Source organism: Rutidosis leptorrhynchoides, chromosome 2 (assembly GCF_046630445.1).
Source record: "Rutidosis leptorrhynchoides isolate AG116_Rl617_1_P2 chromosome 2, CSIRO_AGI_Rlap_v1, whole genome shotgun sequence".
Lineage (NCBI taxonomy): Eukaryota > Viridiplantae > Streptophyta > Magnoliopsida > Asterales > Asteraceae > Rutidosis > Rutidosis leptorrhynchoides.
In genome coordinates, this window is record NC_092334.1 from 315,054,887 (window position 1) to 315,126,975 (window position 72,089).

General features: G+C 35.9%; 2 protein-coding genes across 2 annotated transcripts; both read right to left on the minus strand.

The window, feature by feature from the left end:
• Window positions 1-15,560: 15,560 nt before the first annotated feature.
• On the minus strand, window positions 15,561-18,337 carry LOC139888770 (uncharacterized). Its single transcript, XM_071871758.1, has 5 exons — window positions 17,986-18,337; window positions 17,394-17,635; window positions 17,026-17,208; window positions 16,581-16,825; window positions 15,561-16,092 (listed from the first exon to the last, which is right to left on the minus strand). Exons 1-5 carry the CDS (start codon window positions 18,335-18,337, stop codon window positions 15,561-15,563), a joined length of 1,554 nt encoding a protein of 517 aa, XP_071727859.1.
• Window positions 18,338-19,343: 1,006 nt separating this feature from the next.
• LOC139888771 (uncharacterized) lies at window positions 19,344-19,832 on the minus strand. The gene has a single exon (XM_071871759.1). The coding sequence runs from the start codon at window positions 19,830-19,832 to the stop codon at window positions 19,344-19,346; it is 489 nt and encodes a 162-aa protein (XP_071727860.1).
• Between the last annotated feature and the right edge of the window lie 52,257 nt (window positions 19,833-72,089).

The window sequence follows — 72,089 nt, forward strand, 5'->3', positions numbered from 1 at the left end:
ACATTGGGAAATCCATAAGTTACGATGTGTTTAATTTGACGCATATATTGCGGGGAACCCAAATGCTATTTTACGCAACGGGTTAAGAAATTATTTTGACTCAATATATCCGAATATAGGACTTCGTGATTTAGAAAAAGCGGCTAACATGCAACATAAAGAAGCATGTTATGCTTACGGGTTAGTAATGTTCGCCTCTCACCAAAGTGAGAACAAGAACATCGGGCTACAACTATTAAACAAAACGTTCCCACAAGTGACGGAGTCGGTAATTGGGGTAAGAAATGAGGTTTTTAGATTGTTACAGGACTGTTGGACATTACGTAACCCTCGTCCCTTTGACGACGTTACAAAACGCTGTCTTATCAACGGCCATAACGGTTATGTTCCACAAGACCAAGGATGGGAAGTAGTCCTAGTAAAACCAGAATGCATGACTTGTTTCTGGACGTATGAATTACGTGTCTTTATTGCCTTTGCTGAACGACTTGTGTACTAGCTAGAATTATCTTCACAACCATCTTGTATCAAATTTATTGTGTGCTATATTTCATGCTATATGTAAAATAAGCGGTATTGTAAGTTTGTAAAATATTGTGTAAAAGTTTGAACGCAAAATATTATTATAATCAGTTTTTCATATAGAATTGTAGTAGTTGAATTGTATATTAGCTACTAAGTATGAACTTAACGGGTAGGTACTACCCGAATTTAAACTTATAAAACGCTAATATGAAGAAAAATCTTTTATAAATGAGTTCATATTATGCTACGAGATACTATTGACTACTCTTAATATTCTGTATGATTAACTTGTTTCATTTGACTATTTTGAAGGAAATGGCACCAACTACTCGACACACCTTGAATATAAGCGAAGAGGAATTCCGTGCCTTTCTTGCTTCAAACATAGCCGCAGTACAGGCTGCGCTACATACCAACAATAACCTTGGATCTAGCAGTACAGGAAATCGTGTAGGATGCACCTACAAAGAATTCACTGCCTACAAACCTTTAGAATTTGATGGAACCAAAGGACCGAACGGATTGAAACGGTGGACCGAGAAGGTCGAATCGGTGTTTGCCATAAGTAAGTGTACTGAAGAGGACAAAGTGAAGTACGCTACGCATACCTTCACAGGTTCTGCGTTAACATGGTGGAATACCTATCTAGAGCAAGTGGGACAAGATGATGCTTACGCACTACCATGGTCAGCATTCAAGCACTTGATGAACGAGAAGTACCGTCCCAGAACTGAGGTCAATAAGCTCAAGACAGAACTTAGAGGGTTACGAACCCAAGGATTTGATATTACCACGTACGAAAGACGATTCACAGAATTATGCCTATTGTGTCCGGGAGCGTTCGAAGATGAGGAAGAGAAGATCGACGCGTTTGTGAAAGGATTACCGGAAAGAATCCAAGAAGATATAAGTTCACACGAGCCCGCCTCCATACAACAGGCATGTAGAATAGCTCACAAACTAGTGAACCAGATTGAAGAAAGAATTAAAGAACAGACTGCTGAAGAGGCCAATGTGAAGCAAGTCAAAAGAAAGTAGGAGGAAAACGGTGATAAGAATCACCAATACAACACCAACATCAATTACAACAATAATCGCAACAACTATCCCAACAATCGCAACATCAATCTTAACTACAACAAATGGCCCAACAACAACAACAACAGCAACTACAACAATCATCCCAACAACAATAATGACCGCAACAACAACAACAATCAGAAGTAGCTATGCCAAAGGTGTGAAAAGTATCACTCGGGGTTCTGCACCAAATTTTGCAACAAGTGTAAAAGAAATGGTCATAGCGCGGCAAAGTGTGAGGTCTACGGACCAGGGGTTAACAGAACGAAAGGAACAAATGGTGTCGGAACTAGTAATGGCGGAGCAAGTAGTGTCGGAGCAAGTTATGTCAATGTAGTTTGTTATAAATGTGGAAAACCAGGCCACATTATTAGAAATTGCCCGAACCAGGAGAACACGAATGGACAAGGCCGCGGAAGAGTTTTCAATATTAATGCGGCAGAGGCACAGGAAGACCCGGAGCTTGTTACGGGTACGTTTCTTATTGACAATAAATCTGCTTACGTTTTATTTAATTCGGGTGCGGATAGAAGCTATATGAGTAGAGATTTTTGTGCTAAATTAAGTTGTCCATTGACGCCGTTGGATAGTAAATTTTTACTCGAATTAGCAAACGGTAAATTAATTTTAGCAGATTAAATATGCCGGAATCGAGAAATTAAACTGAGTAGCGAAATATTTTAGATTGATTTGATACCAGTAGAGTTAGGGAGTTTTGATGTAATAGTTGGCATGGACTGGCTGAAGAAGGTGAAAGCAGAGATCGTATGTTATAAAAATGCAATTCGCATTGTACGAGAAGAAGGAGAACCCTTAATGGTGTACGGAGAAAAGGGCAACACGAAGCTACATCTTATTAGTAATTTGAAGGCACAAAAACTAATAAGAAAAGGTTTCTATGCTGTTCTAGCACATGTCGAGAAAGTACAAACTGAAGAAAAGAGCATCAATGATGTTTTTTGTCGCAAAATAATTTCCCGATGTATTTCCGAAAGAATTACCGGGACTACCTCCACATCGATCTGTTGAATTTCAAATAGATCTTGTACCAGGAGATGCACCAATAGCTCGTGCTCCTTACAGACTCGTACCCATCGAGATGAAAGAACTGCGAAGCCAATTACAAGAACTTTTAGAGCGTGGTTTCATTCGACCAAGCACATCACCGTGGGGAGCTCCTGTTTTGTTTGTCAAGAAGAAAGATGGTACATTCAGGTTGTGTATCGACTACCGAGAGTTGAACAAACTTACCATCAAGAACCACTACCCACTACCGAGAATCGATGACTTATTTGATCAACTACAAGGCTCATCTATTTATTCAAAGATTGACTTACGTTCCGGGTATCATCAAATGCGGGTGAAAGGAGATGATATTCCAAAGACTGCTTTCAGAACACGTTACGGTCATTACGAGTTTATGGTCATGCCGTTTGGTTTAACTAATGCACCAGCTGTGTTCATAGACCTTATGAACCAAGTGTGTGGACCATACCTTGATAAGTTTGTCATTGTTTTCATTGATGACATACTTATTTACTCAAAGAATGACCAAGAACACGGTGAACATTTGAGAAAGGTGTTAGAAGTATTGAGGAAGGAAGAATTGTACGCTAAGTTTTCAAAGTGTGCATTTTGGTTGGAAGAAGTTCAATTCCTCGGTCACATAATGAACAAAGAAGGTATTAAGGTGGATCCGGCAAAGATAGAAACTGTTGAAAAGTGGGAAACCCCGAAAACTCCGAAACACATGCGCCAGTTTTTAGGACTAGCTGGTTACTACAGAAGGTTCATCCAAGACTTTTCCAGAATAGCAAAACCCTTGACTGCATTAACGCATAAAGGGAAGAAATTTGAATGGAAGGATGATCAAGAGAAAGCGTTTCAGTTATTGAAGAAAAAGTTAACTACGGAACCTATATTGTCATTGCCTGAAGGGAATGATGATTTTGTGATTTATTGTGACGCATCAAAGCAAGGTCTCGATTGTGTATTAATGCAACGAACAAAGGTGATTGCTTATGCGTCTAGACAATTGAAGATTCATGAACAAAATTATACGACGCATGATTTGGAATTAGGCGCGGTTGTTTTTGCATTAAAGACTTGGAGGCACTACTTATATGGGGTCAAAAGTATTATATATACCGACCATAAAAGTCTTCAACACATATTTAATCAGAAACAACTGAATATGAGGCAGCGTAGGTGGATTGAATTGTTGAATGATTACGACTTTGAGATTCGTTACCACCCGGGGAAGGCAAATGTGGTAGCCGACGCCTTGAGCAGGAAGGACAGAGAACCCATTCGAGTAAAATCTATGAATATAATTATTCACAATAACCTTACTACTCAAATAAAGGAGGCGCAACAAGGAGTTTTAAAAGAGGGAAATTTAAAGGATGAAATACCCAAAGTATCGGAGAAGCATCTTAATATTCGGGAAGACGAAACCCGGTATAGGGCTGAAAGGATTTGGGTACCAAAATTTAGAGATATGAGAGAAATGGTACTTAGAGAAGCTCATAAAACCAGATACTCAATACATCCTGGAACGGGGAAGATGTACAAGGATCTCAAGAAACATTTTTGGTGGCCAGGTATAAATGCCGATGTTGCTAAATACGTAGGAGAATGTTTGACGTGTTCTAAGGTCAAAGCTGAGCATCAGAAACCATCAGGTCTACTTCAACAACCCGAAATCCCGGAATGGAAATGGGAAAACATTATCATAGATTTCATCACTAAATTGCCAAGGACTGCAAGTGGTTTTGATACTATTTGGGTAATAGTTGATCATCTCACCAAATCAGCACACTTCCTGCCAATAAGAGAAGATGACAAGATGGATAAGTTAGCACGACTGTATTTGAAGGAAGTCGTCTCCAGACATGGAATACCAATCTCTATTATCTCTGATAGGGATGGCAGATTTATTTCAAGATTCTGGCAGACATTACAGCAAGCATTAGGAACTCGTCTAGACATGAGTACTGCCTATCATCCACAAACTGATGGGCAGAGCAAAAGGACGATACAAATGCTTGAAGACATGCTACGAGCATGTGTTATTGATTTCGGAAACAGTTGGGATCGACATCTATCGTTAGCAGAATTTTCCTACAACAACAGTTATCATTCTAGTATTGAGATGGCGCCGTTTGAGGCACTTTATGGTAGAAAGTGCAGGTCTCCGATTTGTTGGAATGAAGTGGGGGATAGACAGATTACGGGTCCGGAGATAATACAAGAAACTACCGAGAAGATCATCCAAATTCAACAACGGTTGAAAACCGCCCAAAGTCGGCAAAAGAGCTACGCTAACATTAAAGGAAAAGATATAGAATTTGAAATTGGAGAGATGGTCATGCTTAAAGTTGCACCTTGGAAAGGCGTTGTTCGATTTGGTAAACGAGGAAAATTAAATCCAAGGTATATCGGACCATTCAAGATTATTGATCGTGTCGGACCAGTAGCTTACCGACATGAGTTACCTCAATAACTCGCGGCTGTACATAACACTTTCCACGTCTCGAATTTGAAGAAATGTTTTGCTAAAGAAGATCTCACTATTCCGTTAGATGAAATCCAAATCAACGAAAAACTTCAATTCATCGAAGAACCCGTCGAAATAATGGATCGTGAGGTTAAAAGACTTAAGTAAAACAAGATACCAATTGTTAAGGTTCGATGGAATGCTCGTAGAGGACCTGAGTTCACCTGGGAATGAGAAGATCAGATGAAGAAGAAATACCCGCATTTATTTCCAGAAGATACGTCAACACCTCCAACTGCTTAAAATTTCGGGACGAAATTTATTTAACGGGTAGGTACTGTAGTGACCCGAACTTTTCCATGTTTATATATATTAAATGAAATTGATATTTACATGATTAAGTGTTTCCAACATGTTAAGCAATCAAACTTATTAAGACTTGATTAATTGGAATAGGTTTCATATAGACAAATGACCACCCAAGTTGACCGGTGATTCACGAACGTTAAAACTTGTAAAAACTATACGATGACATATATATGGTTATATATATAGTTAACATGATTTTATTATAAGTATGTATCTCATTAGGTATTTTAACAATGAGTTATATACATAAAAATGAGATTATTAAATTAAGAAACTCAAAAACGATATATATAACGATTATCGTTATAACGTCTTACTAGGTACATATGAATCATATTAAGATATTGATACACTTGTTTAATTATGTTAAATTATAAGTAAATATATCATTAAGTGTATTAACAATGAACTACATATGTAAAAATAAGACTACTAACTTAATGATTTTGAAACGAGACATATATGTAACGATTATCGTTGTAATGACATTTAATGTATATAGATCATATTAAGAGATATTCGTACATCATAATATCATGATAATATAATAATTTAAAATCTCATTTGATATTATAAACATTGGTTTAACAACATTTAACAAGATCGTTAACCTAAAGGTTTCAAAACAACATTTACATGTAACGACTAACGATGACTTAACGACTCAGTTAAAATGTATATACATGTAGTGTTTTAATATGTATTCATACACTTTTGAAAGACTTCAATACACTTATCAAAATACTTCTACTTAACAAAAATGCTTACAATTACATCCTCGTTCAGTTTCATCAACAAATCTACTCGTATGCACCCATATTCGTACTCGTACAATACACAGCTTTTAGATGTATGTACTATTGGTATATACACTCCAATGATCAGCTCTTTGTAGCCCATGTGAGTCACCTAACACATGTGGGAACCATCATTTGGCAACTAGCATGAAATATCTCATAAAATTACAAAAATATGAGTAATCATTCATGACTTATTTACATGAAAACAAAATTACATATCCTTTATATCTAATCCATACACCAACGACCAAAAACACCTACAAATACTTTTATTCTTCAATTTTCTTCATCTAATTGATCTCTCTCAAGTTCTATCTTCAAGTTCTAAGTGTTCTTCATAAATTCCAAAAGTTCTAGTTTCATAAAATCAAGAATACTTCCAAGATTGCAAGTTTACTTCCAAGTTTTCTAAATCCATTCCAAGTAATCATCCAAGATTAAGAAACCTTTGTTACTTATAGTAGGTTATCTTTCTAATACAAGGTAATAATCATATTCAAACTTTAATTCAATTTCTATAACTATAACAATCTTATTTCGAGTGAAAATCTTACTTGAAATTGTTTTCATGTCATGATTCTGCTTCAAGAACTTTCAATCCATCCAAGGATCCTTTGAAGCTAGATCCATTTTTCTCATTTCTAGTAGGTTTATCCAAGGAACTTTAGGTAGTAATGATGTTCATAACATCATTCAATTCATACATAAAAATCTGTCTTATTCAACGTTATAAACTTGTAATCACTAGAACATAGTTTAGTTAATTCTAAACTTGTTGGCAAATAAAGTTAATCTTTCTAACTACACTTTTAAAATCAACTATACACATGATCTATATCTATATGATATGCTAACTTAATGATTTAAAACCCGAAAACACGATAAACACCATAAAACCGGATTTACGCCGTTGTAGTTACAACCGGGGGCTGTTTTGGTTTGGATAATTAAAAACTATGAAAAACTTTGATTTAAAAGCTATACTTCTGGGAAAAAGATTTTTCTTATGAACATGAAACCATATCCAAAAATCATGGTTAAACTCAAAGTGAAAGTATGTTTTTCAAAATAGTCATCAAGATGTCGTTCTTTCGACGGAAATGACTACCTCTTTCAAAAATGACTTGTAACTTTTATTTCTAACTATAAACCTATACCTTTTCTGTTTATTTTCATAAATTCAAGTTCAATACGAAACCGTGGCCACTTAAATCACTCAAAATGGATTAGAAACGAAGAAATGGCGAGCAAAACAAAATTGGTAAAAACTACTCATTTTAGCTACTTGAAAATTGGTAACAAATCTATTCCAACCATAACTTAATCAACTTGTATTGTATATTATGTAATCTTGAGATACCATAGACACGTATACAATGTTTCGACCTATCATGTCGACACATCTATATATATTTCGGAACAACCATAGACACTCTATATGTGAATGTTGGAGTTAGCTATACAGGGTTGAGGTTGATTCCAAAATATATATAGTTTAAGTTGTGATCAATACTGAGATATGTATACACTGGGTCGTGGATTGATTCAAGATAATATATATCAATTTATTTCTATACATCTAACTGTGGACAACTAGTTGTAGGTTACTAACAAGGACAGCTGACTTAATAAACTTAAAACATCAAAATGTATTAAAAGTGTTGTAAATATATTTTGAACATACTTTGATATATATGTACATATTTGTTATAGGTTCGTGAATCGACCAGTGGCCAAGTCTTACTTCCCGACGAAGTAAAAATCTGTGAAATTGAGTTATAGTCCCACTTTTAAAATCTAATATTTTTGGGATGAGAATACATGCAGGTTTTATAAATGATTTACAAAATAGACACAAGTACGTGAAGCTACATTCTATGGTTGAATTTTCGAAATCGAATATGCCCCTTTTTATTAAGTTTGGTAATCTAAGAATTAGGGAACAGACACCCTAATTGACGTGAATCCTAAAGATAGATCTATTGGGCCTAACAAACCCCATCCAAAGTACCGGATGCTTTAGTACTTCAAAATTTATATCATATCCGAAGGGTGTCCCGGAATGATGGGGATATTCTTATATATGCATCTTGTTAATGTCGGTTACCAGGTGTTCACCATATGAATGATTTTTATCTCTATGTATGGGATGTATATTGTAATATAAAATCTTGTGGTCTATTGTTACGATTTGATATATATAGGTTAAACCTATAACTCACCAACATTTTTTTGTTGACGTTTTAAGCATGTTTATTCTCAGGTGATTATTAAGAGCTTCCGCTGTCGCATACTTAAATAAGGACAAGATTTGGAGTCCATGCTTGTATGATATTGTGTAAAAACTGCATTCAAGAAACTTATTTCATTGTAACATATTTGTATTGTAAATCATTATGTAATAGTCGTGTGTAAACAGGATATTTTAGATTATCATTATTTGATAATCTACGTAAAGCTTTTTAAACCTTTATTGATGAAATAAAGGTTATGGTTTGTTTTAAAATGAATGCAGTCTTTGAAAAACGTTTCATATAGAGGTCAAAACCTCGCAACGAAATCAATTAATATGGAACATTTTTAATCAATAAGAATGGGACATTTCACAAATGCTACAAACTCGATCCACCCCGGAACGTTCAGTGCTCCAAATGTGGAGGATGAGGTTTACGGGGCTGAATATGTGCATGAACTTGAGGGTAAACTCAAAGAAGCTCAGGAAAAGGTTGCTGAGCTTAAATTAGCAATACATTCGGGTAATGAGGATACACCACCTATTTTTGCTACTGCTCAATCACACACAGTACTGCAATTACACCAGAACCAGTACCAGTACCCATTACAGAACCAATTCCCTCAGCATGTCATGCCACCACCGAATTACTACCAGTATCAAAATCCCATGATGATGAACCAAGTTCAACCACCCATATATCAATAATCATTCCCACAACAGCAATTCTAACAACAATACCAGCCACCAAAAAGATGCACCTTTAAACAATTCAGAGATTGTGGACCGTCTCCGTTCTCGGGAAGTTCAGATCCAGCCGTGACTCTTAATTGGTTATGAGAGGTTGAGAATACATTTGAGGCCTGTCAGTGTGAACCTGAAATGAAGGTGACTTATACCAGTAATTTATTGAAAGACGGGGCTATGGTGTGGTGGGATTCGGTAATAGCAAGTGTTCCTCCAGAACAAGTTCGAATGATCACTTGGGAGCAGTTTTACGGTAAGGTATGTGAGCGGTACTGCAATGTGTTTAACATGAACAGAATTAAGATGGAGTTTATGGAAATGGGATGACACCTTAAATGTCTATTGATGAGGTAATTGAGAAATACATGGACAAGTTAAGGTTTTTGCAACAATGGGTGCGTGATGAACAATCAAGAATCCAACATTTTGTGAATATGATCTTACCAGAATACAGGACGTGTGTGAGGTCCGCGCTGACGTTATCTCAGGCCTTTGTGATGGCAAAGATGGTAGAAAGTGATGTTAGAGCAGTGAGGGGTGTGAATATAGGGAATGTGGTATCGCAGGGTAGTCAAACTACCAGTCAGTCAAGTTCGAGGTATAAGAAATCGTTTGGGTTTAGATAAAAGGGTAAATGTAATCAAGTAAGCACAGGGTCTGGTTCGGGAAAGAGAGAATGGTGTAAGGGTTGTAGGTCTTCTCACACTGGGTCATGTTCTGAGGTAACGAGAAGATGTTTGAGATGTGGTATGGTAGGTCATGAGTCTCAGGGGTGTTCCTTCAGGGAGAATGTGTGTTGGAGTTGTCACCAGCCAGGTCACCGTTCAGCTAGTTGTCAGGCGTCAAAGGGCGCAAGTTCCGGGGCAGGGTCAGGGGCGCATTCGGTATCTGTTGGGGGTTCCACAGCCTCCAGTGGACAGAAAAGAAAGAATCTGCTAACTGCGGAAGCAAGGGCCTTTCAGATGATAGTTGAGGCCATTACTAACAATGATGACATCATAACAGGTATGCTCTTGATCAACTCAATACCTGCTAGAGTATTGTTTGATTCGGGTGCATATAGGACGTTCATGTCTATAAATTTCTGTACTAAGTTAGGGTTACCTACTAATATGCTACCTGAGCCTGTTAGAGTAGAGGTAGTTGATGGTAAGACGGTTCTAGTCACCACGTATGTGTCTAGAGCTAGTATAGAAATTGATGGTAGACCGCTTGCTATGTCCTGTTTAGTGTTACATATCCCTAGTTTTGACGTAGTGTTAGGGACAACCTGGATGATCCTATATAAGGCCTACATTAAGTGTGATAAGAAGATTGTGACCTTCTGTTTGACCGATGGAACCCGTATTATGGCCCGAGGGGAATGAAGTGGGTTCAATTTTCCATTCATCTCAATGATGAAGCCGAAGAAGTCACTTTCTAAGGGGTGTGAGTCTTTTATGGCTTATGTTATTGATGCTAAGATAGAGACGAGATCTGTTACCGATATTCCGGTGGTTTTAGAATTTTCTGAGGTATTTCCTGATGAGTTACCGGGGTTGCCTCTGGTAAGAGAAGTGGAGTATAAGATTGAGTTAGTTCCGGGAACAACTCCAGTAGCTAAGGCTCCTTATAGGCTAGCTCCTTCTGAAAACAGGGAAATGATGTCTTAGATTCAGGAATTGTTATATCGGCGGTTTATAAGACCAAGTTCCTCACCGTGGGGTGGTCCGGTGTTGTCTGTAAAGAAGAAAGTTATTACTCTGAGAATTTTTATAGATTATCGAGAATTGAATAAGAGAACGGTTAAGAATAAGTATCCGTTACCTAGAATCGATGATCTGTTCGATCAGCTTCAGGGTGCGTCGTACTTCTCGAAAATAAATCTTAGATCCGGTTATCATCCGGTTCGAGTTACAGAATCAGATATACCGAAGACAGCGTTTAGAATGAGATATGGGCATTACTAGTTTTTGGTGATGCCATTTGGGTTAACAAATGCTCCGGCAGTCTTCATGAAACTGAGGAACAGGGTCTGTAAACCGTATTTAGATCAGTTTGTTATTGTATTTATCGACGATATACTGGTGTATTCAAAGCAGAGGCTGATCATGCGACACATCTTCGATTAGTGTTAGAGCTATTAAAGAAAGAGCAGTTATATGCTAAGTTCTCGAATTGTGAGTTTTGGCTCCGAGAGGTGCAGTTTCTGGGCCATGTTATCTGTGAGGCAGGTATTAAAGTGGATCCGTCGAAAATAGAAGCGGTAATGGGTTAGAATTCTCCGAAGACGCTGACAGAATTTAAGAGTTTCTTGGGTCTTGCATGTAATTATCGCTGATTTATAAAAGATTTTTCTAAAATAGCGAGTTCGTTGGCAAAATTGACCAGAAAAAATGTAAGTTTTCAATGGGGTGACCAACAGGAACAGGCCTTTCAGACTCTAAAACAGTTGTTATGTTAGGCTCCAGTGTTAGCATTACCAGAGGGTTTAAATGACTTCGTGGTTTATTGTGATGGATCTATTTCCGGGTTAGGGTGTGTACTGATGAAGAGAGATAAAGTTATCGTATCTCCTCAGTTAAAGACACATGAGCGTAATTATCCGGTTCATGATTTAGAAATGGAAGCTATTGTATTTGCATTGAAGTTATGGAGACACTACTTGTACGGCACAAAGTGTGTAATATGTACAGATCATAAGAGTCTCCAGTATATTTTCATGTAGAAAGAACTGAATATGCGACAGAGGTGGTGGATTGAGCTTATAAAAGATTACGATTGTGAAATAAAGTATCATCCGGGCAAAGCGAATGTTGTTGCCGATGCTTTAAGTTGTAAATAGACCATGGAAGAGAACTAAAATAGTTTCAGACCTTATTGAACAGATAAGACAAGTTCAAGCCCAAGCTTTATTAGAGGAGAATTTAAAGACTGAATTGATGACAAAAATAAAAGACCAATTGACTGATGATTCTCGTGGACTTAAGACATTTAAGAACCGAATTTGGGTGCATATGATTAGAGATTTAAGGAAATTGATCTTAAATGAAGTGCACAAATCAAGGTTGACTATCCATCCGGGTAGTACCAAGATGTATAACGATTTGAAACTGATGTATTGGTGGCCAACAATGAAGAAAGATATTGCTCAATTGGTAGAAAGATGTCACATTTTTGCTAAGGTTAAAGCTGAACACCAGAAACTCTATGGTTCATTACAGCAGTTGAAAATTCCAGAGTGGAAATGGGATCATATTACGATGGATTTTGTAACCAAATTACCTAGATCTCAGAGAGGTAATGATATGATATGGGTAATTGTTGATTGACTGACAAAGAGTGCACACTTCTTAGCAACAAAAGATACAGCTTCATTGAGTACTTTGGCAGAGTTCTATTTGAAAGAAATAGTTAGTCGACATGGGATTCCATTGTCTATCGTATCCGACAGAGATTCTAGATTTGTGTCTAACTTCTGGAACAATTTACAGAAAAGTTTGGGAACGAGGGTAAATCTGAGTACAGTATATCATCCACAGACCGACGGTCAGAGTGAGCGTACAATACAGACACTACAGGATATGCTTAGATCCTGCGTGTTAGAGTACGGTGGTCCGTGGGATATCCATTTACATTTGGTCGAGTTCGCTTACAACAATACTTATCATTCGAGTATTGGTATGCCGCCTTATGAGATATTGTATGGTCGCAAATGTAGAATGCCGATTTGTTGGTTAGAAGCCGGAGAGAAACAGTTTGCAGGTCCAGAATTAGTTCAGATAACAGCAGACAAGGTAGCGATAGCACGTGAAAAGTTGAAAGCAGCACTTGACAGACAGAAAATGCATGCCGATCCACGTAGACGTCCGGTAAACTTTGAGGTAGGTGATCGTGTTTACTTAAAAGTTTCATCGTGGAAGGGAGTTATTAGGTTTGGTAAGCGAGGTAAGTTAGCTCTGAGGTACATTGGGCAGTTCAAAATTATTCAAAGGCTTAACGACCAGACTGTTGTGTTAGAGCTTCCAGCAGAGTTGGCAAGAATACACAACACATTTAACGTGTGTTACCTTAGGAAGTGTAAAGTCGATTATGAGACGCAACTGGTTTCGTTATGTGATTTGAGGGTGGATTTAAATCAAAAGTTAGTTGAAGAACCAGTTAGGATTGTTGATAGAAAGGTGACAAAGCTGAGAAAGAAAGAGATCCATATGGTGCTTGTTGAGTGGAAGCATATTTTAGGATTGAACCTTACGTGGGAGACCGAAGAGCTGATGAAGGCTCGTTATCCACGTTTGTTTGACCAAGACCAGATTTCGAGGACGGAATCTCTTTAAGGGGGTGGATTTGTAACATCCTCATATCGGGACTAGATGTAAGATGACCTTTTTACCCTTAGGCATAATTCTGTGGTTATTTATGCCTTTATTTTATTTACATGTTTAGCGTTATTTTATTATTTGGTTAAGACAAGTTTGTGACAAGGGTCACAGAACAGGTTCGTTTATTTAATTTAGACTCCGTTAGGGCAGTCAAATTAAGTATGAAAGTTATCAGATAACTGGTAAATACCCGTGTGTGATGAGATATTGTGTTTAACACAAATATATAAGCCATGTATCAGCCATTTCTTGAAGTTTCTTGAAGTTTCTTGAAATTTCCTCACACACTCCGTACCTACTTTTTCTCCTACTTGAAATCCTAATTTCTTAATCTTGTTTCTGGAATTACAATTGTGTTATAAAGCTTGTTGTTACTGTTTTCGTGATCATTCAAGATAACAATTTGTGATTTTCAGTTCCAAATTGTTAGATTTGTGTGGTTTTAAGTTAGGTTTTGTCAAAAGTGGATTTTGAGTTAAATTTAGCCAAATTGGTGTTATAAATGCTTAAAACTAGAGGGTTTGAGTCCCTAAACGTTTTCCTAACATGTTCTATGTAGATTTTGGATCAAAAACATGTCTAGAAACGAGATTGAGCGATTTTGGTTCGAAACCCGTCGGTTTCTGCTGCTGCTGCACGAAGAACACAACCATACGGTTGCGTCCTGCAACCGCAAGGATACATTATGCAACCGTACGGGTACATGTGCAACCATACGGATGCAGTGGTGTTGGTGCAACTGGGCAGTGAGTTTGCAACCGTACGGATGCACTATGCAACCATACGGATGGACTTGTAACCGTACGGATGCATGTGCAACCTACGGGTGTAGATCAGAACAACAGACTTGTTTAATTTAGCTGTTTTCTAGCCGTTATGCTGTCCATGTGACTTATGATAATCAGAATGTAAATTCTGAAAATGCATAAGTGTTAGGTGGACTTTTAGTGACACTTTTATTACTGATTTATTGTACTGTGCTGTTTTGTGCTAACGGACAGAAACTAACTTGATGTTCCTTATGTTCAGGTGATAAGGATAAGGAAGCCGCTCAGTGATAGATTATCTGAGCTAATTTCTGGTATTTGGTGAGTGGGTCTATCTCCAGATAGAGAATTAAGTAGCTGACACGCTACTTGTTCAGACTCTTTATTCTTATGTTTATATCCAGTGTGATTGCCATGTGTAGTTAGATATTGCCATGCTAGTTAGGACGATTGCATGACTGATTATCTGTGATGTTATGTGCGCACTCTTAGTTGAACACCAACCGAGGCGTCAAGGTTGGGAACTCACCGAGGCGGCAAGTAGGGTTTGTGTGAGGTCGACCGTGGTAGCCTGGTCGGGTCATGATGTTACTGATTGTTCAGTATAGCATAGAAGGACACATGTGTTGCGTCTGGACGATTATGCAGTGGAGTTAGTAAAGCGGACTATCGTTAGACTGTAGCCTGATCAGCTAAGTCGTGTGCTCGTACAAGCACCGATCCTCATATTGTCAGTTGTTGGTGTATGCTAGTTCAGGACGTTAGCATATATGTGACCCTTGCATGTTCAGTTGCTTATGCTTGGTCTGTTAGATAGTATCCATTCACTTAGAAGTTGTGCTAATCCCCCACCTTTCCACCCCTTGCAGGTTTAGGTACTGCTGATTAGGATGGGTGTTGCGGATGGTTTAGAAGACATGTTTGACTATGAGTTGACTATGATGTTTTCTGGTTTTGTAATGTTTTAATGTAACACCGATGTTTTGGAATATTATAATCACGTTAACTAAGATGATTTATTAACTATGGTTTGTAAACATTAACCACGGTTATTTTAGTAATTAAATGTACTTTCGCTGTGATAAAAAACAATCAGGGTGTTACACGGTAAGCCCATAAAATGTTAGGTAGTTCTTCAACCCATTTTCCTTTTGCATTGCTTAAGCATGTTTTTAGGCCCTAGATCAATGTTCTATTTGTTACCTCTATTTTCCCGTTAGCTTGAGGGTGTGCAACAAAAGTAAATTTTTGCTTGATGTTGAGTTCGTTGCACCAATCATGGAATGGGTTTTCTGAAAATTGTTTACCGTTATCGCTAATAATGATTCCTAGTATTCCAAAGCGACATATAATATTTTGCCACACGAATTTCACAATGTTGCGTTCGGTGATGATTGCGAGGGGTTCTGCTTCTACCCACTTGGAGAAGTAATCAATTGCTACTACTAAGAACTTCACACGCCTCGATGCTTCAGGAAAAAGGCCAACCAAGTCTATACCCCACTGTTGGAAGGGCCAGGGGATGGATTTGCTTATCATGTCACATTGTGATTTACGAGTGATAGGAGTGCGTTCTTGGAATCTTCGACATGCTTCGGTAATTTTTGTGGGATCTTTGTACATTTTCGGCCAAAAGTAACCTAATCTTGCCACTTTTTGTGCAATTGTTCTAGCACCTTCATGTGCGCCACAAATCCTAACATGTGCTTCCCTAAGTACATATGTTGCCTTACCTTGTTGAACACATATAAGCCATGGTTTAAGGTAACCCTTCTTGTAAAGTACATTGTCTTAACGGAGTATTGTGGTCCTTTAATCCTTATTTTACGAGCAAGACCAATATATATTAGCACGGTTCCATTTTCGAGATACTCTATAATAGGGTCCATCCATGTGGTTTCTTGCGCGGACGAAGAATTGACTTCCATGATGTCTATGCTTTGGCACGGAATAACTTCTACTAGAACTTTCTTTTATAGGTGTGCGAAGGCAGCAGGACGCTAATTTACTAAGAGCGTCAGGGCATTTGTTTTTTGAGCGCGGAATCTGTGTGATTGAGAACTCGTCAAAGTTTTTTTTGTACATCTTTTGCTTTAGCCATGTATTTTTTTCATCTCGCCGCGTGCTATGTATGTGCCATTTATATGATTAGTGATTAACAACGAATCATAATATAATTCCAAGTTCTTGATTTCTAACCGAGTTACATGTTCTAGACCCGCGATGAAGGCTTCATATTCAGCCTCATTGTTAGAGGTATGATATTCGAACTGTAGAGCATACGTTATTTCCTTCCCATGAGGGTCTGTCAAGATCAGACCTGCTCCAGAACCATTTGTGCTACTTGCTCCATCGGTGTATAGGGTCCAACTCAAGGTTCCATTCTTTACTGGTGACGTTTTTTTATGAGGTTTCTTCTGTAGTGATGTTTTTTGGGGATTCGGCTATGAAAATTGCAAGAATTTGTCCCTTAATTGATGAGTGGGGTTTGTCGGATATAGAATGCTCTCCTAACTCAATTTCCCATTTGGCTAATCCACCAGAATTTCTCTGGATTGAGTAACACTTGCCTAATAGGTTGATCCGTCAAAACACAAATTTTATGAGCTTGAAAGTACCGACGCAATTGCCTTGTTGTATGTACCAGAGCGAGTGCTAGCTTTTCAAGGGTCGGGTAATTGACTTCCGGACCTTGTAATGTCTTGCTCACGAAATAGATTGGCTTTTGAGCGTGTTCTCTTTCTGCCATGAGAACCGAACTAATTGCTTCGTGGGATGCTCCTATATAAAGCGTTAATGATTCTCCGGGGATTGGCACTGTCAGTTCCTAGAGACACTGAAAATGTAGTTTGAATTCTTTAAAGGACTTATTTTCTTGTTCGTCCCACTTAAAGTCTTTCTTATTCAGACACCTTTTAAGCGTTTTAAAGAATGGGAGTGATTTATCTACTAATTTGGAGAGGTTCTTCTAAGAGCGGATAACTTACCATTAAGGATTTAAACTTCTCGGACTGTTTTTGGCAATGTCATGTTGACAATGGCCTTAATCTTTTCAGGGTTTGCTTCTATCCATTCCTTTGTGATCATGTGTCCTAGAAACTGGCCTGTTTGAACCTCAAATATGCATTTCTTTGGATTTAATTTCATGTTGAGGCGTCTTAGGGTATTAAAGGTTTCCTCAATTTCTGATATCGCATTTCCTTCATCTCTGCTCTTGATAACCATGTCATCGATGTAGATTTCGACATTACGTCCTGATTGGTTAGCAAATACTTTATCTAGTAGCCGCTGATAGATTGATCCAACATTTTTTAACTGAATGGCATTTTTTCATAACAGAACGTTCCTAGCTCCGTATGAAATGCAGTTTTTTTCGTCTTCTTATGCCATACATATTTGATGATATCCTTTATATGCGTCTAGAAATCACTTGAACTTAAACCGATAGAGAGATTCGAATTTTTGGTCTATCTCTGGCAGCGGGTAACTATATTTTGGGCATGACTTCTTTAAATTTTTAAAGTCAAAAGTCAATGCACATTCGCCATGTCCCATCAGTTTTGCGGACCATCACAGGTTTAGATACCCTATGAGTAAAGAACACCTCTTTGAGTAAAACACTCTTCTTGGTTAACTTCTTCATAGCACTCTTTTGCTAAAACACTCTTCTTTTGTCTAACAGTAAAGGTGCGGGGGTGTATGTTTAGCCTTTGTTCTGCGAGTTCTCGAGGAATCCCAATCATGTCGCATGGTGTCCATGCAAAGATGTCTTGATTTTCATATAAAAGCTTTTGCAGTCGTGCCATTAGTCTCGAAGAGATGTTTATACCAATAGAGATTACTTGATCCGGGTAAAGGTGGTTTATGACAACTTCATTACTCTCATTTGGTTGTTTCTCAGTTGCTGATGTAGCTATTACCTCAACATCTCGCTCTCTTTTTCGAGAGGTGTGCATGCATTCCTTAATGTGTTGTATGTCTCCTAGCACAGTGGAAATACCATAATAAAGTTGAAATTTGAGCAATGAGTGTATTTTGGAGCAATTGCTCCTAATTTTTTCATCCCTATTCTTGCTAGTATCATGTTATAAGGTGACAGGGGATGAACAACCATAAATTCTACTTCAATAGTCTTGCTACCTTTGCCCTGGTAATCATACACGGTGAGAGGAAGTGTAATCATACCCATAGGCCATAATAGTTGTCCCGTGAACCCTACCAAAGAGGTTGTTGGTGGTTTCATCATTGGTTTTTTACTTTCAGTAAGGAGTTGGAAACAATGATCGTATAAGATTTATGTTGAACTTCCTTCGTCTACATAAATTCGATGAACCATCGTGCCTCCTATGCCTGATTTGATTAGTAGTGGTTCGTCACCACTAGAATTCTTAGGAACTGGGTCTTTGCTATTGAACGAGATATTAGAGATTGGTTCCAGCACTCTAGTTTCCGTTGTGTGGGAGCACCTCTGGATCATTAGAATCTCGCTGTGTTTCCAACTTTCCTTATCGTTTGTGTCATCTCAACATGACTCTTTCCTTTATCCATGTTTCCAGAACTCCCTGGATTTTGATTACTATTATGGGCTCGTGCACCCTTGGATAAATGACTCAAGCGACTATTCATTACACAAGCCTTAATTTTTCTCCAAATATCAATGAATTTGTTTGTTTCATGTCCGTAGTCTCCATGAAATTCATAATATTTAGTTCGTTCCCTAGGATGAGTAGGCGTAAGCATCTTTGATGGAGGTCTGAGGATTGCCTTTCCTTCAGCTATTGCATAAATTTGTGCTGGAGATTTAATCAATGGCGTGAAAGATGGTTTGTTAGGATTGCTATGATCGACTGATCGATTTGATGTACGATGAACATACATGTCTCTTTGTCACCTTGGGGTGTCTCTTTGATTTTGGCTTTATCTGATATCCCCAGACCCTCTTTTAGATTCACGCAGCCAATTTTATGTGTTGGCTTCTTCAGCTCTGATAAAGTTATTGGCTTGTGTGAATAGATATTCCATTGACGTTGGTGGTCGAGCAATTAGGTCTTTAAAGATTCTTCCTGGATGGTGCCCGCTTATGAATGCTCCCGTTATCATACCATCTAATCGATCCATTATGTTTAATGTCTCCTTTTTGAATCTCTCGAAGTAATCTTTTAGGCTTTCATATGACTGTTTTCGAATTCCAAGTATCTCGTCTTGAGTTTTTTGAAACCTCCTTTGTTGTAGGAAGTTAGCGCGAAACTTGTTTCTTAACTCATAGATGTCATCGATACTTGCTTGTGGCAAGTTGTTGTACCAAAATCTCGCTGCTCCACTTAGGATGATGTGAAAGAATCCACACCAGGCTGGTTTTGGTAACTTATGTGCATCCATGGAGCCCGTGAATATCATTAGGTCATCATCGGGATCTGATAACCCATCATAGGTTTTTAAGTTGGTTGGCATAGTGCATCAGGCATGTTGTAATCTATTATTCGTTTTATGATTTGGAGGCCACCAAATTGAGTATGTTTCTCTCAGATTTTTTGAATATGAATGGGTCATTATAAAAATTGGTAGCACTTGTGGGTTTTTCCTTGGCAAACCCTTCTTGATTTTTGAGCATAGTTTCAGCTCTATTCTTTTTTAGTGATTTGCTATCTCCTTCACCGATTTTTAGCATCGGCTCGTCAAGTGCTTCTTTGTAATATGAATTCCATGGTTCAATTACGGGATGTTCATCAAGGGTTGGTGTCCTCTTTGTGGTTGCTTCTTTCTTTTTTGACGAAAGGGCTGAGTATATGGCATGAATTTGACTAAAGTAATAAATAACCAATTGCATGATCGGGATGTCAAGGTTTCCTGAACATACCAAGGACTGGTAGACCTCCATATGTTCCGAGAGTAGGAAGGTTTGCCTCTAACGGTTGTTCTGAAGGTACTTCGGAACTACTTGGACCTTTTCCATGATCATGTGTTGATGTGGTGTAGGAAGCTTCTCCGGTCATTTTCTACCAACATTGGTAAAAAAAAAGGTTTAAGTTGTAGTAGGTAAAAAAATTATTTGTGTTCCACGGATGACGCCAAATGATGATACGTCAGATTAAAGGACAAGAATATGGTTCGTGATGACCGTACTTATCGACTTAATTATCAGTATCACTTACAGAAGGGGTTATGTCTCTTAGGTTATTATATCGGGTTGTGATAGATGGCTTATCATATCGGGTGGTGATTTCCTATTTGGTAACTCATATTGCACTTAGGGGCAATTGGTTTTACGTTACTTATCCTGAATAGTAACCGAATGATAGCGACTGAGAGGATTGGAATCAATGACTTTTGGAAGAGTGAAGTTGTTTGTTCATTTTTAGTACTTGAACCTTTCTTTATATAGGCAAATAATATGTACTTACAAAGGCTCATTGATTTCCTTACTTACTCACTGTAGGTTTTTATCCATGAGACTTACCACTCGTTTCACTATCCTATCCCGTGCTTGTTATATTTCTAAAGCTAAGGAGAGATTTTGTATAATTAACATACATCACATTAATTATATTGTATAATCAATATTATTATGAAAAATTTACTTAGATAGTCCATGTGTTTTACACCACATTTCTCCATTAATCCCTATGTTTCTATTTTGACCTGAGTGATCCCTGTGATTTACGAATGTTACGTGGGTGGTTCCTACCTCCAACATCTATTAAAAATGTCCGTTAATCTAGGGGTATTTTCATTCTTTCAATTATTTCTTACCCATTTATATTTACAAATGTTACGTGGCTGGTGCCTGTGAGTGACAAATATTATATTCGTATTTATATTATAGATATATTTATTATATACGTATTTATATTTATATATATTAAACACGTAGTGATATTATATTTATATTTATTATATACGTATTTATATTATATTCATATTAATATATACGTATTATATTTTCATATTTATATATACGTATTATATTATATTTATATTATTATACGTGTTTATATTATATTTATATTTATTATATACGGTAGTTTTATTATATTTATATTTATTAAATATGTATTTATATTAATCAATTCATACTAATTATTCATAATTTAAATATCGCATTTAATATATAATAAATATAATGTGTATAATAAATATAAATATAATATAGATATGCTAACAGATACGTATGAAGATTGCGATAAAGGATGACGTGGTGAACGAGATGATGAAATCATGATGTGTATAATAAATATAAATATAATATAAATACGTGTATAAATATTTTTTTTAAAAGCAAATCAATTTTATTAATGAAACAGGTATACAACGAAAAATATACATCAAGGTTCTGCTCCTATACATAGTGTCGAGCAGAGCTTACTGTGTAACATACGAATTCTATAAATTCTACACGTTTACAGGCTACTTGGATCTTCTATCTTAACGATTAATTACCATCAAAATAAACCGAAGGGTTCACAAGCCATTGATTCCAATCCCATTGCTTATTCCTTGACCGTGTCAAAATTCACTCGAAGCTATTTATTTGAATTTCATTAAGGATCATCGGTACGCTCCTTCCATGTAACGACCCCAAAACGTAATACGAGAAATCAACACCTTTTTTTAAAACAACAGACCAGCACAGTACAGTTGCGCGGCGTGCCCTATAGCATAAAATGGGACCTGCAAGTTTTTAAGATGAAACCAATTTCTCCAACAACGCAAGGTCCATTATTCCAAAACCTGTTTAACGACGTACATTATCAACGTGCAACAAATGTATATAAGTTTACAAAACGATTACAACAACTCATACAACCAAACGGTGTAATTTCGACCCAAATATACATTTAGACGAGTTAGGACTCTATGACCCAACCCGATACCAAGAGCATAATCCCGGGGATTTACAAAGTCCCCAATCCGCAACCGAATATCCAAAAGCTACCCCCTCATGAGCTTAATCACCCAAAAGTAACTAGTCTAGCAACTAGTAGTCTTCTGCTTAATAAATGGTACCTATAAAAAGGTAACAACAATGAGGGGTAAGCTTACACTTAGTGAATGCAATAATTATACATATACATATATAATCTACTTACTTGCAAAAACTCACACAAATACCATACGAGCAAGCAATTCAATAACCATGAAATTAAAATGCATTAACCAAATATCCACAATTCACAATAAGTTATCATCACCAATAGCATATAGTCACAATTTAATTTGCTAATACAAAAATCACACAATCATGGTTAACCAATAGCACAAGGGAAAGGTATTCGCGAATGACCATCGGTATTCACAACATCCATTAGTGTACTTACACTTCGTATCACTTACCCCTGGGTGGTGTCTTACACTGCGACTAAAGCCACCCATCACGAAAAATTTGGTGTCTTAACACTGCGACTAAATCCACACGTCACTAACCCCGGAGTGATGTCTTAACACTGCGACTAACCCACCCGTCACGTAAATTGTGGTGTCTTAACATTGCGACTAAACCCACATTTCACACCGCACAAGTACATACATCATATACATATACATATAATTATTCCACTCACCTTGGAATGGCCGCACAAGTCATGTATTATGATTTTCATCCACAAATCCGAGCAAGTAGTCACCTATATCACACATAGGTTCAATATACACATAAATAACCATTCTCTAAAAGAGAACTCGACACAAACATCCCTTAGTCGAGGGACTACACCTTGCTCACCAAAACCCGCCCATTTAACACTTAAATGGACACAACCCATTACCACTTCGGGTGGTAATTCAAACTCACTCTACAAAGTACAATTTAACCCAAATTATACTTGACAACAAATTGACCAACCTAGGTCCCGACCCTAGATTACTACTTAGGTAGTGATCATTTCAAAACATCTTTTACACCAAAACTACAACACGTGCAATATTGACCCATATCACGCTTAACCTCCTTTAACTTATGTCAAATTCAACCCAGAATCACTAATTGCTAGTGATTAGGCCCTAATACACACATTAATAACATAAACTAAGTACTTAAGTGCTTATTATACTAACACTAACCTCAAATCCTAGTTTGTCCACCAAATCAAGGTCAAACCCAATTTTGACCAACAAATATGTTCTTAAGAACACTTTAATCACCCACACACTTCCAATCTAATGATTAAGACCCAAAATCGTGATAAATACTTCCAAATTCATCATCTAACTCTAAACCCACAATATTAAAGTTTCTCTACCCAAATCACACACCAACACCCCAAATTTCATAAGAAATGGGGTTTATAACCCAACACTAACTCAAACCCTAACTAAAATGGAAATTAAACAACAAAATTTAGATTAGGGTTTACCTCAAGCATCAATGAGAAGCCTAGAGGCTAGACACACCAAGATGAACTTCAATTTGGGTAGAAATCACCATCTTCTTCTTCCACTGAAGCTTTCTCTCTCTAGAAACCCTCATCTCTCTCCAGAGTTTGGTTGGTGAAAAATGGGGATAAAATGAGATCTAGATCAGATTTGGGATATAAAACCCATCCACAAGTGAAAAGTCCAAAGTGACCTCTTTAATATCTCAAAATTACAAACCCACCAAAAACTGTCAGCTCAATTTGCACGGTGCGCACTATAAGGCAAAATCAGATCAGAATGCGCAATATCAGGAAATCCCGTCTTTTGCGCCGTGCGCAAAAGGCGAAATTAGCATTTTGTGAAACTTGTTTTGCTCGTAACTTTCAGACCGTAACTCCATTTTTGATGAATCAAATATCGTTGGAAACGTAATAAGGTCTACTTTTCAATGGTGAGGATTTAGAACATTAACTCATACTTTATTTGGGATCAAAAGATACGATTTCATACCTTGTAACTCAAATGACGTCCAAAATAACATGTAACTGAAAACGGGGTGTTACATTCCAATTCCCATTTCGTTTTTGCTTTTTGTCGGAGCGTGTTGGTTTTCTATCTTTTCAAATCAACCCATTGCTTCAAATCAAAGAATTCGTTAATTGCATAGCCTTCTTTCAGATAAGTCGTTTAGAAAAAAACTCATAGAATAAAAATGCATATATATAATAAATATAAATATAATATAAACACGTATAATATATATATATATATATATATATATATATATATATATATATATATATATATATATATATATATATATATATATATATATATATATATATATATATATATATATATATATATATATATATATATATATATATATATATATATATATATTAAGTATATATAATATAAATACATGTGTATAACCATAAATTTAATATAATTACCTAAATAATAATATAAATATGATATAAATTTAACTAAAATATAAATACTTATAAATATAATATAAATACATATAACAATAATCTAAATACGTATAATTATAATAACTACGTATATTATGTTTGTAAACCACATGAATCATCCACGTAACATTTTTAAATATAAATGGGTAAGAAATAACTGAAAGGATGATAACACCCTTAAATTAACGGATTTTTTTAACAGTTGTTTGAGGCAGGGACCACCCACGCAATATTTGTAAATCACAAGGATCTTTTAGGTCAAAATAGAAACACGAGGATTAATGGAGAAACATGGTGTAAAACACAGGGGCCACCCAAATAATTTTTTCTATTACTATTAAGTTACATAACGTTAATTATACATACTCTATTAAATTAAATACTCTATTAAATTAAATGGGAAAAAACAAGAACTACATCGAATTTATTTATTTTTGTTTTGAAAAGCAAGTAAATCTTTATATATAATAAGCAGATATATACAATAGGCCCTATATACGAAACTATACAACGCACGGAACGCACTACACGAGATATTACATATAAACTACAATAAGAGTACCAAATTAGCGATCCATGTGGAATGGGAGTATGATCGGTTGAACTTGCAAGCAAGCAGGATAGCGGAATCCATCAGTAATGATCAAGCGGTGACAAAGGAAGAGAAAACTAACCTTTTAATCCCGAGAGCGTACTTACCAATAAATGATGGATCGTGGTAAATTAACCAATACCCATTCGCGTGTTAGGAGAGGCAACATAGCATGAAGGATTAATAAGCCATTGTTGCCATTCGAGCCTTGTCTTTTTAGCACGCTTGGATATCCATGAGAAGCTTTGAGTTTGGATGTCGAAAATTATAGTTGCGTGGCACCATTCCTCATTGAAAAAACTTTGAGATTTCTATATTTCCAAATTATATAGCAACAAGCCCATTTGATGGCTTGCCAAATAAGGGTACCTTGTGTAGAGTTAAAACTTGTGAGAGAGTTTAGTGGTAGATTCCACCAGCGCAACACATAGTTCCAAATATTCATGAAAACGGGGCAATGGAAGATGATGTGTTCAACAGTTTCTACATGATTATTGCATAACGGGCAAATACCGAGTCGAGATCCACCCCACGTTTATCGAGTTCTACACGGGTTGGGATTTCTACTATGCTTGGATCTCCAAATAAATATGTTAATTTTTTGTGGGATAAGTTTGTTACGTGGCGTTTCGTCGAAAGAGGATGATGGAGCTAGTTTGCAATTGTCAAGAGCATTAGCTTGTGTCTTTGTTTTGAATTGGCCCGATGGGTCCAATGACCATTTACACGAATCCAACTTGTCAGACAATAAACAAGAAGAGATTAGATTATTAAGTTTAATTAGTTCATTTAAGGTTCGTCTGTTAGGTTCCCGTATTCAATTTCAGGTTTCGGTGGAGATCGAATTATGAGTGGAAATTCTATCAGCTACTCGTGCCACTTTGTTGGATTCAAGCATGAAGATCCGTGGAAAAAGAATGCACAGATGATCTGTACCACACCAGTAATCGGACCAAAATTTGGTGTCTGCACCGTTACCAACGGATTTGATGATCGAGCTTGTTAAGTCGATACCAATATTATCAGTGATCCTACTGGCCTTTATGATTTCGTTTCAAATAGTTCTACCCTGTATGTTCCTGCAAAAAGAGTTAGTATCCAACCCGCCGCCCGCCTCATAAATACTTGAAATGATTTTAACCCATTATGCGTTTTTCTCGTTTTTAAAACACTGCCACCATTTACATAGAAGTGATATGCTTTTAAAAAAAGTGATTCAAAACAAACGCCACTGCATCGAATTAAATGGGACAAAACAAAGGCAGACGGGCATAAATAAATTAAATATTAATCGTCATTTATAATCATTTCGTGATGGACAAATACATAAAAATGACTAAATTAGTTATAAAATAATATATTGATACTAAAAAATGAAGTGTTTACCTCTCTTGAGGTACATTGAATATGATCCTGAGAGTTGACCTACAAACATTTAATTTTATTAAATTGGTTTAAAATAACTTACTTTTAAATTGACTACCAAAAGGTAATAAATAAATTAATTAATAATGACAGTGTAGTTTGTATCATGCCAACTCAAGATGTAAATATGCCAACTCGCTATATTTTGTGCGCCTTGTGTTATGATGAAACCGAATCGTACGTTATATTCTATTTTTCCTCTTCCTATTTCAGATGTCTCGAGTAGGATAGGAATGAAGATGTCTTGAGTTGGATGGGAATGAGCGGCACAAATTTTATGACTTGCGGATTCCTGCCCTGTAATCACCGGTGGACTTTGAACGAAATGGTTGGGGGCGCAAAATTTTGTCGAATGTCTGATATGTCTTTTAGCAAGAAAAAACACGTTATTTGGAGAACAAAATTGCAAATTTTATACACATTTTAGGTAACAATATCGATTTCAATTGTACATCATTTAAGTTAACTTCTTAAACTTTAGTTTTGGATTGATTTCACGTTATAAATCCCCGAGAGATATGGAAGAATGAAGTAAATTGTTGATAAAAACAAAATCTGCAAACCTTCACCATTTTCGTCATATCTTTTTCATACGGACTCCGATTTAGTTGATTCCAAAACCCGTACGTCCGTAACTCAAAGTACTACTCCCTTCGTCCCAAAATAACAGTCCTAGTTTACTTTTTGTTGAATTTAAGATATAGTAATGAATTTTCTAATTTGTCCTTCATTAATGTAGTTATAAAGAGTAACTAATAATTTAATTGATATATTTAAAGTTAAATTTCACAATTAAAAAGGACATAACTAGAACTTTAATGATATTTAATGGTTATTTAGAGAAAGTGACAATAATTTTGGGACAATCCAAAATAGAAAGGTAGACAGTTTTTTTGGGACGGAGAGAGTATAAAATCCCATTACTTAATGAAACTTTTGGAGGGGCGAGGGCCCCTCCTACACTTATAGAACTCCGCCCCTTTCTGTAATGAAGGGGTTAAATCATACTCCTTATGTCTCAATTTAATAGTCTTAACGAGTAAAAAAATTCACGCTTTGCTGCGGGGTAGTTTTGATCACTTGATTGAAAGGGTAGTTTTGATCGGTTAACAGTCGATTAACTGAACGTAAAAAATAAAAGGATGAAACTGTAGGTTAAAAAAGAAGGGGGAAAAGAAGTTGTAAACAACAATGGGAAAAAAGAGCCAAGTTACTGATTTACCCCCGAAGTTAGGGATACGTACGAAGCTGAACATCATTTTTAGTATGTTTTATATTCGTAACTAGATTTTAAGAGCCCGTGCGTTGCACGGCAGCTCTATAAAATAGTTTTCATAATCGTTACTATTTGTACAACATTGTTGTTGTTGATAGCAGTTTAATGACGAAACACTTTAGTAGTATATGTATTGAAACTAAAGAAAAGTTAAAAATGATTTTCGTAAACAATATGAATCAATGGCATTAGAATGCAACAATGAGTTATTGGTAGTAATTCAAAACTAAAATCGTCAAAATCAGAGTGATACAATTTTGTGTCAAGATTTTCAGCAAAGTCGAAGTTCCAAGTTCAGTTCTATTTTCTGTACAAAGTATGGTAACGAATGATGAGTTATGATCTTGTATTTCAATTTGCGTAGATATGTATAGGAAATAATTTACCAAATTGTTGATAAAAATCAAAAAAGCATTATAATAATTTACCATAAATAACTCTTAATGAAACTCAAAAAGATGAATAAATCATGTGTAGATTCTCCAGATTATGTTGGTCAACACACTAATTTTCCAGTAACAAAGTTAGCAACATTTGGTCATGAATATTATATGCAAAGCTATCGACACATTATTTGACAAATAGTAAAATAAATTTTTGTTTATAAAGACTATGCAGATTAAAAATTGACAATGTGAAACCTAGTTTTATGCAACCACAAAATCTAATTGTTATAAATGTCCTTTGCTTACATAAATGACCATGTCAAACATCATCATCATATGGAGGATCCAATCCTTCATAGGAGGATGATGTGTAAAATCGCGTATATAAATTATGATGGGAAATACCGGTTCAAAAGATTACTACACACTAACGAGCAGTGTACTCGATCGTGTAGCAGTATATATATTGGTAAATCCAAGTATCGTTCCAAGGACGGTATTAAGCTCAATTCAAGATTATATTACTGAGTGTAATTAATTAAATAGAAAATGAAATAAAGGAAAGTACGAATAATTGTTTGTGACTATTTAACGATTAGCCAAATCAGGAGGAGTTATAAATTAAAGACAATATTTTTGGTGTTTTATATTAATAAAACGTTTTTAAATAGATGTGAAATCGATAAGATGAAAATATGTTCACCTACAATTTCTTCACAAATGTTGGATGTTTCAAGATTACGCCCTGATCAATTGCCAAATGCTTGCAAATTAACTAATCGGTTCACCAAGAATTCCCTTGAGTAAACACTTCAAACTAGATTACATGACACAGAATTCCCTGTAGCCTAAGACCTCTAATCTGTGATTAATCAAATTGACGAACTGATAGACCCAAACCGTGACCTAGGGTTCCCTAAGATCAACAATCGTGCCAACTCTCATTGTACACAATCTATCCCTGCTTCAACTAATTATTTCTATGATTCAATACCGTCTCCGGTTAAATGCAAAAGAATCTAAAACAATTTAATCAATTTACTTAATATTGTAGACTCCAATAAACGTCGCTAAATTGGACAACCAAATCAATCAATCAACTAAAAGCTTAGAACTTTATGAACAATTGCAATAGACTTCAATGAAATCTCTTTCTATTAGACAACCACAATTATCAATCAATTCAAGAATAAGTATCAACAAGAATAATCAAGTGTTCAAGCTATCAATCATCAAACAAATAATAATCAATCATAAAAATTACATCCAACAATGTATTTAGTCTAGATGAACATAAAGAAATTAGCCAACAACCATGTTAAAAGATAAAATCAAAATCAATTGGGAATTCATAAGTTTGAGGAAAGAATCAACCAAAGATGATGATGAATCTTCAATGTTTGTAGGATTGCAACGCGTTAATGGATCGATTGGATAAGAGTGGTGACCTTGGAATTCCCCAAAAATCACCTTTTTCGTTCTTGAAGCTGCTGGAAAACGGCTGACAAAAAGATATCCTCACTAGGGTTGAAAAATAGAATATATCTTAGAAAATAACTCTTTTCAGGATACCATGCGCGCCGCGCACACATTAATACGCGCCGCGCGCACCATGTGCAATTTCTGTGAGGCGCACACCTAAAAGCGCGCCCCTGACAGGTAGTGTAAAATTTCACTGTTCGCTTTTTCTTCATATACGCGCGCCTCACCCCTTTCATGCGCGCCTCACACCTTCAAAACCTCAACTTTTGAACGTTTCCTTGTACTTTTAACCATTCAAACTTGTATCCCCAACCTTTATATCCTTCTTGTGTAGAAAACTATTAAAAACCATCAAATATCTTCACATTACGTCTTCTCGGTTCTCGAACTTAAATTATCATAATATCTATCAAAATGCTCCAATTCGTATCCAAACGGACCAAAATATGACCGATATTGCGAGAATAATAATAGATGAAATGCGCAATATCAAACCACCCCACACTAGAGTCTTGCTTGTCCTCAAGCAATATGACTCGAAAATAATCTTCTACTAAAAATAACGTCTTCAATGAAATATGTATAACCAAATATGAACCAATAAGCAAACGAACACTATTGCGGGTGCGAGCTTGGAATAAATAATAACCATATGACTTCCACTTGTAATCCCACAAATTCAATTATCAAACCTCAAACAATAATGTAATGATCAACAACATAATGATGTCTTCAATAATAAATACCATAATAATGAGGTAAAGGAATCTCGAACCTTAGTGAAAAGTCTTCAATGTGAACCGGGAATACAAGCGGAAGTCATGAACCGAGAAGATAGAACCCTCGAACCAAACGAACCATACGGGGTACCCCGCGATTGGCCAAGCCAATGCCTCCAACAGTACCTAACATCGCGAGATGTCGGTAAGAAAATAATGTGCTTAGGAGGATACACATTACGTCCGAATATCATCGATAATCATGTGGTGACCATCTAATCCGTTAAGTCAATCATAAAGATTGAAGTTCATCAGGCTTAAAAGCTGATTAATCTTTAAGGAGATTATCCTTCCGGGGATCTGATAAATCACTGACATTTTATGTATGCATGGTGCCCCCCGTTTTACGAGACAGATCTCCCTCATTGAGATAAGTCTAACCACTAGCTCCCTGTTTGATGCTGAGGCCTAGTGGATTTCTAGCCGATGTTAGAGAAGACTTTTCAAGACTGTTCATCAACCTACAGCTGGTCTGGACTACAACTTATGACATAAGTCATCAAGTGTGTCAGTCGGGAGACTTGACTCCTTTGAGGATGGAATAAATACATCCTATGGTAATAAAAGGTGGTCGGACGTAACATTGTCCTTGTTAGGAGAAACAATGAGGATCACCCTAATAAAGTGTTTCGATTTAGCGCATGGTCCGGTTTTGACCACACGATACAATCACCGCTCTTACGGTTGACACCCGTTTTGGTACAGGTGACCTACACTTGAATTCTTGAAGAATTCATAGGATTTCACATTCAATGGTAATGAATGTGTTTTGGAAGTTCAAGACTTCCTATTCCCACAGTACCTTTATATCGTGATATGATATTGGTATGAAATGGTATAGTTTAGGAAGTCTGCTATACCAAGTAGAATGTAAACTCGGAAGACTTTACTTCCTTAATAGGATGGAAATGATACATCCTAGGGTATGGAAAGTGTTACCCATGGTTCCCCTTGGTTTTAGGGAAACGACACGGAGCAAGTGTAATTTTCGAGCCAACTAGACCCGGCTTCGATCTAGGGCGGAAAGAACACAGGAAATGACAATTTGTACATTTTGTAACAGTTAATTCATAGGTAACAACTTGCCAATTTGAATAGCAAAAGGTTTTGGCCTCTTTGAAATCACGAATTAGACCATAAAAATTTTAAAATTTCCCAAAAATGGCTTAAACATGATGTTTTAGTATTTTTCAAAGTTCAAAATAACCGAAACCAAATTTAATAACCACGAGAATTCATACACCCACCCCACACTTGAGTTAAGTAATGTCCTCATTACGTTTAAATGAAAAATGAGTATGAATTTTAGAGGACATTAGTATAAGGTGAGTTATAATTCTCGAAAATAATATGAAATGAAATATACAAAACTTTACATGATCAATCATGTGCAGGTGTCTTTGTAGTGCTCAACCATCAAAATACGGAACAATATGGCAGAATCTTTTCTCTGCACTACCATGCAACAAACCAAATTCCCAAATGTACCTGCACATGAAACGAACTAATACAAAAAGAAGAGAAAATAGTTTTGTGTTTTTTAGGGTTTTTCAAAATTTTAGGATTTTTAAGGTTTTCGAAACATCGTTTACAAACTCTACAACAATTCAAAATCTCGAAACTAGCCAGCTCCGGGATCGTAGGTTCCATCATCCGACAATTTTCGGGAACCTACTCTAATAATATCCACATCTGCCTTTGACATGAGCCATTCGTCGGCTTCTTTAGTAACCTGCACAAATTCAACAAGTTTCGCCTTTTCGGTATGCGATAAATTAGATACAAGCCGGTTACATAATTTATAGTCACCCTTACTTCTAGCCTTATGAACTCGTTTGTACAATTTTCTCATACTATGGTCAACAACAAGTTCATCTACCAACTTCTCAACTAAAGGGTCAATGTAGTGTAGGTTATCAAGTGGTTGAGGTTCAACCACCCCACACTTAGATGTTTCACCCTTGTCTTTTTCAATCGGGGTATCTAAAGGATCACAATTAGTTTTAGTCACAACCATTCCTAAATACCCCATAACCTTAGTGGGTAGGTTTCTACGTTTCTTTCTCATGAAGGTGACCGATTTGTCACCTTCTCTCAACGTAAGCTTACTCGCTTCCTCATCAACTAACATACGGGCGGTAAAGAGAAAAGGTCTCCCAAAAATGAGAGGGACATCGGTGTCCTCCTCCACATCCATAACTACAAAATTCGCCAAGAAATTCATATCACCAATCCGAACATGCACATCTTCCGCCATACCCACCGGGCATTTCTAGGCTTGGTCATATAAACTTATGCTAATGGTAGTGGGTGCTAAGTCAGGCAAACCTGATCGTTTATACAAAGTTAAGGGCATAACATTTAAACTCGCCCTTGAATCTGCCAACCCATTATACATCACAGAGTCTTTAAGTAAACAAGAAATTATAAATTCACCCGGATTACCCAATTTGGGTGGAAATATCGGATGTTCAACTTTCATTGGAACTGCCCGCGCAGCCTTAAGTTCTTGCTTTGCCTTGAAATTTGCTTCATGCTCCGCTCTTCTCTTTTCCTTCCTAGCCTCTTTTCGCATTTCTTTTTGCATCTTGGAAGTACCTGAAAAAGAGCTATCAAAATAAACATTATTACGGTTAGAAGGTCTCTCCACTACCTCGTATTCAACCCCCTTTCTTGGGAAGGGAATCGGTGGTCTATACGGTTTAACCACCGGCTTCTCATTCTTAACAACTGGATGAACATCTTCAACCTCTTTTACTTTCAAGGAACTCTTCTCATCACCGGGCTTCTTTTCCGAAGAAGACACAATAACATGCAAATTTTCACCTCTCGAGTTGATCTTCGCATCTCTAGGCAACTCACCCTGTTTCTTGTCATTCATATTACCCACAAGACTACTAATTTTCCTTTCCAAATTCGGTATAGCAGCATGTTGGTTTCAAAATAATTGCTCGTTTTTCTCATTAGTCTGATTAACACTTGTAACAAGTTGTGTTTGAGATGCTACTAATATTTCCATCATAGATTCCAAACTTGACTTCTTTTCTTCCACATCAGGCTTTTCATAATATCCCGGGGCGCGTTGTTGAAAACCACCACTAGAACCCCCAAAAATTAGAATTCTGACCTCTACCTTGCGAATTATATGGATTGCTGAAATTTCTATTAAATTGAGCTCTTCCTTGAAACTGGTTGTTATTTTGGTGAGTCACATAAGCCACTTGCTCCTTTTGAGCCATAGTCAATCCAGCATCACAATCCTTACCCAGGTGCGGACCACCACAATACTCACATCCTACCTTAATAGCATGTATCTCCTTATTAATCTTCTCAATATTTCATGAGATACCATCCAACTTTGCACTAATCGACCCAATATCGTCATAAGCACCGGCGCTTGCGACTGTTGAAGAAGGACGAGTAAAATCATTCTATTGATGCCACTCATGGGAATATTCTACTTGTTTCTCAATAATCTCATAAGCTTCTTGCTCTGTTTTATCCATAAGCGAACCCCAAGCAGCTTGATCAATCTTAACAAGAGTAGGAACATTGCAACCCTTGTAGAAGATTTGAACTTTTTGAAAAGTATCCAACCTGTGTTGTGGACAAGCACGCAACATCCTACTAAAACGAGACCACGGATCATACAACATCTCATTTGGGTTCTGGCGAAATTGAGTAATTTCCCGTTGAAGCCTAGCAGCTTTTGAAGCTGGAAAGTATTTACCCAAAAATTTCTCCTGCAACATATTCCAAGTGTCGATTGTTCCCTCAGGTAACCCATCTAACCATTCACTTGCCTCACCCGTTAGCGTCCACGGGAAAAGCCTCAAATAAACCACCTCATCAAGAACGTCCCGGATCTTAAACAACCCACATATTCCCTTGAAGATTCGAATATGCTCATTCGCATCCTCACTAGGCTTACCACTAAACTGACATTTACTGTTGACCATTTCCAAAATCGGCCCCTTAATCTCAAATGTAGTAGTCACTACCAGTTGAGTGATCGAATTACCTTGGCCAACTCGGGTGGCCTTTATCTTAGCAACCATACTTTGAGTTTGATCCCCCATTATACGTACTTCTGGTGTCGGAGGAATAACTGTTTCAACTTCACTATCTAATGGTATAACAATTTGACTAGATGAAGATGGAGACTCCACTGTTTCTGACTGTTCTGTGTTCACTATCCAAAGAATTCTTTCTGGTTCTGGATATGGTCTAAACAACGAATTATTAGAAGAACGAGTATCAAGCATATACCACCTATAATCTGCAAAACACAACTAACAAGCAGATTAAACGTACCGAATCAAAAAAGAAAAGAACTAGAAATAAATAAACTACCTAAAAATGAAAAGACTCAAATAATCAGAAAAAGTAAATAATCTGAAATTGACACACAACTGTCCCCGGTAGTGGAGCCAAAAACTTGATGTGTAAAATTGCGTATATAAATTATGATGGGAAATACCGGTTCAAAAGATTACTACACACTAACGAGCAGTGTACTCGATCGTGTAGCAGTATATATATTGGTAAATCCAAGTATCGTTCCAAGGACAGTATTAAGCTCAATTCAAGATTATATTACTGAGTGTAATTAATTAAATAGAAAATGAAATAAAGGAAAGTACGAATAATTGTTGGTGGCTATTTAACGATTAGCCAAATCAAGAGGAGTTATAAATTAAAGATAATATTTTTGGTGTTTTATATTAATAAAATGTTTTTAAATAGATGTGAAATCGATAAGATGAAAATATGTTCACCTAGACTTTCTTCACAAATGTTAGATGTTTCAAGATTACGCCCTGATCAATTGCCAAATGCTTGCAAATTAACTAATCGGTTTACTAAGAATTCTTTTGAGTAAACACTTCAAACTAGATTACACGACACAGAATTCCCTGTAGCCTAAGACCTCTAATCTGTGATTAATCAAATTGACTAACTCATAGACCCAAACCGTTACCTAGGGTTCCCTAAGATCAACAATCATGCCAACACTCGTTGTACACAATCTATCCCTGCTTCAACTATTTATTTCTATGATTCAATACCGTCTCCGGTTAAATGCACGAGAATCTAAAACAATTTAATCAATTTACTTAATATTGTAGACTCCAATAAACGTCGCTAAATTGGACAACCAAATCAATCAATCAACTAAAAGCTTAGAACTTTATGAACAATTACAATAGACTTCAATGAAATCTCTTTCTATTAGACAACCACAATGATCAATCAATTCAAGAATAAGTATCAACAAGAATAATCAAGTGTTCAAGCTATCAATCATCAAACAAATAATAATCAATCATAAAAATTACATCCAACAATGTATTTAGTCTAGATGAACATAAAGAAAGTAGCCAACAACCATGTTAAAAGATAAAATCAAAATCAATTGCGAATTCATAAGTTTGAGGAAAGAATCAACCAAAGATGATGATGAATCTTCAATGTTTGTAGGATTGCAACACGTTAATGGATCGATTGGATGAGAGTGGTGACCTTGGAATTCCCCAAAAATCACCTTTTTCGTCCTTGAAGCAGCTGGAAAACGTCTGACAAAAAGATATCCTCACTAAGGTTGAAAAATAGAATATATCTTAGAAAATAACTCTTTTCAGGATACCATGCGCGCCGCGCACACATTAACACGCGCCGCGCGCACCATGTGCAATTTCTGTGAGGCGCACACCTAAAAGCAAGCCCCTCACAGGTAGTGTAAAATTTCATTGTTCGCTTTTTCTTCATATACGCGCGTCTCACACCTTTCATGCGTGCCTCACACCTTCAAAACATCAACTTTTGAACATTTTCTTGTACTTTTAACCATTCGAACTTGTATCCCCAACCTTTATAACCTTTTTGTGTAGAAAACTATTAAAAACCATCAAATATCTTCACATTATGTCTTCTCGGTTCTCGAACTTAAATTATCATAATATCTATCAAAATACTCCAATTCGTATCCAAACGGATCAAAATATGACCGATATTGTGAGAATAATAATAGATGAAATGCGCAATATCATAGGATTTTCTCGCTTACCCAAAAAACATCATCATCATAGATATAACATCATACTTTAATCTATGTAAAGTTATTAAAAGCTTCTTATACCATGATAGTTTTGTCTTTCTAATGATATTAAAACAAAAGATTAACAAAACCAATTCTAATACTAATATAACTTGCTACCCATCACAACACAAAACTACTACTAAATGAATATCAACGTTTACCTTCTTGTAATACAGTTTCCACGTGCAGTCTAGGACACTTCTGTAGTGACCCGAACTTTTCCATGTTTATATATATTAATTGAGATTGATATTTACATGATTAAATGTTTCCAACATGTTAAGCAATCAAACTTGTTAAGACTTGATTAATTGAAATATGTTTCATATAGACAATTGACCACCCAAGTTGACCGGTGATTCACGAACGTTAAAACTTGTAAAAACTATATGATGACATATATATGGATATATATATATATAGTTAACATAATACTATGATAAGTAAACATATCATTAAGTATATTAACAATGAACTACATATGTAAAAACAAGACTACTAACTTAATGATTTTTAAACGAGACATATATGTAACAATTATCGTTGTAAAGACATTTAATGTATATATATCATATTAAGAGATATTCATACATGATAATATCATGATAATATAATAATTTAAAATCTCATTTGATATTATAAACATTGGGTTAACAACATTTAACAAGATCGTTAACCTAAAGGTTTCAAAACAACACTTACATGTAACGACTAACGATGACTTAACGACTCAGTTAAAATGTATATACATGTAGTGTTTTAATATGTATTTATACACTTTTGAAAGACTTCAATACACTTATCAAAATACTTCTACTTAACAAAAATGCTTACAATTACATCCTCGTTCAGTTTCATCAACAATTCTACTCGTATGCACCCGTATTCGTACTCGTACAATACACAGCTTTTAGATGTATGTACTATTGGTATATACACTCCAATGATCAGCTCTTAGCAGCCCATGTGAGTCACCTAACACATGTGGGAACCATCATTTGGCAACTAGCATGAAATATCTCATAAAATTACAAAAATATGAGTAATCATTCATGACTTATTTACATGAAAACAAAATTACATATCCTTTATATCTAATCCATACACCAACGACTAAAAACACCTACAAATACTTTCATTCTTCAATTTTCTTCATCTAATTGATCTCTCTCAAGTTCTATCTTCAAGTTCTAAGTGTTCTTCATATATTCTACAAGTTCTAGTTACATAAAATCAAGAATACTTTCAAGTTTGCTAGCTCACTTCCAATCTTGTAAGGTGATCATCCAACCTCAAGAAATCTTTGTTTCTTACAGTAGGTTATCATTCTCATACAAGTTAAAAATCATATTCAAACTTTGGTTCAATTTCTATAACTATAACAATCTTATTTCAAGTGATGATCTTACTTGAACTTGTTTTCGTGTCATGATTCTGCTTCAAGAACTTCGAGCCATCCAAGGATAAGTTGAAGCTAGATCCATTTTTCTCTTTTCCAGTAGGTTTATCCAAGGAACGTAAGGTAGTAATGAAGTTCATAACATCATTCGATTCATATATATAAAGCTATCTTATTCGAAGGTTTAAACTTGTAATCACTAGAACATAGTTTAGTTAATTCTAAACTTGTTCGCAAACAAAAGTTAATCCTTCTAACTTGACTTTTAAAATCAACTAAACACATGTTCTATATCTATATTATATGCTAACTTAATGATTTAAAACCTGGAAACACGAAAAACACCGTAAAACCGGATTTACGCCGTCGTAGTAACACCGCGGGCTGTTTTGGGTTAGTTAATTAAAAACTATGATAAACTTTGATTTAAAAGTTGTTATTCTGAGAAAATGATTTTTATTATGAACATGAAACTATATCCAAAAAATTATGGTTAAACTCAAAGTGGAAGTATGTTTTCTAAAATGGTCATCTAGACGTCGTTCTTTCGACTGAAATGACTACCTTTACAAAAACGACTTGTAACTTATTTTTCCGACCATAAACCTATACTTTTTCTGTTTAGATTCATAAAATAGAGTTCAATATGAAACCATAGCAATTTGATTCACTCAAATCGGATTTAAAATGAAGAAGTTATGGGTAAAACAAGATTGGATAATTTTTCTCATTTTAGCTACGTGAAAATTGGTAACAAATCTATTCCAACCATAACTTAATCAACTTGTATTGTATATTATATAATCTTGAGATACCATAGACACGTATACAATGTTTTGACCTATCATGTCGACACATCTATATATATTTCGAAACAACCATAGACACTCTATATGTGAATGTTGGAGTTAGCTATACAGGGTTGAGGTTGATTCCAAAATATATATAGTTTGAGTTATGATCAATACTAAGATACGTATACACTGGGTCGTGGATTGATTCAATATAATATTTATCGATTTATTTCTGTACATCTAACTGTGGACAACTAGTTGTAGGTTACTAACGAGGACAGCTGACTTAATAAACTTAAAACATCAAAATATATTAAAAGTGTTGTAAATATATTTTGAACATACTTTGATATATATGTATATATTGTTATAGGTTCGTGAATCAACCAGTGGCCAAGTCTTACTTCCCGACGAAGTAAAAATCTGTGAAAGTGAGTTATAGTCCCACTTTTAAAATCTAATATTTTTGGGATGAGAATACATGCAGGTTTTATAAATGATTTACAAAATAGACACAAGTACGTGAAACTACATTCTATGGTTGAATTATCGAAATCGAATATGCCCCTTTTTATTAAGTCTGGTAATCTAAGAATTAGGGAACAGACACCCTAATTGACGCGAATCCTAAAGATAGATATATTGGGCCTAACAAACCCCATCCAAAGTACCGGAAGCTTTAGTACTTCGAAATTTATATTATATCCGAAGGGTGTCCCGGAATGATGGGGATATTCTTATATATATGCATCTTGTTAATGTCAGTTACCAGGTGTTCACCATATGAATGATTTTTATCTCTATGTATGGGATGTGTATTGAAATATGAAATCTTGTGGTCTATTATTATGATTTGATATATATATAGGTTAAACCTATAACTCACCAACATTTTTGTTGACGTTTTAAGCATGTTTATTCTCAGCTGATTATTAAGAGCTTCCGCTGTCGCATACTTAAATAAGGACGAGATTTGGAGTCCATGCTTGTATGATATTGTGTAAAAATTGCATTCAAGAAACTTATTTTGTTGTAACATATTTGTATTGTAAACCATTATGTAATGGTCGTGTGTAAACAGGATATTTTAGATTATCATTATTTGATAATCTACGTAAAGCTTTTCAAACCTTTATTGATGAAATAAAGGTTATGGTTTGTTTTAAAATGAATGCAGTCTTTGAAAAACGTCTCATATAGAGGTCAAAACCTCGCAACGAAATCAATTAATATGGAACGTTTTTAATCAATAAGAACGGGACATTTTAGTTGGTATCAGAGCGTTGGTCTTAGAGAACCAGAAAATTTGCATTAGTGTGTCTTATCGAGTTTATTAGGATGCATTAGTGAGTCTGGACTTCGACCGTGTTTTCTTTAAAAATGATTGTTTAACATTTTTGTTGGAAACTATATATTATTAACATGTATATATTATGTGATATATTAATCTCTTAACATGTTTGATATTGTGTGATAGATGTCTACCTCTAGCACAAATCCCATTGACTCACCTAATAATAATGTAGAGTCGAATATATATTGGACTGATTCACAAGTTCCCGAAGAGGAACCAGAAGAAGAATCAGAACCGGAAGAAGAATCAGAACCGGAAGAGGAGGAACCGGAGGAGGAAATAGAATCGGTGGGAGAAATAATAAAACGGTTAAGTAAAAGAAAATCTTCAACCAACCGACCAAGGTTAATTATGGTCAATGGTGTTTCCGCCAAGGAAGCAAAATATTGGGAGGATTACCAATTCTCCGATGAATCGGATTCCGACGAGAATTCCGATGATGTTATAGAAATTACCCCAACTGAATTTAAAAAGGCAAAAGAAAATAATAAGGGAAAGGGCATAAAAATATAGAAATCTAATTCCAACCCCGATGAACTTTATATGTATCGTCAACCCCCGAAGTCCTTAAGTTGTAACAATGACCCGGGAACCTCTAAACCACCAGGTTTTTCTAAACCAATGTGGAAAACGACGTCTCGTATTAGGGGAACATCATATATCCCTAGAAACTTGGCAAAACGAACCAAAACCGAAGAAGAAGAAACAAGCGAGTCGGAATAAGATAGTTGTATTCGTATGGTGTAATGTATGTAATATAGTGTGCTTCTGCTTTATGATATATGTAAAAATTGCTTGTATTAATAAGTATTTTTTTTTATGAATCTAACTCTTGTCTATTTTATAGTATAAAAACACAAAATGGATAGACAACCCAATATTTTAAGAGACCTACCCGGAGACATGATTGATGAAATCTTGTCTAGAGTCGGTCAGAATTCTTCGGCACAACTATTTAAGGCGAGATCAGTTTGTAAGACATTCGAAGAACGTTCCAAGAATGCCTTGGTTTATAAAAGGCTTTCGTTCGAAAGATGGGGGATATCACATTGGGAAATCCATAAGTTACGATGTGTTTACTTTGACGCATATATTGCGGGGAACCCAAATGCTATTTTACGCAATGGGTTAAAAAATTATTTTGACTCAATATATCCGAATATTGGACTTCGTGATTTAGAAAAAGCGGCTAACATGTAACATAAAGAAGCATGTTATGCTTACGGATTAGTAATGTTCGCTTCTCACCAAAGTGAGAACAAGAACATCGGGCTACAACTATTAAACAAAACGTTTCCACAAGTGACAAAGTCGGTAATTGGGGTAAGAAATGAGGTTTTTAGATTGTTACGGGACTGTTGGACATTACGTAACCCTCGTCCCTTTGACGACGTTACAACACGCTGTCTTATCAACGGCCATAACGATTATGTTCCACAAGACCAAGGATGGGAAGTAATCCTAGTAAAACCAGAATGCATGACTTGTTTCTGGACGTATGAATTACATGTCTTTATTGCCTTTGCTGAACGACTTGTGTACTAGCTAGAATTATCTTCACAACCATCTTGTATCTAATTTATTGTGTGCTATATTTCATGCTATATGTAAAATAAGCGGTATTGTAAGTTTGTAAAATATTGTGTAAAAGTTTGAACGCGAAATATTATTATAATCAGTTTTTCATATAGAATTGTAGTAGTTGAATTGTATATTAGCTACTAAGTATGAACTTAACGGGTAGGTACTACCCGAATTTAAACTTATAAAACGCTAATATGAAGAAAAAGCTTTTATAAATGAGTTCATATTATGCTACGAAATACTATTAACTACTCTTAATATTCTGTATGATTAACTTGTTCCATTTGACTATTTTGAAGGAAATGGCACCGACTACTCGACACACCGTGAATATGAATGAAGATGAACTCCGTACTTTTCTAGCTTCAAACATAGCCGCAGTACAGGCTGCGCTACATACCAACAATAACCTTGGATCTAGCAGTACAGGAAATCGTGTAGGATGCACCTACAAAGAATTCACTGCCTGCAAACCTTTAGAATTTGATGGAACCGAAGGACCGATCGGATTGAAACGGTGGACCGAGAAGGTCGAATCGGTGTTTGCCATAAGTAAGTGTACTGAACAGGACAAAGTGAAGTACGCTACGCATACCTTCACAGGTTCTGCGTTAACATGGTGGAATACCTATCTAGAGCAAGTGGGACAAGACGATGCGTATGCACTACCGTGGTCAGCATTCAAGCACTTGATGAACGAGAAGTACCGTCCCAGAACTGAGGTCAATAAGCTTAAGACAGAACTTAGAGGGTTACGAACCCAAGGATTTGATATTACCACGTACGAAAGATGATTCACAGAATTGTGCCTATTGTGTCCGGGAGCATTCGAAGATGATGAAGAGAAGATCGACGCGTTTGTGAAAGGATTACCGGAAAGAATCCAAGAAGATATAAGTTCACACGAGCCCGCCTCCATACAACCGGCATGTAGAATGGCTCACAAACTAGTGAACCAGATTGAGGAAAGAATTAAAGAACAGACGGCTGAAGAGGCTAATGTGAAGCAAGTCAAAAGAAAGTGGGAGGAAAACGGTGATAAGAATCACCAATACAACAACAACAGCAATTACAATAATAATTGCAACAATTATCCCAACAATCGCAACATCAATCGCAACTACAACAAACGGCCCAACAACAACAACAACAACAACAGCAGTAACTACAACAATCGTCCCAACAACAATAACAACCGCAACAACAACAACAACAACAATCAGAAGCAGCTATGCCAAAGGTGTGAAAAGTATCACTCGGGGTTCTGCACCAAATTTTGCAACAAGTGTAAAAGAAATGGTCATAGCGCGACGAAGTGTGAGGTCTACGGACCAGGGGTTAACAGAACGAAAGGAACAAATGGTGTCGGAACGAGTAATGGCGGAGCAAGTAGTGTCGGAGCAAGTTATTCCAATGTAGTTTGTTATAAATGTGGAAAACCGGGCCACATTATTAGAAATTGCCTGAACCAGGAGAACACGAAGGGACAAGGCCGCGGAAGAGTTTTCAATATTAATGCGGCAGAGGCACAGGAAGACCTGGAGCTTGTTACGGGTACGTTTCTTATTGACAATAAATCTGCTTACGTTTTATTTGATTCGGGTGCGGATAGAAGCTATATGAGTAGAGATTTTTGTGCTAAATTAAGTTGTCCATTGACGCCTTTGGATAGTAAATTTTTACTCGAATTAGCAAATGGTAAATTAATTTCAGCAGATAATATATGTCGGAATCGAGAAATTAAACTGGTTAGCGAAACATTTAAGATTGATTTGATACCAGTAGAGTTAGGGAGTTTTGATGTGATAATCGGTATGGACTGGTTGAAAGAAGTGAAAGCAGAGATCGTCTGTTACAAAAATGCAATTCGCATTATACGAGAAAAAGGAAAACCCTTAATGGTGAACGGAGAAAAGGGCAACACGAAGCTACATCTTATTAGTAATTTGAAGGCACAAAAACTAATAAGAAAAGGTTGCTATGCTGTTCTAGCACACGTCGAGAAAGTACAAACTGAAGAAAAGAGCATCAATGATGTTCCCATTGCAAAAGAATTTCCCGATGTATTTCCGAAAGAATTACCGGGATTACCCCCACATCGATCCGTTGAATTTCAAATAGATCTTGTACCAGGAGCTGCACCAATAGCTCGTGCTCCTTATAGACTCGCACCCAGCGAGATGAAAGAACTGCAAAGCCAATTACAAGAACTTTTAGAGCGTGGTTTCATTCGACCAAGCACATCACCGTGGGGAGCTCCTGTTTTGTTTGTCAAGAAGAAAGATGGTACATTCAGGTTGTGTATCGACTACCGAGAGTTGAACAAACTTACCATCAAGAACTGCTACCCACTACCGAGAATCGATGACTTATTTGATTAACTACAAGGCTCGTCTGTTTATTCAAAGATTGACTTACGTTTCGGGTATCATCAAATGCGGGTGAAAGAAGATGATATTCCAAAGACTGCTTTCAGAATACGTTACGGTCATTACGAGTTTATGGTCATGCCGTTTGGTTTAAGTAATGCACCAGCTGTGTTCATGGACCTTATGAACCGAGTGTGTGGACCATACCTTGACAAGTTTGTCATTGTTTTCATTGATGACATACTTATTTACTCAAAGAATGACCAAGAACACGGTGAACATTTGAGAAAGGTGTTAGAAGTATTGAGAAAGGAAGAATTGTACGCTAAGTTTTCAAAGTGTGCATTTTGGTTGGAAGAAGTTCAATTCCTCGGTCACATAGTGAACAAAGAAGGTATTAAGGTGGATCCAGCAAAGATAGAAACTGTTGAAAAGTGGGAAACCCCGAAAACTCTGAAACACATACGCCAGTTTTTAGGACTAGCTGGTTACTACAGAAGGTTCATCCAAGACTTTTCCAGAATAGCAAAACCCTTGACTGCATTAACGCATAAAGGGAAGAAATTTGAATGGAATGATGAACAAGAGAAAGCGTTTCAGTTATTGAAGAAAAAGCTAACTACGGCACCTATATTGTCATTGCCTGAAGGGAATGATGATTTTGTGATTTATTGTGACGCATCAAAGCAAGGTCTCAGTTGTGTATTAATTCAACGAACGAAGGTGATTGCTTATGCGTCTAGACAATTGAAGATTCACGAACAAAATTATACGACGCATGATTTGGAATTAGGCGCGGTTGTTTTTGCATTAAAGACTTGGAGGCACTACTTATATAGGGTCAAAAGTATTATATATACCGACCACAAAAGTCTTCAACACATATTTAATCAGAAACAACTGAATATGAGGCAGCGTAGGTGGATTGAATTATTGAATGATTACGACTTTGAGATTCATTACCACCCGGGGAAGGCAAATGTGGTAGCCGATGCCTTGAGCAGGAAGGACAGAGAACCCATTCGAGTAAAATCTATGAATATAATGATTCATAATAACCTTACTACTCAAATAAAGGAGGCGCAACAAGGAGTTTTAAAAAAGGGAAATTTAAAGGATGAAATACCCAAAGGATCGGAGAAGCATCTTAATATTCGGGAAGACGGAACCCGGTATAGGGCTGAAAGGATTTGGGTACCAAAATTTAGAGATATGAGAGAAATGGTACTTAGAGAAGCTCATAAAACCAGATACTCAATACATCCTGGAACGGGGAAGATGTACAAGGATCTCAAGAAACATTTTTGGTGGCCGGGTATGAAAGCCGATGTTGCTAAATACGTAGGAGAATGTTTGACGTGTTCTAAGGTCAAAGCTGAGCATCAGAAACCATCAGGTCTACTTCAACAACCCGAAATCCCGGAATGGAAATGGGAAAATATTACCATGGATTTCATCACTAAATTGCCAAGGACTGCAAGTGGTTTTGATACTATTTGGGTAATAGTTGATCGTCTCACCAAATCAGCACACTTCCTGCCAATAAGAGAAGATGACAAGATGAAGAAGTTAGCACGACTGTATTTGAAGGAAGTCGTCTCCAGACATGGAATACCAATCTCTATTATCTCTGATAGGGATGGCAGATTTATTTCAAGATTCTGGCAGACATTACAGCAAGCATTAGGAACTCGTCTAGACATGAGTACTGCCTATCATCCACAAACTGATGGACAGAGCGAAAGTACGATATAAACGCTTGAAGACATGCTACGAGCATGTGTTATTGATTTCGGAAACAGTTGGGATCGACATCTACCGTTAGCAGAATTTTCCTACAACAACAGCTACCATTCAAGCATTGAGATGGTGCCGTTTGAAGCACTTTATGGTAGAAAGTGCAGGTCTCCGATTTGTTGGAGTGAAGTGGGGGATAGACAGATTACGGGTCTGGAGATTATACAAGAAACTACCGAGAAGATCATCCAAATTCAACAACGGTTGAAAACCGCCCAAAGTCGACAAAAGAGCTACGCATTAAAAGAAAAGATATAGAATTTGAAATTGAAGAGATGGTCATGCTTAAAGTTGCACCTTGGAAAGGCATTGTTCGATTTGGTAAACGAGGGAAATTAAATCCAAGGTATATTGGACCATTCAAGATTATTGATCGTGTCGGACCAGTAGCTTACCGACTTGAGTTACCTCAACAACTCGCGGCTGTACATAACACTTTCCACGTCTCGAATTTGAAGAAATGTTTTGCTAAAGAAGATCTCACTATTCTGTTAGATGAAATCCAAATCAACGAAAAACTTCAATTCATCGAAGAACCCGTCGAAATAATGGATCGTGAGGTTAAAAGACTTAAGCAAAACAAGATACCAATTGTTAAGGTTCGATAGAATGCTCGTAGAGGACCCGAGTTCACCTGAGAGCGTGAAGATCAGATGAAGAAGAAATACCCGCATCTATTTCCAGAAGATTCGTCAACACCTTCAACAGCTTAAAATTTCGGGACGAAATTTATTTAACGGGTAGGTACTGTAGTGACCCGAACTTTTCCATGTTTATATATATTAATTGAGATTGATATTTACATGATTAAATGTTTCCAACATGTTAAGCAATCAAACTTGTTAAGACTTGATTAATTGAAATATGTTTCATATAGACAATTGACCACCCAAGTTGACCGGTGATTCACGAACGTTAAAACTTGTAAAAACTATATGATGACATATATATGGATATATATATAGTTAACATAATACTATGATAAGTAAACATATCATTAAGTATATTAACAATGAACTACATATGTAAAAACAAGACTACTAACTTAATGATTTTTAAACGAGACATATATGTAACGATTATCGTTGTAAAGACATTTAATGTATATATATCATATTAAGAGATATTCATACATGATAATATCATGATAATATAATAATTTAAAATCTCATTTGATATTATAAACATTGGGTTAACAACATTTAACAAGATCGTTAACCTAAAGGTTTCAAAACAACACTTACATGTAACGACTAACGATGACTTAACGACTCAGTTAAAATGTATATACATGTAGTGTTTTAATATGTATTTATACACTTTTGAAAGACTTCAATACACTTATCAAAATACTTCTACTTAACAAAAATGCTTACAATTACATCCTCGTTCAGTTTCATCAACAATTCTACTCGTATGCACCCGTATTCGTACTCGTACAATACACAGCTTTTAGATGTACGTACTATTGGTATATACACTTCAATGATCAGCTCTTAGCAGCCCATGTGAGTCACCTAACACATGTGGGAACCATCATTTGGCAACTAGCATGAAATATCTCATAAAATTACAAAAATATGAGTAATCATTCATGACTTATTTACATGAAAACAAAATTACATATCCTTTATATCTAATCCATACACCAACGACTAAAAACACCTACAAACACTTTCATTCTTCAATTTTCTTCATCTAATTGATCTCTCTCAAGTTCTATCTTCAAGTTCTAAGTGTTCTTCATATATTCTACAAGTTCTAGTTACATAAAATCAAGAATACTTTCAAGTTTGCTAGCTCACTTCCAATCTTGTAAGGTGATCATCCAACCTCAAGAAATCTTTGTTTCTTATAGTAGGTTATCATTCTCATACAAGGTAAAAATCATATTCAAACTTTGGTTCAATTTCTATAACTATAACAATCTTATTTCAAGTGATGATCTTACTTGAACTTGTTTTCGTGTCATGATTCTGCTTCAAGAACTTCGAGCCATCCAAGGATCCGTTGAAGCTAGATCCATTTTTCTCTTTTCTAGTAGGTTTATCCAAGGAACTTAAGGTAGTAATGATGTTCATAACATTATTCGATTCATATATATAAAGCTATCTTATTCGAAGGTTTAAACTTGTAATCACTAGAACATAGTTTAGTTAATTCTAAACTTGTTCGCAAACAAAAGTTAATCCTTCTAACTTGACTTTTAAAATCAACTAAAAACATGTTCTATATCTATATTATATGCTAACTTAATGATTTAAAACCTGGAAACACGAAAAACACCGTAAAACCGGATTTACGCCGTCGTAGTAACACCGCGGGCTGTTTTGGGTTAGTTAATTAAAAACTATGATAAACTTTGATTTAAAAGTTGTTATTCTGAGAAAATGATTTTTATTATGAACATGAAACTATATCCAAAAATTATGGTTAAACTCAAAGTGGAAGTATGTTTTCTAAAATGGTCATCTAGACGTCGTTCTTTCGACTGAAATGACTACCTTTAGAAAAATGACTTGTAACTTATTTTTCCGACTATAAACCTATACTTTTTCTGTTTATATTCATAAAATAGAGTTCAATATGAAACCATAGCAATTTGATTCACTCAAAACGGATTTAAAATGAAGAAGTTATGGGTAAAACAAGATTGGATAATTTTTCTCATTTTAGCTACGTGAAAATTGGTAACAAATCTATTCCAACCATAACTTAATCAACTTGTATTGTATATTATGTAATCTTGAGATACCATAGACACGTATACAATGTTTTGACCTATCATGTCGACACATCTATATATATTTCGGAACAACCAGGGTTGAGGTTGATTCCAAAATATATATAGTTTGAGTTATGATCAATACTGAGATACGTATACACTGGGTCGTGGATTGATTCAAGATAATATTTATCGATTTATTTCTGTACATCTAACTGTGGACAACTAGTTGTAGGTTACTAACGAGGACAGCTGACTTAATAAAATTAAAACATCAAAATATATTAAAAGTGTTGTAAATATATTTTGAACATACTTTGATATATATGTATATATTGTTATAGGTTCGTGAATCAACCAGTGGCCAAGTCTTACTTCCCGACGAAGTAAAAATCTGTGAAAGTGAGTTATAGTCCCACTTTTAAAATCTAATATTTTTGGGATGAGAATACATGCAGGTTTTATAAATGATTTACAAAATAGACACAAGTACGTGAAACTACATTCTATGGTTGAATTATCGAAATCGAATATGCCCCTTTTTATTAAGTCTGGTAATCTAAGAATTAGGGAACAGACACCCTAATTGACGTGAATCCTAAAGATAGATCTATTGGGCCTAACAAACCCCATCCAAAGTACCGGATGCTTTAGTACTTCGAAATTTATATCATATCCGAAGGGTGTCCCGGAATGATGGGGATATTCTTATATATATACATCTTGTTAATGTCGGTTACCAGGTGTTCACCATATGAATGATTTTTATCTCTATGTATGGGATGTGTATTGAAATATGAAATCTTGTGGTCTATTATTATGATTTGATATATATAGGTTAAACCTATAACTCACCAACATTTTTGTTGACGTTTTAAGCATGTTTATTCTCAGCTGATTATTAAGAGCTTCCGCTGTCGCATACTTAAATAAGGACGAGATTTGGAGTCCATGCTTGTATGATATTGTGTAAAAATTGCATTCAAGAAACTTATTTTGTTGTAACATATTTGTATTGTAAACCATTATGTAATGGTCGTGTGTAAACAGGATATTTTAGATTATCATTATTTGATAATCTACGTAAAGCTTTTCAAACCTTTATTGATGAAATAAAGGTTATGGTTTGTTTTAAAATGAATGCAGTCTTTGAAAAACGTCTCATATAGAGGTCAAAACCTCGCAACGAAATCAATTAATATGGAACGTTTTTAATCAATAAGAACGGGACATTTCAACTTCACAAGAGCTCCGGTTATCCGCTGAAAGTATATATCATGTATTGTAAGTTACTTGGTCTGGGCGCATATGCATTCATTGAAAATAAAATCAGTCATAATTTTATATAAAACACAAAATTCTAAATATATTGTAGTTCTAAAAAATAGAAGATACCAACCTGAATTCTCATTAGTTACATAGGGTTATGCACCGCCTGGTTGAGGTTCACCATTTTCACCATTTTCATTGGGGCTTTGCCAACTCTGGAGTAATTTGCAAAAAAAAAAAAAGAGAAAGATGAAAGATTGGACATTTGACGATTTTGGATGAAATGGGTAACCGGTTAAAAATGATGCTAATTCACCTTAACAATTGTTTGTTAGTTATCCTTGCTTGCAAGAACCCGCCCATTTCACATAATAAGTGGCCTTATGTTCTCTTAAAATTTAGAAGAGAACTTTCAAAAGTAGCGTTCATCGGTTTTGTTTTACAGTGAACATTCGGAGGTTTATTTAATGAAATAGTCAAAGCATTTGAGAACGTCATACATCAAACGTTCATCGGTTTTGTTTTACCTTCGTATTCACAGTGAAGAAACGCTAGTGTCCTCAGTTAAGAAGCGTGAAATCTTGTATGCACAGTTAATTTTCTGTTTCGGTTCGAAATGGTGCTTTTCTTTGTAGTTCATGTTGACTTGTATTGCATTCCCCTGTTAAGAATATCAAGAAATAATTATTTTTGTAAACCCTAATTTCTCCTCTTAATTATTACCTTATGAAAAAAGAAATGAGTGCTAAACCATAAATTGTACAATCATACAACTTAAACAACTGGGCAAATAAATACATCAAGTTCAACATAGAACTTACTAACATGAGATTATAGTAAGTAGATAGTTTTTTGTGGTTGAATAATAATATTTAAACACTTACATAATGACCGAGCAAAATGCAACCACATGTGGTTGACAAATCTTATCTGATATTGTGGTCAACCCAGATGCGATAAACTTTAGCTTCCAGTGGCTTGCTGTTATCCTTCACTTTCAGCTCAGCTATTGATAATGGTTTTTCCATCGTTTAGACTCAGCTGGTAGACTTGTAGGCTAATAGGACGATCTTCGCAATGTTTATGATTGCGGAAAAGATGATCAGATGCATAATCTATGACCCATTCGTCATACCAAAAAGTGGGGGGAAAATAAGTGCATACGTTATTACAAACCCATAAATCTTGATAAAATCTAGTTACACCTGGAGTCAAACAAAAAACAAACGAATACATAAATATGAGCAAGATATTCATGTAATTTTAATAATGATGCATAACATATATGATAACAATTAGAAGTAACAACATTACATAACATATTGTAAGCAACTTTAAAAGACATTAATAGTATCAACTTACCAACGATATTCAACGGATTATTACTCCGAAGCACAATGCTAACACGAACAGTTTCATCATCTACAAAAATCAAAAAAAAATCAACACCAACAAAAGAGAAACATAAGCAACTGTACAAACATTAATGCGAGAAATAAAAAATTACACATTCTTAGAACTTGAACACTGTATGAAATTTCAGCAAAAGTAGATAAGCAGTACAACTATCTGGTTGAACATCATGGACAACACCAACACTATTACCACTTACCCTTAACTCATAATATGTTAACTTAGATAATCGACCACCATAATCTACAAACTGTTTGCTTAACACACTACAAAACCGCCACGAAACAATCCTTCTTTAAGTAAAATTTTTGAGTGTGATGTTACCTAAGCATACCATGTAAGATACCAAGAATCAATAAAGAAACACGGAGATTAAAGGCTATCACTATCAGTGACTTACTCTCATAGATTCCTTTGGTAGTAACTTTGACATTTGCTCCATTTCAAGTCTCTTGTATTCGAGACTACATTGACAACATATATTGTCTTTCACATTCTCTCAAAGCATGCAATGAAAGTTGCCATTTGCTCCATTTTACTATTACCCATTTTAATATCTAATCATTTTGTAGTATAATAAATAATAAAAGTCTTTATACTACCATATTTAAAAAAAACCACATTATGAAATGAAGCGATGTAAAGCGGATTGAACTTTGTAAAACAGCTTGGAAAAGAAAAAGTTAACAAAATACCTGAGGAGAAGCAATGACTGTTGAAAATATAAAACCCTATAGCCGCTTCAGACTCGAGCATTTAATATATTACATAAAGTGACCAGATATCATCAACAGCAGACCACCTATCATACAACTATCACTTTTAGTACGTGTGAAAGAAAGTAATAATACATTTCAGGTGGTATGATTCTTACATCATATGGAACTAATGTTACGATGCTTAAACCTGCAGAAATCAAAAGAAGTAGGGAATCTCCATTTGAGATTTGACGAAAATCGGGTTAATCGACAACGTGATGCTTAAACCAAATCTATACAATAAATAAACTAACCTGAAAACCATGGACCTGCAAATGAGTTTCCAGTTGACTAATTATGGTCAAATGACTGTTACAATAAACTATAATCTGTTTTCCTGTAGTTTATATCTTATATTATCAACAAAATACATACCACTATTACCAAATATCGAAGTGAGCAACCTTATAAAGTCGCTCCAAAAATCACAACCCACACAATTTTGATATTCCATTTTGATTCCAAAACTTCGGATTGAGACTTTATAGTAACTTTTGAGCATACTATCATCGTATCAGTAACTACAATCACATTGAAAACAAATATAACCATCTCAACACCACCAAAACATGTACTCTGTACCAAACGGAAGAATACACTTTTCACAACAACTATTACTCAAAATCATCCAATACAATAACTATTATTCAAAATCATCCAGCAGCAACTATAATTGAGGAAATCGTACTTAGTCAAATCTGTAGCGACCCGACAAAATCGTCATTTAACGACGCCGTCTACGTAGATCCCATTACATGGTCATAAGTCTTTAAGACAACGTTTGACCGAAAACATGTCGCATTCATTTCATAAGTATGGATGTTTCAAGGTTTACAAAGTAGCTCGACAACTAGTTACATAACAAAGTTTAAAGTATAAATGAAACATATGCGACACAATTTGAAAGTAGTCAAAAGACGCTCCACGTATACAAGTATACTCGACATCTAATGCAAGTATCAAAAAGAATGAGTGGAAGCATGTATCATTAAGCATTCAAGGACCTGAGAAAACATAAAAGAATCTGTCAACGAAAACGTTGGTAAAAACATAGTTGTATGCATAAAGTATAATTGTATCGCAAGGTTTAGTATAAATCGTTTATCAAGCGTATACATCTCAAAAGATGTGTTTGTATCACGAGCACCCAATTATCAAGCTTAACTGAATCTTACCTCTGCATAATAGTGTTAGAACCTACACTATACATCGAAAGTACGTTTCATTCATCTGAATGAGGGTTCGTCAAACCCGCATGGCCACACAACATAATTTCTCGCTTACACTCTACTAGTGTAACTAATGATAATTGGACTTGAGGATTTTCGTTCTGACTCGTATGTATCTTTGCTTTTGTATAGTATTCAAAGTATCAAAGTATGAAAAGTATATATATACAGGTGAAAAGTATATATAAGTATGTAATGTATATGTTTTCTCATCCCACGATTTTAAAAGTATAAAAGTATTTGAAAAGTGGGGCTATGATCTCACCTTGAGTGTATGAATGTAAATTTACTCCAACAAGTAACGTGTGCAAGAACAATGCTAGTCTCGACCTAAACAAATAGGTTGTATCAATAACGATAGTCACGATTGATCAAAGTTGTTCAATTAGTCCTATGGCTCAATACGACTCGATTATGTAACATGTGAATCAAATTGTCAAGTTTCATTCAAGATACAAGTATAGAATCATGTTAGAAAGATTGCATAATCATTTAGTTAAGTTTGATAAAAAGTCAAACTTTGGTCGGTCAAAGTCAACGAAAAAGTCAACGCATTCGGGTCGAGTCTCGAACTATTTTCTATGCTAGTTATTCATATATAAGCATGTTAGAACAAGTCTCATGTGAATCGGAGGTCCATAGCGTGCCAAACATTTTTCATATAATTGACAAGTAGGTCAGAGGCTGAACACGCCTTAGGTCGCGCCGCGACCCAAGACTGCCGCGCCGCGGCATATAACGTGTGCTGGTACCTGGTCAGTCTCAAATGTCCAAGTCTCAAATCAAAACTCTTTCAAGCATAAATCACAAACCGCTAACACTTGGAACTCGTATCTTATATCGTTAGAAAGGTAATTTGACAAAGAACACAACTAAATACATTTCACCAACCAAAGACATCATTTGCAACAATCGACTTTCCAAGTTAAATGATCAATCAATGCACACATTTAATGCTTCAAATTTTACAAGTGCACATTTATGATTCGGGCATTTAATGCATACATAAAACACGCCGTTTTGTAGATAATCAAGCATACAATACAACTAACTACTTACTAACAATAATTCATGGCATTCAATGCATCAAATATTCATTTCAAGCTTATCAAACCCTAACCCAAATTCACCAAAATCACTAATCAAGTTTATGGAGCTTTCTCAAGCAACCTACACATCAAATTGAAGCTAGTGATGTTAAGAACACATTTAATACATGCATTTATAACATTTAACATCATTCAAACAACCAAATCACCAAATCAAACACACCAAAGTTTATGTTCATGCTAGTTACTTCAAATAACAAAATCGAACATATAAATCATATATTCATGTTAGACTTGAGCCATAGACACTAATTAACAACTTTATAAGTTAAAAACATCAAGAACACAAAATCTGGTGATTTTAGAAAGTTACCCAAACTTGATGAAATCGGTATGAAATCGAAGAGGAAGTTGCAAAGATTCCAAATATATAATTTGTTTTGATTGATGTTTGCTTGAACGGATTTGGATGATGAATCTTCAAATTGAAAAAATAGGGAAGTAGTAAAAGAAAAGGAAAAATGGAAATGAAAAAGATGGGAGGTGGGGTTGACTAGTCAAAAGCTAGTCACCTCTTTGGCACTTTGGCGAAACTAGTCCCTCGAGTTCGGTTACGGTTGCGTGAATTACCTAAACGAGATATTTTTAAAACACGTATTAACGAGGGATGTTATAAATATATAACAGAATTTAAATAATTAAACGGAAAAGTAAACGGAAAAAGGCGGGATGTTACATTACCTACTCCTTAAGAGAAATTTCGTCCCGAAATTTAAGTAGGCGTAGTAGTCGTTGTTTCTTCCTCGAAATCTTGCGTTTCCGGAACCGGGAACAAGTGAGGGTATTTCTTTTGCATTTGGTCTTGCCTTTTCCAAGTAAACTCGGGTCCCCTTTTGGCGTTCCAACGGACTTTAACAATCGGAATTCGGCTTTGTTTCAATGTCTTGACGGAGGTGTCCACAATTTCAACCGGTTCCTCCACAAAATGAAGTTTGTCATCAATAGTAAGTTCCTCGAGAGGGATGACGATATCGGGTTCGGCAAGACACTTTTTCAAGTTAGATACATGGAAGGTAGGATGAACAGAGTTCAATTGAGGCGGAAGATCTAAACGATAAGCAACAGTTCCAATACGCTCCAAGATTTCGAAAGGACCAATATACCGCGGATTTAGCTTCCCGCGTTTCCCAAAACGGATTACACCTTTCCAAGGTGCGACTTTTAACATTACTCGGTCACCGACTTGGAATTCGAGGTCGTTGCGTCTTTTATCGGTGTAGCACTTTTGACGACTCCGGGCCGTCCGAAGCCTATCTCGGATTTGAACGATTTTCTCGGTTGTTTCATGAATGAGTTCGGGTCCGGTGATTTGTGTGTCGCCTACTTCGGCCCAACAAAGAGGTGAACGACATTTTCGGCCATACAAAGCTTCGAATGGTGCGGCGTTAATACTCGCGTGATAACTATTATTGTAGGAGAACTCGGCGAGGGGTAAGTGCTTGTCCCATGCTTTTCCAAAATCGACAACACAAGCCCGTAACATATCCTCTAAGGTTTGAATTGTGAGTTCGCTTTGCCCATCGGTTTGAGGATGATATGCGGTGCTCATGTCTAAACGCGTTCCCAACGCTTCTTGCAAGGTACGCCAAAATCTAGAAACAAAACGGCCCTCTCGGTCGGAGATAATTGATAAAGGTACACCGTGTCGGGCTACGATCTCCTTGATGTAAAGTTGTGCAAGTTTCTCCATTTTGTCGGTCTCCTTCATGGCGAGAAAGTGTGCGAATTTGGTGAGACGGTCAACAATAACCCAAATGGTATCATAACCGCCCGTCGTTTTTGGTAGTTTGGTGATAAAATCCATTGTTATTCTTTCCCACTTCCATTGCGGGATTTCAGGTTGTTGAAGTAATCCGGACGGTCTTTGGTGTTCGGTTTTGACCTTGGAACATGTCAAACACTTTGAAACATAAGTAGCTACGTCCCTTTTGATATTCGACCACCAATATTGTTCTTTAAGGTCGTGGTACATCTTATTGGCACCGGGGTGAATCGAGTATCGTGACTTATGGGCTTCATCTAAAATAAGGCTTCGTAGGTCCCCATATCTAGGCACCCAAATCCTTCCGGCGAAATATCGAAGTCCGGTCTCCCTAACTTCAAATCGAGAGACGAGAATGTTCAAGAGCTCGTGTGAAATGTTTTCATCCTTGAGAGCCTCATCTTGGGCTACACGAATTTGGCTATTAAGGTTGGTGTGGATGGTGATGTTTAAAGCTTGGACACGAAAAGGCATCGCTCTCTCCTTTCGACTTAAGGCATCGGCTACTACGTTTGCCTTCCCGGGATGGTAACGAAGCTCACAATCATAATCGTTTAAAGTTTCAATCCACCGTCGTTGTCTCATGTTTAGTTGCTTTTGATCGAAGATGTGTTGAAGGCTTTTGTGATCGGTGAAGATGGTACTTTTGGTTCCATAAGGATAATGTCTCCACATTTTAAGTGCGAAGACAACGGCTTCGAGTTCCAGATCATGTGTCGTGTAGTTTCGTTCATGAATTTTGAGTTGTCGAGAAGCATAAGCAATGAATTTCTTTCGTTGCATCAATACACACCCAAAACCATGTTTCGAGGCATCGCAATATACAACAAAATTGTCATTGCCTTTGGGAAGTGACAAGATAAGAGCGGTGGTTAGCTTCGTTTTCAAGATTTGAAATGCGGATTCTTGTTCGGTTGCCCAAACGAATTTTCTTCCCTTGTGAGTTAACGCGGTTAGAGGGCGAGCAACCAAAGAGAAATCTTTGATGAATCTACAATAGTATCCGGCGAGACCCAAGAATTGACGAATTTGAGTAGGAGTAGTAGGAGTCTCCCATTTACTAATGGCTTCGATTTTCGATGGATCGACTTTAATACCTTGATCACTTACAACATGACCAAGAAATTGAACTTCCTTCAACCAAAATTCACACTTGGAGAATTTGGCATAGAGTCGTTCTTGTCTTAAAAGTTTAAGCACAAGACGGAGGTGTTCCTCGTGTTCTTCTTCGCTTTTAGAATAAACCAAAATATCATCGATGAACACGATAATGAATTTGTCAAAATACGGTTTGCACACGCGGTTCATAAGATCCATGAACACCGCCGGTGCGTTAGTGAGACCAAATGGCATTACAAGAAATTCATAACTACCATAACGAGTCCGGAAAGCGGTTTTGGAGACATCTTCCCCCTTAACCCTTAATTGATGATAACCCGAGCGGAGATCGATTTTTGAATATACACAAGACCCTTGTAGTTGATCAAAGAGGTCATCGATGCGAGGAAGAGGATATCGGTTCTTAACCGTCAATTTGTTTAGTTCACGATAATCAATGCACATTCGTAGGGATCTGTCTTTCTTTTTAACAAAAAAAATCAGAGCGCCCCAAGGTGAATGACTAGGTTGGATAAAACCACGATCAAGTAGTTCTTGGATTTGACTTTGCAATTCTTGAATTTCGGATGGAGCGAGTCTATATGGTGCACGTGCTACGGGTGCGGCTCCCAGAATAAGATCGATTTGGAATTCAACCGGTCGATGAGGTGGAAGACCCGGCAATTCGTCGGGAAATACATCGGAAAAGTCACTAACAATTGGCACATCATCGATATGCTTCTCATCAGACTCGACTTTCTTAACGTGAGCAAGGATCGCAAAAAAACCCTTACGGAGTAGTTTTCTAACTTTAATGCACGAAACGAGGTTGAGTCCGGTGCAACTCTTATCGCCATAAACAATCAAAGGTTCACCATTCTCGATAGGAATTCAGATTGCGTTAATATCACAAAGAATGTGAGATTTCGTTTTGGCTAGCCAATTCATACCGATTATTACATCGAAGCTTCCTAGTTCCATGGGTATCAAGTCAATTTCAAACTCATTACCCAAAATGTTTAACGTACACCCCCGGTAATACGTGTCGGCACTCAATAGTTTCCCGTTGGCCACTTCAATGGTATAAGTGGTATTTAGTGGAAGTGGTGGAGTGCTAAAAGAATGAGTCAAAGTCTTGGATACAAAACTCTTATCGGTACTCGAATCGAATAAACAAGTAACATAAGTGTTGTTGAGGAGAAACGTACTCGTGACTAATTCATTGTCATCTCGGGCTTCCTCGGTGTTGATGTTGAAAGCTCAGCCGCGCGTATTGGGGTTATATTTCTTCTTCGGGCATGCGTTTCTATAATGGCCCGTTTCGCCACATTCATAACAAGTGCCCGTCTTTGGTGCATTGGGCCCCTTTTGAGCAACGAGAGCGGTGTTTCTACATTCATGGGCTAAATGGCCACTCTTTTGACACTTGATGCAATACGGCCTTCCACATTCACCCAAATGATGTTTGTGGCACTTGTTGCAAAACGGTAAAGTTCCGGCATAACCTTTCTTACCGTTGGGAGTGAAAGGCTTCATGGCGGGGTTGTTGTTGTAGTTGCTTGATTGAGAGAGTTCCCACTTTCTTTTGTTTCCGCCCGTTTTATCCTCGGCCTTAGGAGCCGGCACTACTACTTCATCCACCGTTTCTATTAATTAGCGGGCCATGTTCAAAGCGGCTTGGTGATTAGCGGGTTTGGAGGACATCACACCTTGTTTGATGCTCTTTGGAAGACCATCCATATAGAGTTCAACCCTTTGAGATTCGGGGTTCACGAGATTAGGACACATCAAGGATAGCTCGGCGAAGCGTTGGTTATAGGCCTTGAGATCGTTTCCGACCGCCTTCAAAGTTCTTAGCTCTTGTTCGAGCTTTCGGGTTTCTTCGCGAGGGAAGTATTCAACAATCATCTTTTCCCTTAATTCGGCCCAAGAGAGGGCATGAGCTTCATCGGTACCCACCGATTGAACATAGGTGTTCCACCACGTGAGGACGACACCGGCGAAAGTGTGAGTGGAGTATTTGACCTTGTCTTGGTCCCGACAACCGCTTATGCTAAAGACGGCCTCCGTTTGTTCGAACCATCGAGTGAGTGTAACCGGTCCCCCAGTTCCATCATAAGTGTGAGGTTTGCACCCCACAAAAGCCTTGTAGGAGCACCCTTCGCTAGAGTTACCGGCTCCTTGGTTGTTGTTGTGGTTGTTGTTATTGTTGTTGTTGGAGGAGTGACCGGCCATGGCCGCCTCTACGGCGATGGCCACCATTCGTTGTAGTGCTTGTTCAGGAGTCTCATGGCGTGGCACGCAACGAGGAGGCATTGTTCCTTCAAAACACGAGAATACCGTTGATTAGTATTTTCAATAATACTAATCATGATATGGAATAAGGATAGATAGAAAAATTTTCCTTGACTCGCCTTAAATTCTTCATGCCACAATGTCGGAATGTTCATATGAGTCACCGTAATATAATCCCGGAAATTATATTACCCTAATTCATATGTGCATTCGACATTATTTCACTAAGTCAAGGTGGCGTGTCAATTAAATTAAATAACGTGAGATTTAGATTGAATAAGAATTAGATATGATAGAAGAGTTCGAGTATAATGCACAAGTAGTCAAGTAATTCCTACTTCAAGTCTATATGGCGGTTGTAGTCTAGACTCACCAATGTACCCTATGACTCGGGGTTGACACCAATGAACTCTAAATCCCTACAACCAATGCTCTGATACCATCTATAACAACCCGACAAAATCGTCATTTAACGGCGCCATCTACGTAGGGCCCATTACATGGTCATAAGTCTTTAAGACAACGTTTGACCGAAAACATGTCGCATTCATTTCATAAGTATGGATGTTTCAAGGTTTACAAAGTAGCTCGACAACTAGTTACATAACAAAGTTTAAAGTATAAATGAAACATATGCGACACAATTTGAAAGTTGTCAAAAGACGCTCCGCGTATGCAAGTATATACTCGACATCCAATGCAAGTATCAAAAAGAATGAGTGGAAGCATGTATCATTAAGCATTCAAGGACCTGAGAAAACATAAAAGAATCTGTCAACGAAAATGTTGGTGAAATCATAGTTGTATGCATAAAGTATAATTGTATCGCAAGGTTTAGTATAAATCGTTTATCAAGCGTATACATCTCAAAAGATTTGTTTGTATCACGAGCACCCAATTATCAAGCTTAACTGAATCTTACCTCTGCATAATAGTGTTAGAACCTACACTATACATCGAAAGTACGTTTCATTCATCTGAATGAGGGTTCGTCAAACCCGCATGGCCACACAACATAATTTCTCGCTTACACTCTACTAGCGTAACTAATGATAATTGGACTTGAGGATTTTCGTTCTAACTCGTATGTATCTTTGCTTTCGTATAGTATTCAAAGTATCAAAGTATGAAAAGTATATATATACAGGTGAAAAGTATATATAAGTATGTAATGTATATGTTTTCTCATCCCACGATTTTAAAAGTATAAAAGTATTTGAAAAGTGGGGCTATGATCTCACCTTGAGTGTATGAATGTAAATTTACTCCAACAAGTAATGTGTGCAAGAACAATGCTAGTCTCGACCTAAACAAATAGGTTGTATCAATAACGATAGTCACGATTGATCAAAGTTGTTCAATTAGTCCTATGGCTTAATACGACTCGATTATGTAGCATGTGAATCAAATTGTCAAGTTTCATTCAAGATACAAGTATAGAATCATGTTAGAAAGATTGCATAATCATTTAGTTAAGTTTGATAAAAAGTCAAACTTTGGTCGGTCAAAGTCAACGAAAAAATCAACGCGTTCGGGTCGAGTCTCGAACTATTTTTCTATGCTAGTTATTCATATATAAGCATGTTAGAACAAGTCTCATGTGAATCGGAGGTCCATAGCGTGCCAAACATTTTTCATATAATTGACAAGTAGGTCAGAGGCTGAACACGCCTTAGGTCGCGCCGCGACCCAAGACTGCCGCGCCGCGGCATATAACGTGTGCTGGTACCTGGTCAGTCTCAAATGTCCAAGTCTCAAATCAAAACTCTTTCAAGCATAAATCACAAACCGCTAACACTTGGAACTCGTATCTTATATCGTTAGAAAGGTAATTTGACAAAGAACACAACTAAATACATTTCACCAACCAAAGACATCATTTGCAACAATCGACTTTCCAAGTTAAATGATCAATCAATGCACACATTTAATGCTTCAAATTTTACAAGTGCACATTTATGATTCGGGCATTTAATGCATACATAAAACACGCCGTTTTGTAGATAATCAAGCATACAATACAACTAACTACTTACTAACAATAATTCATGGCATTCAATGCATCAAATATTCATTTCAAGCTTATCAAACCCTAACCCAAATTCACCCAAATCACTAATCAAGTTTATGGAGCTTTCTCAAGCAACCTACACATCAAATTGAAGCTAGTGATGTTAAGAACACATTTAATACATGCATTTATAACATTTAACATCATTCAAACAACCAAATCACCAAATCAAACACACCAAAGTTTATGTTCATGCTAGTTACTTCAAATAACAAAATCGAACATATAAATCATATATTCATGTTAGACTTGAGCCATAGACACTAATTAACAACTTTATAAGTTAAAAACATCAAGAACACAAAATCTGGTGATTTTAGAAAGTTACCCAAACTTGATGAAATCGGTATGAAATCGAAGAGGAAGTTGCAAAGATTCCAAATATATAATTTGTTTTGATTGATGTTTGCTTGAACGGATTTGGATGATGAATCTTCAAATTGAAGAATTGAAAGAAAATAGGGAAGTAGTAAAAGAAAAGGAAAAATGGAAATGAAAAAGATGGGAGGTGGGGTTGACTAGTCAAAAGCTAGTCACCTCTTTGGCACTTTGGCGAAACTAGTCCCTCGAGTTCGGTTGCGGTTGCGTGAATTACCTAAACGAGATATTTTTAAAACGCGTATTAACGAGGGATGTTATAAACATATAACGGAATTTAAATAATTAAAAAGAAAAGTAAACGAAAAAAGGCGGGATATTACAAAATCTTTCAAAATTGAAATCCTAAAATCGTTTAAACATTATTTTCAATCAGTAGTTAATAATCAATATCAATAATTCAGTAACTATTCACACAAAACGCGTTTCATTAAAATTTGAAAAAATAAAAATTGAATATCGGTATAATTATTAAAATTTAGTGAATGCACAAAAATATTTTTTAACAACAATCAACATCGATGGATTAACAAAATCATCATTTTCATTTTTAGCAAAAACATCAATTATTTTAAAAAGATCGGGGTAGAAATCAAGTTTCGGTTTCAAACAAATTAGAGGTCTTTATTAAGAAACTAAAAAAAAATCTATGTAAATTTATTAAAGTAGGAACAATGAAACATGATACCAAGATTCAGATATTAATACACAATGTAACACAAAGATCAAATAAAGTATGAAAAAAACAATGACACAAATTTTGTGATGAATTAAGATCAAAGAATAAGTATTTAATAATTCGATAAAAAACCTAAACAAAAATTGAAAATTAATAACATTAGTAAGGATATTGTAAACATACAGATGTACCTAAGAAGGTGGAAATAACTATTTCTTTGAAGCCGGTCTAATACTTTTTATCGAATGGTGGTTCCAATACTCATAGCCGTTGAAATCCGTCAAGGAATTTAACAATCAATTGAAGAAATCAAAAAAGTTTATGAAAGAAAAAGAGTCAAATCGAATGAGGAACCATAATTAGGAACGAAAAGGAAACTCAATTGATGTAGATGAAAGTAATGAGGAGTGAATGAAAACTGATCAGTTGAATATGAAGCTGAATGTGACCGTGAATGAAAACTGCTTCGTGATAGGATAGGTTGAAACACGTAATCGTTAGGATCGATTCTAATCGTCGTGTTCTTCAAACCTATTTAATGATCGGAGAAGTTTCCAGCGACATTAATAAATTGGGTATATTATATAAAATTTGTACCTGTATATGCAGAAATTCGATAGGAATTATTTGGTGGTAGAGGCGTCCTCTAAAACGCCGGCAAGTGGCTGTAATCGGCGGAGCAAAATTTTTGTGGTATTCATCTGTTAAGAGGGATAGAGATGCGTGAAGAGATAGATAGAAGGCTTAATTATGGTGTGAGGCTAATAGCAATATAACACCTGTCATTTTGTCAGAATTAGGCGAATAATTAAGTGGTAATTAGAAAATTACACGTGGAAAATGAATGGCAGGGACATTGTCAGACTGACATGTCAGATCTGACCTTCACGCTTTGTAAATGGTAAAGATGTTTTGAAAGTGATGAAAGTCTAATATTCTTTATAAATTTGAGAATACTTAGTTAATGTATATCTAACATTCTAGTTTGATAAAGATTGGCTTAAATGTAGTACTACCCCCGTTGCAATCGTATAGTCCATTATTTGTTTTTAAGATATCCCAAATTAATAGACAATTTTTTTATAAATGATAAAGAATAGTGTGATAAAGTTATTTTATACCTCTACTTCATACATATAAGATAAAAAGATATGTAAAAAGTAAAGAGTAAAACTGGAAACTAAACGAAAAAATACACGAGACAGTCACGTTTTCTTAAATTGTGTGGTTTTTTTTTGTCTCGGGACAATAGATTTGAGACGGAGGGTGTACTTCATTTGTTTAAAAAAAAAAGCTGTTTATATACAGTAACTTTTTCGATATAGATCGACAGTTCGATATAGATTGACCAAAAGTGTGTATTTGTGCATTCTTTATTCTGTATATCTATTAAACGTGTATAAATCGTGAAATAAAATTACTACATAAATTATTATTATTAGAAAGCTCTGATATGACAGGTTCCAAAAAAAAGTAGGAGTTACGTAATTTGTCATGATGAATAGTATTTTGGTGACAATTAGCATGCAATGATAAATAAATGATAATGATAATGATAATGATAATAGTCTTGGATTGACTTTTCCTCTTAATTTTAACTTTAAATACATTTTTTGTATTATATAATTAACGATGATATTTATATGAATAAATTAAATTTTATATGCATTTTCATTTAATATAACTTTTATCAAATATTATATAACATATAAAAGTTTATTTATAAAGTAATAGAAAAAAGTCAAATCCACGACTATTAAATTGAGGCGTACGGAGTAAAACTTTATTCGTGAGCACGAGTATGAGTAAAATAATGTACCCATCGGCGAGTCATCGACGGATGACCGGTATACACTATATTCTTCTTTTGCCAACTTTTGAAACTTTTTTTGTACTAATCTTCTTTTAATTAACTCTTAAAGAAATAAGAACCTGTAATGATTTTGAGAAAATCAGAATGAGATCTAATTGAATTATAATTGATTCAGATTCAGAATTGACTAAATCTAATTATCTAGTTAAACTACAAGTGAACAATACCCTTAATTACAACTACAATACAAGCACCATAGAAACAGCTGAATTTGAAATAAACACTAAAAACTACTTCGTAACTTGTAAAAATTAATCGGTATTATTCGTGTAAACAGAAACTGGAAATAAGTTATAGCATGACATTCGAAATGAACTGTTCTTAACAGTAGACAGGGGATACATTGTCCGTAATAACAATTGTGACTACAAATTCTAAAACATAGAATAACAATAAACACTTGCTTGACTAAATATAAAAGAAATTAAGGGCACTTGTCTTTGCCTTTACGGTTCTTCAGGTCACGATAGCAAGGACACTGGGCCTTACTAGCAAATGGACCCGAAGGAACGCATCCATTGCATTTTCCGCAACAAATCCCGCAATACTTTAAGCATCTATCTCTCCATCCAGATCTCGAGCACCTTAATTCGCACTTCTTGTTGCACCCAAATTTACCTACATTCATCACCATTCATATCAACTATTAGTGATTATGTACAAAACTACAAAACACGGTGACTTAAAATATAGAAAAACATGAACTAAGAATGGAAATTAGATGAAATACTTGGGACAACAGGAGCACCCGTTGGGGAAATCGCATTAGCCGATACGAAGAGAAGAGCAATAACAAGTATAGTTGCAAATAAGAGCTTCATTGTAGTTATATTAGTTATGAAATATTATGTTTTTGATTAGTTATGTGTTGATGGTGAAAGTAACAAGTGTTGAGTTAATTTATAGTTGAAGAAATGAAGTAGCCGCGTTTGGTGAAGTGGCTATGTCCATGTGATATGAGACCCCACTCCCTCCCTTAGAAACAGTCGAACTCAAATGTACCTATTTAATTTACTTATTTATTAAATGATGATGCATGTATTCACTTTTACCAGTAAGGTCGGTGCTAATTTTAAGTGAAGTGGTGCATGTGAGCATTTACTATCTACTACTAATAAATATTAAAAGTACTATTTTCGTTGACTATGGAGCAGTATAACTAGCGGTGTAGATGGGTTGAATCGAGCTAGAACTTGTCTAACCTCGAGCTTGTCTAATTTAAAATTAAAAGTGCTCGAATTCGACTCATTTTACACTTAATATATTAAGTTCGAGTTCGATTCGTTTAACATTATATAAATTTAAGCCTAACTCATTTAAAAGTTCACATGGACGAACTTGTCAAGTTTTAACTAAATTTAATATATTAAGTTCGAGTTTGATTCGTTTGACATTATGTAATTAAGTTTGAGCTAGCTCGAATTAATATATATATATATATATATATATATATATATATATATATATATATATATATATATATATGTGTGTGTGTGTGTGTGTGTGTGTGTGTAGTATAATATATTAGTATATAATTATTATAATAGTATATATCATTGTTGTTATTATTATTTTTAAGGTTAAAGCTATAAATACGCTATATACTTTTAATTTTTTTCAATGTAGGCGATATACTTAATAAAATACCTGCGTAGGCTATATACTTTCGAAAAATTTGCTAATATAAATGCACTGAACTTATTAACTGGATAAAAGAAACACGAGCTTACGTGACATCATTGTGGAGAATGTAGTTAGTGATACATTGGAACGAATCATTTTTTATATATTCTACATCGAAACACAAATGAAAGTATATAACCTATTGGTAGTCATATAAAATTAAAAAAAAGCTAAAAAATTGATTTTACCGGTTAAGCAGGTAACCGGTCACCAATAGCCTACATTAGAATATTTTTTGTATGTGTGTGACCTACACTGTTATTTTATTGGGTATATAGCCTCCATTAAAATAAAAATGTATATAGATTATTTATAGATTTCATCATCATCATCATCATCATTAGGGGTGTTCATTTTCGGATATCCGAAATTCGGATATCCGAAATTTCGGATATCCAAAAATTCGGATAGTGAAAAACCCCATCCGAAATCCGAATCCGAAATTTCGGATATCCGATTTTCGGATATCCGAAATTTCGGATTCGGATATCGGATTATCCGAATATCCGATATTTTTGAAGAACTTCGAATATTTTCGGATAATTTTCCGGATATTCGGATAATTTTCCGGATATTCGGATATTTTTCGGATATTTCGGATATTTTTCGGATTTTTTCGGATTTTTTAAAAAATTTCGGATATTCGGATATCCGAATATCCGAAAATTTTAAAAACTCCATCCGATATCCGAATCCGAAAAATCGGATATCCGATTTTCGGATATCCGAATTTTCGGATATCCGATTTTTCGGATATTTTCGGATTCGGATTTTGGATAATTCGGATTCGGATTTCGGATTCGGATATTTTGAACACCCCTAATCATCATCATCATCATTATTATTATTATTATTATTATTATTATTATTATTATTATTATGAATAATAAGTCATGTACATAGAAGAAAGTTTGCGAGCTTTTTTAAACTTAATACAATAAGCTCGAGCTTATTTACTAATCAATATTACCATCATTATCACTACTACTATTACTATTACTATTTAGGGTTAAAGCCATAAATAGGCTATATACTTTCATTTTTTGTCCCAATGTAGGATATATACTTAGGGATGGCATCGGGCCTGGTTTGGGCCGGGTTTGAGTAATCCCGGACCCGGACCCGGACCCGGACCCGATAAGGAAAACTAGTCCCAAACCCGGACCAAATACCCGACGGGTAAACGGGTTTACCCGCGGGTAAATGGGTACCCGTTTATTTTATTTTATTTATTTTATTTATTTTTTATTTTTTTTAGCAAATAAATACATTAGCAAAAGCATATACAATCTATAACTCTGTAAATTATATGCTTTATTTATATGTGTATATTTGTACAGTATATATTATTTCCTATTTTCAATTATTATCACTATCAATTTTTAAATATTTTTATAAATCAGATTCTTGATTTGAATGCAGATGAAAATGTGAAGTTGATATATGATAAATAAATATATAAATTCATATTGACCTTGTAATCAACATATTTTTTAATTTAATTTTTGTTATTATTTAATTTTTAATTATTATTGTTATTATTATTGTGACGCCCCGTACTAAATCATCATGTACGGACCATCATCAACAGGATCATTACAAGGTTAAGTACTATATGCGTTTTCAAAACAGAGTTTGCATTCATTAATAAAAGTGACGTCATAACATACGTCAATTGCTTTACAAATCCAAAGTATGCTTCACTAAGTAGAAGCATTAAATAAGTGTACGTGACCATAATGGTCGTTACATAACATAAGTTCATAAGTAAAAAGTTTGAATGCAACATAAGTAGTCATGCGATACAACTCTAGGCAGCGGGTTCTACAGCACGACTAGTAAGATAGCGGAAGCGACTTCAAGCACCTGAGAAAATACATGCTTAAAAAGGTCAACACAAAGGTTGGTGAGCTATAGTTTAAGTATAACAGTAACGTAAGTAGGCCACGAGATTTCAGTGCTACAACGAGCGTTTCAAAAGTATGTAAAAGTATATGCTTAACCGTGGGCACCCGGTAACTAACTTAACGTTTAATGTACCCCCTTAAAGTGCACTTGGCAAGTGCGTATAACCTCGAAGTATTAAACACTCGTTAAATGCTAGCGCTACTAGCCCGAGTGGGGATGTCAAACCCTATGGATCCATATCTAAGATTCGCGTTCACGGTTCAAAAACCAATGATTAAACGTTACCGAGCTAAAGGGAATGTTTCTGCCGTTATATAACCCACACATATATAAAGTTTAAGTACTCGTGCCTAGTATGTAAAACATAAAATCCGCATGCATTCTCAGTTCCCAAAATAAGTTAAAGTAAAAAGGGAATGCTATAACTCACAATGATTAGTTGTAATGGTAAGGTAGTAGTCGGAAAGTGGTGTGCAAGTAACGGTCCAAACGTCCTCAACCTAAGTCAAATAGCACTAAGTCAATAAGTTGTCTCAAAAGGTTTACAAGTACGTAATTAAGGTCATAAGGGTCATCATCAATCATCATTAAACAAAAGGTAACAAGTAAGACTCGTTTATGAATGTCGTTTAAAACAAAGGCTGACTTCGGTCAGTCACCACGGCCTCTACCCTTACTGAATTAAGGTGAGACCAGTGGTCATGGCTCCGTCTATGAGTCCCTTAAGTGTGGTAAAATTTACAGAAGCAAACTCGTCTTGGTTTGACCGTGGCGACGGTCTAAGTGCGAGTAGGTCAGAAATTTCTGCACAACGTTAAAGGACATGGTAACGATCGGAGGGCCATAAATCCTAAACCGTAACTCGGATTAAGACGAGTCCTATATGAAAAGTTATCTACTCGAAAAGTTCTATCTAAAAATCAAGGTTAGAACAGCCCAGGTCTACTGGTCTGTTCCAGAAGCATCAGGTCAGTAGGTTTTGGACAGAACAGTGGGTTTTGGAGAGTTCCGGTTGTCTCGGTGCTTGATGTTCATCACGGTTCTCATCCTTGATGCGTATAGCTTCAAGTGTACAACTCGTTGATGTGTTAACATCATTTAGACCAAGGTTTGTCCATCATAACTCAAGTGCAAGTGTTGTAAGTGTTTGATGAACCAAGGTTCCATGTAAGTTTATGAACAAGTTCATGAACACTAAGAAAGATCACAACCAAGTGTTGGATCCATGATACTTGCACCAAAGTGTAAGCTCTTGTTGGTTTCATGTCCTTGTTCAAATGTGTAGTAAGCAACTAACAATAAGAAATAAATAAAAATGAATGATAAGCCTAAACCAACCATGAAGGTGGTATTCTAGTAACATACAACAAACAAGAACACAAGTAACAATTATAAAGATTATAAACTTTAAATCTTTGAAACAAATAAAGTAGAAAACTAAATAAACAAGAAAATGATTCATAGTTGCTCATACTTTTAAAGATTCAACCAAGTTGATCTTTAAGTGAAGTAACTTCAAAGTTACTTCAAGAACTACAAGTAATGAGTTTATACAACTATGAAGTTTAATCTTTTGAAACAAAATATGTAGAACATAACTAGATAGATTATGTTCTTGAATGTTCTTGTTATAACAAGATAAAGATGAAGAAATCAAACTAGTAAGTTTGTTCTTGAAAGTTAGAAAGTAAGTAACATATAACTAGTAACTACATGTATTCAAACATTAAGTAAGAACAAGTAAACAAACAACAATTGATGATGATGTTTATGTGATGTTTAAATTCAGTTTTGGGACAAAGAAAAGAGAAGAAAAGTTGCTCATAATACTTACAATCTTTAGAGAAAAATGAGAGAGAAAAGAGAGAAAAGTATGCAAGTAATGTGTGTGTAAAATGAAAGAGTAAATGTGAATGAAGTAAGTAATGAAATTTGAAAACCAAAACTCCCATCAAATGGCTCTAAAGCCACGTTTTTCTGCAGCAAAATGGAGGGAGGGAGAGGTCTTATGGTTACTAGCATGTAAAGATGACAAAAGTTGGGTAAAAGAGGTGTTTACATGGGGATCAAGTGTTAACAAGATTCTAAATGGATGTAACTAACTAGTTACACTTAAGTTTGATACTTGCAAGTCTTAATGGGCTAATTAAGTCCAACTAATAAGTAGGGTGGGCTCTCATAAGTCCATGTACATGTATAAAGCCCAAGTTGTATGCAAGTAACAAGTAAGTCCACTAAATGCCCAAGTAATTAACTAATAGTCTTAGTTAATTAAAATGATTAATAAAATTAATCATGAATGTAAATAATATCTTAAAATATTATTCGTGCAAGTTCCGGGTGGCACAAAGACGTTTCGGGCATTTAAAGTTCAAGTACGGGCAATTAAAGCAACATGTAAATGTAATAACATACATTCGATTAATCACACGTATTAATAATAATAATTATTAATAAATAACGTTGGTAAAACCAGGGTCGTTACATTACCCACCTGTTAAAGAAAATTTCGTCCCGAAATTTAAGCTGAAGTAGATGGAGGAGTCGGGAAAAGGTGAGGATATTTCCGCATCATTTGATCCTCTCGTTCCCAAGTAAACTCAGTTCCTCGTTTGGCATTCCATCGTACTCGTACAATCGGAATCTTGTTGCGTTTCAAAGTTTTGATCTCACGATCCATAATCTCAACAGGTTCCTCCACAAAGTGGAGTTTGTCATCAATAGTAAGTTCTTCCAATGGTATGATGAGTTCGGGTGCAGCAAGACACTTCTTCAAGTTTGACACATGGAAGGTAGGATGAACTGAGCTCAATTGTGCTGGTAGATCCAAACGGTAAGCAACTGGTCCAACACGTTCCAAGATCTCGAAAGGACCAATGTATCGTGGGTTCAACTTTTCACGTTTTCCAAAACGGATCACACCTTTCCAAGGTGCAACCTTCAACATTACACGATCACCAACATTAAATTCAAAGTCTTTCCGTTTAAGATCGGCATAGCTCTTTTGGCGATCACGGGCAGTCTTAAGTCTAGCTTGAATCTGAGCAATCTTCTCCGTCGTTTCGTGGACTACCTCGGGTCCGGTGATTTGCTTTTCGCCTACTTCGGCCCAACAAATAGGAGATCGGCACTTACGACCATACAATGCTTCGAAAGGTGCAGCATTAATGCTTGAGTGATAACTGTTGCTGTACGAGAATTCGGCGAGTGGCAAATGCCTTTCCCAGGCCTTTCCAAAATCAATGACACATGCACGCAGCATGTCCTCCAAGGTCTGAATCGTTCGTTCACTTTGCCCGTCAGTCTGAGGATGATAAGCAGTACTCATGTCAAGACGAGTTCCCATGGCTTCTTGCAAAGAACGCCAAAATCTGGAAGCAAAACGGGGATCGCGATCGGAGATGATTGATAAAGGTACACCATGACGAGATACAACCTCTTTGATGTACAGCTGAGCAAGTCTTTCCATTGTATCAGTTTCCTTCATCGCTAGGAAGTGTGCAGATTTGGTGAGGCGGTCAACAATAACCCAAATAGTATCGCATCCGCCCACCGTCTTCGGCAGCTTAGTAATGAAATCCATTGTGATCCTTTCCCACTTCCATTGTGGGATTTCCGGCTGTTGAAGTAACCCAGAAGGTCTCTGATGCTCGGCTTTAACCTTCGAGCAAGTCAAACACTTACCAACATAAGTCGCAACGTCCTTCTTAAGATTCGGCCACCAATACTGTTCTTTAAGGTCATGGTACATCTTACCTGCACCGGGGTGAATCGAATATCTCGATTTGTGTGC

Bases quoted from the DNA above. Each gene is read 5' to 3' on its own strand.
- LOC139888770 (XM_071871758.1), bottom strand. From the start codon at position 18,337: ATGCACACCTCTCGAAAAAGAGAGCGAGATGTTGAGGTAATAGCTACA. The intron at 17,636-17,985 runs GTGTTCTTTACT...CTAACCAATCAG, and splicing joins AGAGTGTTTTACTCAAAGAG to GACGTAATGTCGAAATCTAC. The intron at 17,209-17,393 runs GTCCGAGAAGTT...CAGTGTCTCTAG, and splicing joins ACATGACATTGCCAAAAACA to GAACTGACAGTGCCAATCCC.
- LOC139888771 (XM_071871759.1), bottom strand. From the start codon at position 19,832: ATGCCAACCAACTTAAAAACCTATGATGGGTTATCAGATCCCGATGAT.